We start from the raw sequence: 62029 nt of genomic DNA, 5'->3' as shown, positions 1-62029 counted from the left end.
TAACATGTGTCTGTTTTGTAAGTCTATTTGTCTCAGTCTGTTTTGTGAGTCTATTTGTCCTGGTAGACAGAATAACATGTGTCGGTTTTGTAAGTCTATTTGTCTCCGTCTGTTTTGTGAGTCTATTTGTCTTGGTAGACAGAATAACATGTGTCCGTTTTGTAAGTCTATTTGTCTCCGTCTGTTTTGTGAGTCTATTTGTCCTGGTAGACAGAATAACATGTGTCGGTTTTGTAAGTCTATTTGTCTCCGTCTGTTTTGTGAGTCTATTTGTCCTGGTAGACAGAATAACATGTGTCGGTTTTGTAAGTCTATTTGTCTCAGTCTGTTTTGTGAGTCTATTTGTCCTGGTAGACAGAATAACATGTGTCTGTTTTGTGAGTCTATTTGTCTCCGTCTGTTTTGTGAGTCTATTTGTCTTGGTAGACAGAATAACATGTGTCGGTTTTGTAAGTCTATTTGTCTCAGTCTGTTTTGTGAGTCTATTTGTCTTGGTAGACAGAATAACATGTGTCCGTTTTGTAAGTCTATTTGTCTCAGTCTGTTTTGTGAGTCTATTTGTCCTGGTAGACAGAATAACATGTGTCTGTTTTGTAAGTCTATTTGTCTCAGTCTGTTTTGTGAGTCTATTTGTCTTGGTAGACAGAATAACATGTGTCGGTTTTGTAAGTCTATTTGTCTCAGTCTGTTTTGTGAGTCTATTTGTCCTGGTAGACAGAATAACATGTGTCTGTTTTGTAAGTCTATTTGTCTCAGTCTGTTTTGTGAGTCTATTTGTCTTGGTAGACAGAATAACATGTGTCTGTTTTGTAAGTCTATTTGTCTCAGTCTGTTTTGTGAGTCTATTTGTCCTGGTAGACAGAATAACATGTGTCGGTTTTGTAAGTCTATTTGTCTCAGTCTGTTTTGTGAGTCTATTTGTCTCAGTCTGTTTTGTGAGTCTATTTGTCCTGGTAGACAGAATAACATGTGTCGGTTTTGTAAGTCTATTTGTCTCAGTCTGTTTTGTGAGTCTATTTGTCTTGGTAGACAGAATAACATGTGTCGGTTTTGTAAGTCTATTTGTCTCAGTCTGTTTTGTGAGTCTATTTGTCTTGGTAGACAGAATAACATGTGTCCGTTTTGTAAGTCTATTTGTCTCAGTCTGTTTTGTGAGTCTATTTGTCTTGGTAGACAGAATAACATGTGTAGGTTTTGTAAGTCTATTTGTCTCAGTCTGTTTTGTGAGTCTATTTGTCTTGGTAGACAGAATAACATGTGTCTGTTTTGTATGTCTATTGTCTCAGTCTGTTTTGTGAGTCTATTTGTCTCGGTAGACAGAATAATATGTGTCGGTTTTGTAAGTCTATTTGTCTCAGTCTGTTTTGTGAGTCTATTTGTCCTGGTAGACAGAATAACATGTGTCGGTTTTGTAAATCTATTTGTCTCAGTCTGTGTTGTGAGTCTATTTGTCTTGGTAGACAGAATAACATGTGTCGGTTTTGTAAGTCTATTTGTCTCAGTCTGTTTTGTGAGTCTATTTGTCTTGGTAGACAGAATAACATGTGTCGGTTTTGTGAGTCTATTTGTCTCAGTCTGTTTTGTGAGTCTATTTGTCTCGGTAGACAGAATAACATGTGTCTGTTTTGTAAGTCTATTTGTCTCAGTCTGTTTTGTGAGTCTATTTGTCTTGGTAGACAGAATAACATGTGTCGGTTTTGCAAGTCTATTTGTCTCAGTCTGTTTTGTGAGTCTATTTGTCCTGGTAGACAGAATAACATGTGTCGGTTTTGTAAGTCTATTTGTCTCAGTCTGTTTTGTGAGTCTATTTGTCTCAGTCTGTTTTGTGAGTCTATTTGTCCTGGTAGACAGAATAACATGTGTCTGTTTTGTAAGTTTATTTGTCTCCGTCTGTTTTGTGAGTCTATTTGTCCTGGTAGACAGAATAACATGTGTCGGTTTTGTAAGTCTATTTGTCTCCGTCTGTTTTGTGAGTCTATTTGTCCTGGTAGACAGAATAACATGTGTCGGTTTTGTAAATCTATTTGTCTCAGTCTGTTTTGTGAGTCTATTTGTCCTGGTAGACAGAATAACATGTGTCGGTTTTGTAAATCTATTTGTCTCAGTCTGTTTTGTGAGTCTATTTGTCCTGGTAGACAGAATAACATGTGTAGGTTTTGTAAGTCTATTTGTCTCAGTCTGTTTTGTGAGTCTATTTGTCCTGGTAGACAGAATAACATGTGTAGGTTTTGTAAGTCTATTTGTCTCAGTCTGTTTTGTGAGTCTATTTGTCCTGGTAGACAGAATAACATGTGTCGGTTTTGTAAGTCTATTTGTCTCAGTCTGTTTTGTGAGTCTATTTGTCTCGGTAGACAGAATAATATGTGTAGGTTTTGTAAGTCTATTTGTCTCAGTCTGTTTTGTGAGTCTATTTGTCCTGGTAGACAGAATAATATGTGTCCGTTTTGTAAGTCTATTTGTCTCAGTCTGTTTTGTGAGTCTATTTGTCCTGGTAGACAGAATAACATGTGTAGGTTTTGTAAGTCTATTTGTCTCAGTCTGTTTTGTGAGTCTATTTGTCCTGGTAGACAGAATAACATGTGTAGGTTTTGTAAGTCTATTTGTCTCAGTCTGTTTTGTGAGTCTATTTGTCTCGGTAGACAGAATAATATGTGTAGGTTTTGTAAGTCTATTTGTCTCAGTCTGTTTTGTGAGTCTATTTGTCTCGGTCTGTTTTGTGAGTCTATTTGTCTTGGTAGACAGAATAACATGTGTCGGTTTTGTAAGTCTATTTGTCTCAGTCTGTTTTGTGAGTCTATTTGTCCTGGTAGACAGAATAACATGTGTCGGTTTTGTAAGTCTATTTGTCTCAGTCTGTTTTGTGAGTCTATTTGTCCTGGTAGACAGAATAACATGTGTCGGTTTTGTAAGTCTATTTGTCTCGGTCTGTTTTGTGAGTCTATTTGTCCTGGTAGACAGAATAACATGTGTCGGTTTTGTAAGTCTATTTGTCTCAGTCTGTTTTGTGAGTCTATTTGTCTCAGTCTGTTTTGTGAGTCTATTTGTCTTGGTAGACAGAATAACATGTGTCGGTTTTGTAAGTCTATTTGTCTCAGTCTGTTTTGTAAGTCTATTTGTCTCAGTCTGTTTTGTGAGTCTATTTGTCTCGGTAGACAGAATAACATGTGTCCGTTTTGTGAGTCTATTTGTCTCAGTCTGTTTTGTGAGTCTATTTGTCTCGGTAGACAGAATAACATGTGTCGGTTTTGTAAGTCTATTTGTCTCAGTCTGTTTTGTGAGTCTATTTGTCCTGGTAGACAGAATAACATGTGTCCGTTTTGTAAGTCTATTTGTCTCAGTCTGTTTTGTGAGTCTATTTGTCCTGGTAGACAGAATAACATGTGTCTGTTTTGTAAGTCTATTTGTCTCCGTCTGTTTTGTGAGTCTATTTGTCTCGGTAGACAGAATAACATGTGTCAGTTTTGTAAGTCTATTTGTCTCAGTCTGTTTTGTGAGTCTATTTGTCCTGGTAGACAGAATAACATGTGTCCGTTTTGTAAGTCTATTTGTCTCAGTCTGTTTTGTGAGTCTATTTGTCCTGGTAGACAGAATAACATGTGTCTGTTTTGTAAGTTTATTTGTCTCGGACTGTTTTGTGAGTCTATTTGTCTCGGTAGACAGAATAACATGTCGATTTTGTAAGTCTATTTGTCTCAGTCTGTTTTGTGAGTCTATTTGTCTTGGTAGACAGAATAACATGTGTCTGTTGTGAATGTCTATTTGTTTCGGAAGAAAAACAACAACCAACTTCTTCAAAAGTTTTTTAATAAAAAAACAACAACATTGAAAAACTGAAAATATTTTGTATAATATGAAAACAAATTGTCAAAATATGTATATTTGGTCAAAAAGTATATGAAAGACAATGTTCAAAAGACAATATTATCACATAAACCATGAACACTTCTGTGTTTAGTAGCATTAGCTATTCAACATTCAAAAGTTGTATGTATAAAATGAAATATTCACAATGTAGACATGTAAACAATGAGCATTTGTATTCTTACTTGCAAAGACAATACAACTGCATGCATATATATAACATTAAAGCAGTTTAATAGTAAAAGTTCAACATTCTTGTACTAAATACAAGGAATTAGCATGCATTTTAAATCTGCTTTTATGAATTTCACAATAATATTATGCAAATCTACAGTGCCATAAATACACATGAACATCATGAAATAATGAAAACCTGAGATCATAGAAACAAATGTAAATAAATATCATTCAATAAATAAAGTACAAGGTTCCTGAAAGCAAAATAAAAAGATATTTACTTTTACTGATTATGCATGTAACCTTTTTTATCAAAGTTTATCATAAACAACACCATCAAAAAATATAAATACACAGTCCTAAATAGCATTTGATATTAAACATGTTTCACAGGCGTCCATATTGTCCAATTTTGAGACTCATGATTGCAAATCTTAATTATTATGGTAAAAATGCTTTTTTCCCAGCAATAATGGTAAACATGGCAGTACTGTTTAAACAAAAGCATATTCCACAATATTGTACACATAATTGTTCAAAATTGTTTTTATTAAAGACACTATGTTACATTTTAAAATTCTCTTTTACTGAGTCTCAAACTTAGGATTTAAGTGATTTCAGGCAGGGGCCAGGCAATAGTGTCAGTTTTCAGGCCTGAAGCCAATGCAAAAAAAGTTTCGGGTAAAAAAAAAAATTATCAAAAAATCCACCTGGTAGTTCAAAAGAACCTTCAGTTGCTAAACACCAGTCTCCTTGACAACACCAGCGTCATATGATAGCAGAGCCGTGGTGCCCAACTCTGGCGGCTGGTAGTAGCTCACTCCATCGTCATAGAAGCTGTCAGGGGAGACAACTGAGGGAGAGCTCTCATCAAGGGAGGTAACCTCATCATCATTTTCATCCCAGCCAGCACAGAGTAGTGGTTCCTTGGGAGTGACCGGACTCATCATGGCCGTCTTGTATGAGCCGACGGAACAGTTTATAAAGGTGAAGGAGGAACACAGGTTTGGGTTGTCTATCGATTGCCTGGCAGAGAGATTCCTCTAGGTCGTGTAAAGTAAGAAATACTTGTTGTAAGTAATAAAATTGCATAAAAGTTGTCTTAATGTTTATAGTATAAGCTTGTGCTGTCCATGTGGCATACAATGAAATATTATAACTTTACTTGATGATACGTTAAAAATGAAAAAATACCATACGATAATCGGTAATTGAACACACATGCCATAATTGGAATAAATTATTACTATATATGTACACATATATATATATATATATATATATATATATATATATATATATATATATATATTCATATTTTTATTATAAAAATGTTGAAGAATCCTATCAGATGAACCTAAATTGACAAGTGTTTCAAGTTAATCCATTGACTTATTCAACAATGTGCTACAATTAATTTGCAAACTATAATCTTATTATTGGTCAACTAATTGCTTGATGACCGCTTGCAATTGGTCGATTATCTACACAAGGTAAAAAAATGTAAATGAAGAAACTACCTCTGTCCCTTTCCGATCTCTCGAGAAATACACTGAGAACCTGTAGAAGATTTTTTTCCTACTGGTCTCTTCGTCTGTCGATGTGCGCTGTTTAATGGTGAGCACATGGTGCTGGCTGTGCCAGTGTTTTACACAGTGACGAACACGACTTACCGCCACCTGCAAGAGAAAATGAATGGTTATGAATGTGTGCTCTTGATTTATTTTTGAAGATGATGATTGCCAATTTAATTTAGAATTTTCAAGCGCAGGGAACAAATAATACTGTAAAAAAAAACGCTATAATAGGTAATGTGTAGGGTAACAATTGTGAAAAAAAATCAGTTAATACAATGTGAACCATGCAGGGAAAAAAAATGCCAACATAGGTCAAGATATTTGATTTTTGTAAAATCCCAAAGCAATATTATTACAAAAGGAATCTTGATAAATTTTCTTATGTTATATGAAATATAATTTTACTACTAGAGATAATAAATGTTGGAAATCACAAATGATAATTGTGAACTTTGAGGGCAAATGACCAATTGAATGTTTAACAGTACTCCATCATTGATATATCTAGCTTTAATCTCACCATGATCCATATGGCAAACAGAATGATTGCACAGGTGGCTATCATCACAAGCACCATGGCCGGACCAAGACGATCCTCAGAGCGAAGTTTCTCAGCAAACACCAGGCACAGCACAGTCACTACCAGCACCAGTATGGCCAGACAGACAGTCATACACGCGTCGCGAATGATCACCCACCGGTCTGTCTTCAAGGATGGCTCCTTCATGTACTAAAAGGATGATGACAGACATGAAAATTATATTTCAGTAAGGCCTAAAAAATATTTATATCGAAGTGTAGGTAAAAAGCTCAGAAATACTAGGCAGCAACAAAGTTTTTGTTGTTCTGTTTTTAAGTCAAGTCAAAGCAGCAAAGCAAGTCGCAATTGCTTACCATGCCATTTTGGTATATTGTGTAGTAAATAATAAATAGTCTAGCCTATGTTTTAAGGTGGAACGCGACTATGAATTTTTTTTCGAGTTACTGTCTGAAAATTGGTATACGAATAGAAGAGCATATGCCCAGTTAGGGACTGTTTTTACTTTTCAATATCTGGAACAGTTTTGAATCTACGAGTTTTCAAAATATGCCACTGACGTCAATTTTGAGACGTCTGTCATATTTTTGCGTTCCAGCTACAATAACCGATATTTTCATCAATCTTCGTTTACAGCTATGAAATTTCAACGTCAAGTAAGTCTTGTGAAAACGTTCACGCTCATATATATTTCTTTCTCTTGTTGAACGTTATTGTTTCTAAATTCGTCTATAACGTCATTTTTCCCGGGAAAAACGGTGTTGTGTTTCGCTGAAAAAAGTGCGCCTTTCTTTAATTCTTGAAAAAACTGCTCGTTTAATTTTTGATTTTTTAAATGCATGTATTCAATGTTTTATTACAAATCGCATGATATCAAGAAAAGGGTACCTCACCGACTTCGTTTTTGCGCAGTATCAAATAATCTAACCCCTATACCTGTTTCTTTTTCAATACGTAGTGTATTTAAATGTTTAGCATGATGTTAATCAAATTGTTTTTGTTTATTAAATGGAAAGATTAGAGTGTCTGATCAGTTTTATGTTAGGGATATTTGTTAGTGTTGTTGTACAAAATATCTAATTCCACACAAGACGGGCGCTGAATAACCAGCTTTATAAATCAATGACTTAAATCTGGCGGCTATTTTAATGCGAGGCTTTCTTAATTATTATGCAATCTCATTTGCCAAATTATAATATTTTGATAATACACATCAATAATCGTTCCAGTCACTATGCTATGAGCTGTGACTATGCTGATTAGTGCTTTGTTTTTATTATATACATCTACAGTAATAACACAACAATAACAAATAATAAACGGTTCTACTACTTTATTAGTTACCATTTTCTTTAATAAGAATCAGTAGAGATCTGCAGTTATAAGGCTCTAAACTAAGCAAAAGCATAGAAAATCCAGTGTGTGACACTCATTTCATACACAAACTATAACTAACAAACCAAAAAATGATAATCGACAGAAATCTGCATTGTATTAAGCACAAACGGATCCCGGCAGTAGAGGGGGTGCAGCCCCCCCCCCCCTAAATCATCCAAGTTTTTTTCTGTATGTCACTATCGGAGAAAAATGTAATAGTATACAGATCTATAAAATACGCGACTATAGAGTTCAGTGTTTTGAATCTAAGTTTGATGTAGTCAATCGGTTATCGTTGAATAAAAAAATATATACAATTAATAAATTCCACTAATATTGGTAACCATATTATTGACTAAGTTTGGTAGTGAATATAACTCTTGAACATTTTCAACAAGGGTCATTTGTTACGCAACGGTTTGGGGAACGTGGGGGATGGTCAGTTCTTGACGTTAAAAATTGATCGGTCATTCTTTATACAGAAAGAATATGACTTATGTGGTCAATATATAACGGGGTCAATCGGCGTTAATTTAAAACACACTAAAATTTTAAAGTGAAACTCTTATTCAAATCAATATTCCACATGTATAACAAACATTTATTTCGACTGATAAACCCTTACTTCTTACTAAATATTAAACTCATACAAAATATTATTCACTGATTACAAGATTGTAACTGTTTATTAAATAGTAGAAAGCGCAAAAATGATTCATTTTTTTGGTGAATGCTAAAGGATTTACTATATATGGTCTCATATTTCTTTCAAATTAAACTTGGTATTCATCATAAGAACCATTGTTTTGGATATGTATTTATTCTTAAAGGCATATTAAAACAATAGTATCAGTTGTGGTAAATCGTATTTGTGTTTAATACTTGTGTTTGCACTGATTGTAAATGATCACATTAAATTGTTTCTATTATCTCATCTTATTAAGGGTTGTTATAGTTCACACAAATGCACTCACATGAACGCACGTATACGCCCACATACTCGTACATGCACGCACGCCCATACACACGAACACGCACACACACACACTATGATAAAATATATGTTCCAAATGGCTCAAATGACGATCTTAAAGTTAATGTTTTTAGTGCAGTAAAATGTTTAATATTGTTAATCAATGCATTGTTTGTTTTAATCCATAACAAGTTATTTTGTTTTCCTGACTTTACCACGCAATCAAAGCTTCTCGTGCGTACAAGCAAATTCATGAGACAACTTCCGGCGATGCATTCAATGCCCATGATACAGAAGCCAACATAGCTACCTTATCCCGCACTCAATGTCCCTGCCGTGCGTATTGTACACGCGTGCGTGTGTGCGCGCACGCGAGCGTGTGTACATACATACCTGCGTGTGAGAGCGTACATGTGTGTGAGAGCGAGTGTGTGCGTACGTATGATCGTTTGTGTGTGTGTGTGTGAATGTGTATGTGCGAGAGCGCGAGCGCATATATGCATGCGTGTGCACGCGTGCTTGAGTGTGGGATGGTGTGTGGGGTGCGTTTTTACACGTGCGTACGTGACTTTATTATTTGTTTTGTGCGTGTGTTTGTATGTAAGCTATAACAACCCTTATCAAAATGAGCTTATAGTAACTATTTAAAGATGCACACTTACTCTCCCATCTCTACTCAACTCAATATCTTAATTTTCCCCATGGCTGGACATATTCATAATATATCCAAACATTGATAGACATAGAACATAAATAATATTATATACAATAATAGTACAGTTTAAAATTATAGCATATTGTTGTCAAAATATTTATATAGGTAGGATATAGCTATATATAAGTAAAAATAAAAAGCTTACATTCTACATGCAAATAAAATAAGTCTATTTGACTTCCATGATAGTAAGGTCGTATGTGATCTGACGCTTGGATGCAGAAATCTTGTCGAAAACAAAGTTTTTTATGAGAAATACCGAGTTGATTTGAAAGAAATGAGCATAAAACATGGTATTTTTACATTATGAGATTAGAGTAGACCACAGTAAATATTTTAGCATTCACCAATAATTTAATGTTTTTGTGCATTCTGTTATTAAACACGCGGTTAAAATCTTGTAACCAGTAATTAATATTTTCCATAAATGCATAATTGAGTAAGAAGTTAAAGTTTTATAAGACAAAATTGATCTTGTTATACATGTTTATGCATGGATTTTGAATAAGCATGTCACTTTAACTATAGTTCATTTATAATCAGTGCTTTAATTATTTAATAATGTTAACTATTCGGAATTCAACAGAAGAAAACAATGTTGAAATATCAATTTAACTAAAATTAACAACAACTGTTATATGTTATTGATCAGTGGTTTATTCAAAACTAAGCTCTTATTAGCGTAAATAATAGTTCGATTTACGTCATGCTTAATGTTTTATAACAATACGTAATGAAAAAGAACTGGTATAGGGGTTAGATTATTTGATACTGAGCAAAAACGAACTCGGTGAGGTACCCTTTTTTTGGTATCAGGCAATTTGTAATAAAACATTGAATACATGTATTTAAAAAAATCAAAAATTAAACGAGCAGGTTTTTCAAGAATTAAAGAAAGGCGCACTTTTTTCAGCAAAACACGACGCCGTTTTTCCTGCGAAAAATGACGTTAAAGACGAATTTTAAATAAATAACGTTAAACAAGAAAACGAAAAATATATGTGCGTGAACGTTTTCACAAGACGCACTTGAGGTTTAAATTTCTTAGCGGTAAACGAAGAATTGGTGAAACTATCGGTTATTGTAGCTGGAACGCAAAAATATGAGAGACGTCTAGAAATTGATGTCAGTGGTATATTTTGAGGAGTCATAGTTTCAAATCTGTTCCGATTATTGAAAATGTAAAAACAGTCCGTAATTGAGCATATGCTCTTCTATTTGTATACCCATTTTCACACAGTAACTCGAAAAAAAATCATAGTCGCGTTCCACCTTAAGTTGTTTTCAACACAATTGGTGAACAACAAATGAATTTTTTTTTTTTATCTACTCATGTAGTTTCCAAAACATTAACGGTCGAATGTTTTTTTCCAGGAAGGGTCGGGTTGCCCCAAACACAGGTATTTTTCATTTAGGCCTAAATAATTTGAACTTGATTTATATTTTTGGTAGTATTACATGTATCCTTTTTTTTTCTTAATTTGCAAATTCCGTAACAATATTAATTTTATCTTAAGATTCAAGATTTTACTTTATCTGCCTTTGCCGGTACTGTTATTATATTTTAATTTAATTAATATATAGGTTAGGGTCAAGTCATTTTGAACCTGCTGACAAGACGATGAATTCCTCACCCATTTAAATGGCCGTGGTTTTTTCTCTACAATAAACTCAAAGTGGCATATTTCACATCGTGTGGTGTTGGAGGACCCAAGCCAAGTCTCGAGACACGAGAGATGGAGCATGCCCATCGTACCCTTACAGTGACACGGGGACCACAATCGCTCCTTGCTCCCGTCCTCGTGGCAGATACGACACATATTACACTCCGGGAAGTTGAATATGCTGAAATTAGTAAAAGTGCAAGCATACTTTTTATACTTCATCTATCAAAATGGAGTACACCGAAATGCACAAATGATATACTTCGCTTGGTTTAATGATTTTATTTGCCAATTAGGAGCGCATAAAGGAAATTGAATTGTTATGAAAATGTGACAATATTATTCAGTATTCACAATACAATGTTTTACCAACTGAGTTTACGCAAGCAACTTTTCATTTAGGAGATATTGAAATATCATTTTCTTGTTGAGCCAGTGTATATGATCTACAAATTTTGTACCATGACTGAGACTGTACTTTTCCTCAGTTATAAATTGCATGAATTTTATAACATGCCAAGCTATCAATAACTATCTTGCTATCCTAATTGAATGGTTTGTTGCAGTTGTATTATGTTACTTTTGATTTCAGCAATAAAAATATGAAACACATCATAACAGCTTTTATCTATGAAATTAATAACCAAATGTCCTTTCCTAGTCTTAGAATTGCTTGTAAACATTTGAGACAGGGTTTTTGTGTGTCATGCCAAAACAAACATGTTATAATAATTTTTCTTATCATCTATTATATACTGAACATCTGAATTATTCCCATAAAGCTGCATACGTGTTGTTGTTTTCCTCGATGATTGAGTGGCAGGTTGGTGAATCCATGGCAACACCACTAGGCCCCGGGGTGCTTGTCGTCTGGGTGAGGAACAGAGCAGGGCTCATGGGGAGGGCCCTCACAGAACTCCCGCAGGCTAGCCTGCTCGTACCTTGGAGGCATGGTAGAAATACTGATGTATTGATTCCATAAGGTACCAATTTAGAAAACTTTGTGTTAAGTGGGTTGGTACTTCTGGACCCAATTTCTCGAAACTACTAAAGTCTCTTATAAGAGGATCAAGTTAAGTTCCCATTTTTTTCCCAATAATTTATGTAATATTTACTTTATAAGTTTTTATACTTTATATGGGAACTATCTTTATGATAATCACAATGAACAACTTTCATTTATCAAAACTCAATTTCAGTATGTATTTTGGTTTATTGAAATAAGCTACTTAAGCCTGTTAAGCTTAAGGAGTTTCGAGAAATTGGGACCTGAGCATTAAAACTACCTAACCCCACAAATTTCATTTACATTATACTACATTCTAACAGTGTATTTTTTCTAACCAATACGGGGCTGAAATTCCATTGTGAATACAAAATTCTCACTTTTAAATAAATAAAATTCAACCCCAAACCATTTTGGACAGGTCATGCTATCTTAAAGAAATAAACTTTATCACAATCTTAGCAGTCATCGTAATTAGACTTTTGGATGAACAAGCTCTAATTCTAATACTATTGCTTGGCATCAATTTTTTAACAATGCCCTGCTTTATAAAATTCAGAGTTTGAGCAAGCCCGGAAGACAATTTAAAAAGTGTAGGGCTTGCAGGCTTATGTTAATTTCGACCACTGTCTTAGTTCTTTTCTATCCATTTTTCGAATTATTCTTGTTTATTTCTAGACAAAAATTGGATTGGATTTCCAAAATTGTATGCATTTATCCCCATCAAAATGACCTGCAACCAATTCCCAATATTATTGAAAAATACACAGACAACTGTCAAAGTTACAAAAAAGGTTATGTTACTTTGATACTTAGGTATCCGTACATTTTTTTTGTGTTGTTTTATTTGAAAAGATAACAAACTGAGATTTATAAACTGAGCATAGGTGCAAGAATTTGCTTCCAAAATGCTTATAATAAGTACTGAACTAAGAAATGATCCCTTCAGTCTAAACTTGGAAAGCCTGGAAAGTGTAATGCATGGTTAAACTGACCTGTAGCTTTGGAGTGTGGGATCGGAGAGAATTGAAGGTCATTGTCCCTCAGCTGGCCACTAGAGCCCGGCTTTGGGTTTGGGAACTGGAACTTCAGGGGAGACTACCAACAGGTTTATAAAAGTAATGACAATTTTCAAACAATTACTTTTCAACTCAATTAAAACTAATTGTGAAAGTATTTATAAAGGCAATCTACATGTATCTAAAATACAAAATATTTAAACTTAACTGAGAGGAATTGAAAAATCATTGGAAAACAGCATTTGGTGCTTTGTGAATCCTAAATAATTAAAAATCGACAACAAGAATATATTAAGGCCTAAAAAAAAATATGTCTGTTTCCTGTAACATGCTGAAAAAAAGATGGGTCGGTAGGTGGGGATTTTTATTTTTTTATTTTTTTTTATATGTCAGAATGATCCAATATTCATGTTTATTTCAGGTGAATTATTTTAAAAAGAATTCAGTGTGATATATAGATTTAATCTTTCTGCCACTAATAAGCTAAAACTGCTAGCTTGACAGCCACTGTACATGTATGTCAGTTGTAGAATGCATCATTTTGAAGGGCAAGCCATGGGTTTGACTCCCAGCGGTGGCAACATTATGTGCAATTTTGAGCATTGTCAGTATGTTCACCAGGGAAGCAGTTCATCTTTACACTTTGCAAATATAACCCAGTGAAAGAGTGAATCAAATAACATTTAGACAATTTATTTTTGGCAAATGTTTTAAACAAAACTTTCAAAATGCATACATTTTGTAATAATAAAACATGATATTATTGCACAAACTATTTTAAGAATAATAATATAGTAATAATATCAAGTTGTATTACAATTAAATGTACATGACAACTATTATAAAATAAAATGCTGTTACAACAAGAAAAGGCAAGAATCTCCACAAAACATATATAAATCAATACTTCGAATGATAAATGACTAGAATCAAATGAACTAAACCATTGAACTCTTAGAGTGCTGTCAGAATTGTACAGATCTTTGGGACCAGTGTAGACCCATGGTCTACGCTGTTCACTGCTTGGACACTTAAACCTTACCTGCTGACTCGGCAGCGAACAGTGTAAAATAACAGATTGGACTAGAATATGTTTAAATAGACTAGAATCAGTATCATAAAACTGACCAATAAAAAATCAATACCATTTTCTTTTTTAAACAGTTAAACAGCAAAACTAGTACACGTACAGTACCTTAAATAGTTTCCACAACTTTTTTTTAACAATTTCCAGTGTTTTAAAAAGATCCACTGTTCATTCTGTAAAAATCTGTAAAAATCTCAAGCACGATGAAAAATAATCAATATAAAATTCAATAGAATACCTTGTCTTTTTTCCTTTTCTGGACTTGACTGGACTACGCGGTTAAAAAATTCCCAGAGTCAAAACTTGGAAAAAATTGTTCTGACTCTGACGAACATATAATTTAGTTAATTTAGTTAATGCATCTTCGTTATGTAACCCAGTGCATCCTTGTCAAATTCCAATATGCACCAGCGATTGTTTAGTAGCATCTTTCTTACTTTACTTTAACTTTCAGTTTCACTTTCAGGTTTATCTTTTTTCCGGAAGTAAACAAAAACATTCAACGTTCCTATTGCCAATATTGCAACATCATATTTTTCATAAATGGCATAACCATAACTGTTATACAATTATAAACTAAACTATAACACTGCGACGATCTACGCAGTTCTCCTTTCACTTTCATTAAAATTGACAGGAAGTTAGCGTGCACCTGTTTCCCGCGCATTTTAGACCATGTGGTACGAAAAATGTTTATTTTTCTGTTAACTCATTAAAAACTTATAAGAATATTTTTTCATTAACCAGAGATATAATAAAACAACTTAAAATAAATGAACAAAATATATCTTAGCATTGTTGTTAACTTTTTCAAAACCATTGCAATTAGCGAAAAAGCAGAAGGTATCCGTTAATTTGCATAATGGGCGGAGTTAATATTACGTCATTGAGTTTGAGTGCTGCTAATTGACATGGTTACCGATCAGATTCCAGATTGATAATCACTTGTCACTTGCTGTTAATTGCTCTTGCAGGTTAAACAAACATTCAGATCATGCATTGAGGCTCCTTTCAGATGATACCGACTCTCACACCGAAATATCCCGGGTCAAAACTGACGTCTCGGGTCATTAACGATTTCTGTGCGTCAAAACCCGGGAGCTCGGTTCAATTGAAAGCCCTGCAGTTTAATGTCACAGCCATTAAGGTTTTTGCCATTGTTTCAACTTGTCAAACCGGAAACGTTTGTAACTATGCAACGATTTGAACACTACTAAATTATTTAAATTATCGTTGTCATCACAGGCCAGAGATCTCTAAAAATCTGACTTTTCGAATTTTGGGGCATAAAAAAATTGCGGTCGGCGGTAAAAAATTACAGTCGGACGGGTTACAGGAAACAGACATCATTTTCTTTACAGGTTATTGTCAATACCTGGCTAGGACGACTGGGTTCTCCAATCTCTGTGTATGTGGTACCTGGTTTACTGGCTGTAAACCCGGGGCCAGAGCTGGTACCTTTGCCACCTATGGGTTGCCTAGGGAGTTCTTGTGTATCGGATGTCCCTGCAGATGGTTGTAGTAGGGAAGCTTGTGTAAGTTGCGGACCCCAGGGCTCTGAGTACATGGTCCCTCTACGCTCTGAATCTCTTTCTGAGGGTGGGGGTTTCTGTAATGTCTCCCTGTAAGAGACAACAGTTTGAACATGATTATCAAAACAAAGCCGATTTGTAGTAAGTTCTAACTTTTTATTTTACAATGATTGTTAAACATGTTTTTACTAAATTATTAATCATTCACATTGGCACGATGCTTTCAAAGAGTGTGGCTATGTGTTTGGATGGAACCGAAGTATCAGGTGGGAACTCACTAGTTTGTCTTGATGACCACAAACCAAACTCATACCTGGGACGGGAGGCCTTGGTGAGCAGCAAGTGTGCTAAATACTGCACAAACCTTGATTTATAGTATTACAAAACACAAAGTACTGTAATTGTGCTACCGAGTACTCTCGAAAAGAAACGAGATAAATAAGTTTCTACAATAACTTGAAGTTAACAAGAATATCAAATCAAAGCAATACTTTTTAAAGAAGTACTTTTAGCAGGATTCTAATGATTGTTTTAATCATAAATATAACAGGCCGGCGCTAAAATGTATTGTCTAATAGGTCTTAGCTAAAAACAAAACAAATTAACTTAAATATCCAGAACCTTTCTTGGTTGGTAGCTGCTTCCTTTGATGTTTTAGGTTTGTATATAGGTGAGTTGTACACGAGGGTGGATTCATCTCCGTCACATGGGCTGCTGCAAGTGGCATCTAGGTCTGTTACCATCTAAAACCAAAAACATTACACATTATGGATTAAGACACAGATGATGGTGTCAGTGCCACAATAGCTAGTATAATGGCAAATATATATGTTTTCACTTCTTTATGAGTACTTTATGCAGTTAAGGAGCTAGTCTCGTCAAGATTTTGCAAGATTTTTCATTGCTTTTTTATGCATTAACGTAGTCTGCATCTATCAAATTGGAAAAAAATGATTTTTTAGGAAAAATGAACATTTTTCCGCAAGGGGAAACAGCCTTTAGAAGGCGGTAAGTTTCACAAAAAAAAAAAATCACTGAATAAAAAACAAAAAACTTTCAACATTTGGTAGAGTGTTACATTTTGACCAAGGCCAAAATGAGAATATCAGTAATCTTGTGGTTCCTGGTTTATGCTGAGGTAAACAGGCTAAGTAGGAGGAAAATGTTTTACCGCATACAAAGTATGCATATCATTTTAGTGTTTACATACATACAAACATGTGAACTTTGATTCTGGCATTAACGTTGCCAAGAAAGTAACAATACATCGTCAAGTAAACTGTATCACCTTGTTCAAATGATAGTGTCAAGGAAAAGGGAGGTTGATCAGGTGACTGTTTGCTTGGCCTAAAGGCCTAACAACATAAAAGCCTAACCTCATGATTGCCGGCTGTATAATGCACCTGTGACCTGCCTCGTGAACTATCCACCTCCTCCTCGACTACATCAAGTACTGAGCTGTGGAGCAAGGCATCAATGTTTCGATGAAACAGCTGCCTTCTTAAGCTGCTCCGCGACATTCTCAGGTGCCAGTAAGCTGTTATAAAATAAAGCTGCACTTAAAACCTAATCAGTCATCATGAAATTAGGCGACAGTATGTTATTCATCCAGTGTTGGCGCCTTTTAAATGCATGATCTTTTCCTTGGGAATACATTTTTTAGAATGTATCATTCCCTATCATTAAAAAATTATCTTAGCTTTTTATTTATTAAACTTGTTAATTCTACGTATCTTTTCCCTAAAATGAAATTATTTCAAGTTATTATCATGGCCTTCTTAGCCATATTGTCTTGGTCTGGTACTCTTCCTACCCTTTTGTCAGAGCATTGAAGAGGATTATAAAGGGAGATAATTGTTTATTTCAGTGGAATATCAAATTTACTTCTTCAAGTGGACAGCAAATATTATTTAAAGCTGCACTCTCACAGATTGACCATTTTAACAACTTTTTTCTTTTTTTCTTGGAAAGAGCAACTTTTTGCGTAAATATCTGCAATCCAATGGTATGAGATTGCCTTATATTTAACCAGATCAAAGATTTTCACATTTCCATTCGAAAATTAAAGTTTGATGGCTTAAACCAACAGTTTAAGAAAAATGCATTGAACATTAATTTTTGAATTTTTATAAAAATCTGCGATCTGATTTTTTGTCAGCAGTCTTATTTAACTGGTTTTTCTGGATTTTCGCAAAATTGGCTGGTTCCAAGACAAAAAATAATTGTCAAAACGTTCAATCTGTGCGAGTGTAGCTTTAAACAAGTGACATAGCCAAAATTCAAAATGTGAACTTATAATAAAATTGGTGATTATGAGATGAAGTCAATTTGATATCCATCTGTCTCAAATCATTTAAATTCATTTTTTGTTTAAAGCTCATTTCAATTCATTTGTTCTTGATTGAAATGCATACTAAATTTTGATAAAATAAAGGCATTGGATAAACGACGGGAACAAGTCATTCCATACCCTCCGCTTTTTTTCTGATTTTAGAGTACGAAATGACTATACATGTAGGTCGGGTATGAAATGATTATCTAAAGGGTACGGAGCTGACATTTTTGGATAGCGAAACAGGCCAAAATTTCGTAACAGAGACTGAAATGAAAGGATATCAATTGTACATGTATATGGTTTATAGGTCCATGACATTGTAGTCCATATTAACATATTTCAGAGTGTGTTTTTTTGGCGACTCTACATATCCCACTTGTTGTTTTCCTAGCCAAGAATGACAGAGCGCTAAGTATATTGAGCGGAAAGATAATGGGCACCTTTTAGATGGTTTCTAAATAGCAATGCTTTATTGACAGATGTTGATCTAAATTAAACTTATTATTTGTGTTTCATTAAACACTTAAGTGTAATTAGTAAAGGGTATTTGCTAAAATAATTAAAGTGTAACTTGTGTTTTTATTTAACAGTGAAGTGTTAAGTATTGTGGAGGAACAGTTGAAGAATATATTTTACAATGGTATGGATCAGTCGACTTGTGGCGTTTAGGGAACAAAATGAATATCCAAATGTTAAAAAAAAATCCCTAAAGCGTATTATTGTAGTTAGTGACATTGGTTCTCATGATTGACAAAAATAAAGTTGAACCACTTTGGAAATGGCTCATGTTAGCGTTGTAGTCATTAGCTCTTGAAACTTCATGAAATAAAGTTATGTTCCACTTTTTAAATAAAAAAGTAAAAAAATGAATGAATTGAACTTTGAAGAACTCCAGATATTTTTTATCCAAAGTTAATAGTAAAGACTTAATAGAAATTGTTGTTAATTAAATGGATAACAATCAGGTTTTACTTACAATACAAATTGAGCTCGGATTGATGTACCCAAATTGATGCGTCTGAATGTTTTTCTTTTCTGACATCTGTCAAAGTTTAAAATTCGGCGGGATGAGGATTCAAGGGAAGTTAATCTTTGTGACCACTAGACGCCAGACAAAACGGTTTAATTTAAGACGGTCAAGGTTTTGAAACATTACGAGACATTTATAACTGAAGAAACAAAAGGATCAGGTAAAAACAGTTTTAATTATTTTTTTGGAATTTTTTGTTAGAAAAAATACCAGAAACATACCATTCAAATTGATCAAATAATAAGAAATTTGTGGACATATTTAGAAAAAAAGATCGGTTTTCGAAGTGATATCTAGTTTTCGAGATGTGAAATCCACTGTTTGAGACGTAAAATCCAGTATAGTCAATTATTTTTAACAAATATTTCTTTTCGTCGAAGTCAAATCCACATGTGGAAAAGTGAAATCCACGTTTTAAGACGTAAAATCCACTCATTACTCATTTATTTTTAACAAATATTTCTTTTTGTTGACGAATAAGTCATAAGGCTTAATAATAAGTTTATATTTCAAATTTTATTCAAACTGATAAAAAGATAAGAAAGTTGTGGACATATTTTGAGGGCTTTTTGTTGTGTTTGCACATTTTTTTTAATAGCAATACACCGTCCAGGCCATACCACTTGGAGGCGCCCTCAATCATGGTCAATCAAAAATATATGCACAACAAACATACAAAGATAACCTTTAAACATAGCCCCATGAAAATTTAAAATGGTATTTCGTGAGGGTGTGCACTGCCACCCGTGCTGGGCTTCAATAGTGATTCTCGGCATGTGCACACCCATCACCGGACACCCTAAGAAAAATATATGAACAAAATGAAAAAAATACATAAAATTATATTAACTTTGAACATTGCCCCATGAAAACTTAAATTGAATTTCGTGAGGATGTGCACTGCCACCCGTGCTGGGCTTCAATAGTGATTCTCGGCGCGTGCACACCCATCACCGGACACCCTAAGAAAAATATATGAACAAAATGAAAAATATACATAAAATTATATTAACTTTGAACATTGCCCCATGAAAACTTAAATTGAATTTCGTGAGGATGTGCACTGCCACCCGTGCTGGGCTTCAATAGTGATTCTCGGCGTGTGCACACCCATCACCGAACACCCTAAGAAAAATATATGCACAAAATGAAACAAAACATTTATTACCTTTGAACATTGCCCCATGACAACTTAAAATGGTATTTCGTGAGGGTGTGCACTGCCACCCGTGCTGGGCTTCAATAGTGATTCTCGGCGTGTGCACACCCATCACCGAACACCCTAAGAAAAATATATGCACAAAATGAAACAAAACATTTATTACCTTTGAACATTGCCCCATGACAACTTAAAATGGTATTTCGTGAGATAGTGATTCTCGGCGTGTGCACACCCATCACCGGACACCCTAAGAAACATATATGCACAAAATGAAAAATATACAATTATTACTGTCATAGCAATATGGCACAAAAATAGCTATGTTAGGTGATAGCTACATATCTAGACTAGGAAAGCACTGTCGATTTGCGCGTAAGTATTATAACACTTTAGCATTTCGTTTTTATTTAATTTAGAGTTCGATGCGGTATATTTCCATGTAAAAAAATGCATTTGTAAACTTATTGTTATCGTATTTATTTCAGTGTCCCGGTCAAGTACAGTTCCTCGCAATGTGTGGAATGCAGGCGTCATCACCCAGCTGTATCAACACACTCCTTAATTTTAAATATAACATCACAATAGTTACATTGGGCGGTAACGACAGCTACATCAGAGACTAGAACGGTATATCATAAGTATTTCCAACAACTGAAACACAATGGATGTGAAAAGGTATATTTCACATACATAACAGAGAGGGGAATCTTCAAACTAATAAGCAGTTTCAACGAATGACATGACTGATTTAATAAAGACTACCACAGTGACATTGTGCACTACAACAACAAAAGACACATTAAATACTTTTCATACGATTAGCTTTTAACAATTGTTGTGATGTTAGGGCTAAATTACTAATTTATTTTTGCAAATGTATGTATAAAATTCAAATCTATTTATATTTTCAGTAACATTTTGCTTTTAATTGGTTTTAAATATGCTTATAAAAATGTTTGACAGAGTGTGAAATGTATCAAAATGAGATTAGATTCATTAAACACTACCACAGTGATATATGTTGCTCTACAAAAACTGTATTTTCAAGCCATATTTTAATTATGTAATTTCAAACGATTAGCTGTTAACATTATAGCATTTATATTAAATTCAACATGTAAGTAATATTTTTTGTTGTAGTAATAATAATTCTGCAAATGTGCATTCGTTCTATTTATAGTTGTTGTAATTGATGTTTTCAAATATGCTTATAACATTCAAGCAATTTCAAGATGTAGTAATATTGATTTATGGTTTAATTGTGCTTTTAAAATTCATACTAATAAATATTATATAAACTAATATAAATCGTCTCTGTTTTCAATAATAAGCAAATTATATATCCTTCATTTTCGATGTATATAATATGTTCATAGTACTACAGCATATATTACACTAACCGATTCAGTGCTGCTGCTGTGTAGTTGTACTCATGCCCAACACAAACACACTTTATACACGCTGACTTGAGATGGCGTTGGTCCCAAGACATAAACTCAAGATTGCCCATCTGACAGCATGTACAATGGCACCAGAACTTACAATTGTCACAATAAATTGATTCAAGTACACATGCCTCAATGCAGACACTACATGGAAAGTTACCCATTGTTATGAACAAATACAGCAGACATGTAAATAAAAACACACATAAACAATTAATATCGTGTAAATATCCAAAATACTACGTATATCCATCACTACAAGTTTATAGCATAACATTTAAAAACATAGCAATGACAAATGCCATTTCTGATTCATTTTATACTTACCATATATTCTCACATTCTTTTTCGGCATAAAATAATTACTGCCATTGTACTAAACTTCTTAATTTTTACCGCCGAGTATGTTATGTCAACATTCGCGGATATTTGATGTATCACCTTAACCGTGCTAAAGGCGCTAAATTATCGGCACGTGAGAGTGATCCTTGTCCTTGTTAGACATAGATCAAAGACAAGAGTAATTATTATATCAATTGTTGGACATGGATCAAAGACAAGAGTAATTATTTTATCAATTGTTGGACATAGATCAAAGACAATAGTAATTATTAAATCAAGTGTTGGACATAGATAAAAGACAAGAGTAATTATTAAATAAATTGTTGGACATAGATCAAAGACAAGAGTAATTATTAAATCAATTTATACAACAAATATATTGGATAGTGGTTACTTACAGTGAAAAAACACACCAAATATTGAATCAAATGATTTAGATATTATACAAAAACTACTACTTTATTAATATTATTAACATTAACATACTTTATTGTATTTATTTCTTTACACTTAGTATATTTCCTTCTCCAATATTGGAGTTCACTTCTTAAAAAGAGGATTTCACTTCGCTTTCCGATCTATTTACAATATATTAATCTTACTTCATTTTTTATTCAATTTCATTTAAATTTTAAATATAAACCCTTCATGAGTCATATTCCATTATATGTTCATAAAAAATGTTTGTTAAAAATAAATTACTTATGTGTGGATTTCACTTCGATTTCAAATTATGTCTACAACTTTTTTATCAATTTGACTAAAATTTGAAATATAAATATATTATGATGCATTTTTAAATTATTTGTTCAACAACAAAACATTTGTTAAAAATAAATGAGTTATGAGTGGATTTTACGTCTCGAAAACTGGATTTCACTTCGATTTCCGATCAATTTTTGAAAAATTGCTCTTACTTCTTCATTTTTGACCAATTTCAATAACATTTGCAATGTAAATTCTTCATGAGGCACTTTTCAATATATATACTAAAAAAATAAATAATTATTAATTAAAATGAATGAGTTCTTAGTGGAATTCACGTTTGAGTGGACTTGACGTGAAATCCACTGGATTCCTGCATCACCCCGCACCGTACAAATGATACCAAAACAAAAATAGGGAAGTAAGTTTAATCCTGTTTTAAGGAATTTAAGATGTTTCGAGAAATCGAGGCCTGCTTATTTGCGTACAGTCAGATACGGACTTGATAGATCTCAATCGATGAAATTTTAATTGATGACATCCATTAGGGAAGAGTGACCATCTAATCAGTTTTTATTGTCAAGTCTAATTGGTCTCCAATAGAGTTCCACAAGGTAGATTTTATCGACCAATATCATTTCTTGAACCCATAAATAATTTACGACCAATGTCTTTGGAGTTAAAATGGCTTTTGATCCCAAATGATCTTGGAATAACATCTGATACTGAACTAAAATGTTGACACCATATGAATGACAATATGAAGAAAGCCAATATAAAGACTTGAGTAGAGCGGTGAACGTTTCTTCACATCACTACAAAACACTTGTGGCCTTTTGTATGTATGGCATCCGCTATTCAAAAATATGCACATGGTTTTTCCCCTGATGTCTGACCCTATAAAACATTAGCGAGTCTTGAGTTGAAACATAAAGTCTCATAATAATATTTATTGTCTCCTTTTTACTAGCTTTTAAGCATAAGTTGACGTAACCAGTCTGGGAGTATTTGCCTGTCAACCATATGCCAACTCTCTGAATCTCTTGACTACCAAACTTTAAGGTACTTGGACAATCCACTTGGACACTCTACACTAAATTAACTACTATTTACAACCACTTGTGTACTCAAATGATCACGATAGCCTTTGCATGCCAACCCAACCTTACATATATAAATAAAATAATTCAAATCGAGTCCATTAAGAAAGTCCTCTGCATACAGGAGACGGTGCAATGCGTTACGTAGTGGTATTGCTGCTTTTAGCGGCTGGAGTGTTCAGCAAGAAGAAAGATTTTACCGGGTAGGAAATAATTTACATACATTTCTTGATTGATACTAAAAGTATGTTCAGCGTTGACGCAAATATACCCACGAAATGTATCACCGGAAGAATCCTAAGTGAATATACGTAGAACGCTCTGATGAAAACGAGTGTCACTCAGGCATGAGTTGGTTATTAAAGCTGCACTCTCACAGATTTATTGTTTTGACATTTTTTGTCTTTGAATGGGATGAGCCAATTTCTGCGTAAATATCTGCAAAACAACATGGAAATCAGATCCTAAATTTCATATGTCCGTTTATGTTTTATGGCTAAAAGCGTTACTAACTGTTTAAGAAAAACGCATAAAACATCAACTTTTGAACTTACATATGAAAATCTGCGATTTGATTTTTGTCAGCTGTCTTATATCACTGGTTTCCATGCACTTTCGAATAAATTGGCTCGTTCGAAATCAAACAATAAAAATGTTGTCAAAACTTTCAATCTGTGAGAGTGAAGCTTTAAGTAATTGCTAGCGTGTATTGCTTTACTATGATTAAACTATTAACCGGGCACAAATCGGCTGCTAACGTAATTGTTTAGTAAAGTAAAACTGAAGTAAGGCCAAGTTTTCAAAAAACTTACAGATACTAAGAAATGAGTTTCATGATGCTTACAAAATAATGATAATAATAACCCAAGAATTTGGGTGAATTATTTTAATATCTTGCGGAGGAGTCATGCAACACTGCCACCGATGGGCGCGGATAATCTCAACGGGTATATGCATGATTTCCGGTTAGCTCAATCGGTAGAGCGTTGGACTGTGAATCGGACAACCCGGGTTTGATTACCGGGCGGACCAGGTCACTTCTGTCGTATTTGGTTATGAAATCCTTTCTACGACCATTCGCACTGTACCACTGCCCATGGCATGTACAGAAGTTGTCAGTTCCCTGCAGAGGTGAAGGCACCTAGCACTGGTTAACCGCCTAATAGTCTGCCAAGGATAGGTGTGCGGTGGTTGAACTGTCACTCTTGGACCCTTCAATGTGCTCGCGCCGGGACCCGAAGTATAAACTATTAACACCACCTTTTCCTAAAAAACACATAAGGGTATACCAAATTAGTATGGGCGAGCCTTTAACTATTCGACTTGTGAAGTCATATTTAATGGATGTTCCGTACAGTACATATTTTAAAATGTCCGCCAATACATATGGGCGATATATATATAGCGCAGTGCTTAGCAGACCCAGACTCGATTCCTGGCTCGGGTGCATGTGAGTTTGGCTAGCGGTCATCCAGCCAAAACAAATGTGTCTTCTTCGGGTACTCCGTTTTCCCCCAGAACACAAGACCACACTCTCGTGAATCATCGTACCAACGAGAGTGATTCATATAATGTTGCAATAACTTTTTTTACAATCGTTGTTAAATTAATAAGTTTAAACTTATATAAACCATACTTAAGCCGTCATAACCGTTCATTGCAGACATCGGTTGGTGTCCGTGACGGCCAGGAACAAGGCAGAGTTGGAGTTGCTACACGGTCTCGAGACAGACGCCAGCTATGAGGAGGTATAGTAGACGATTTTGACATATTGTTGGGCCATTTTATATGTACACACAAATACAAACATCAAATTTTACCCCTAAAAGGCAAGACACATTTCGGTAGGTATTAATTGTGTAAAAGTTATAGTTCATTGAAACAATTAATCGAAAGGGACCCGCCTCATATTTTTGTTTTGTAAAATGCACATTTTGTATGACGAAATAATGTGTGGTAATCATTAGGAGTGTTAAAACTAAGGTACTAAGGTTGGAACCATTCAACAAATGTTGATATATGCTTAAAAATTGCCTTATAATCCACGATTTTGAATAGCGATGGTAACGCGCTTAAAATAAAAGGCTTTAATGGTTAAATTATCTTTATAATTTTGTACGAGTCCATGTTGGATTGCGCTTTTGTTGTCAGTTTGACTGTACTGGCGTGGGTTTGCACCCCACTAAAACCAAATGATCTTTTTTTTGGCTTTATTTTGACGGATGCATTTCAGGGAAAAAATGGTGCCAAAATATGAGCGAGTTCCTTAAAAGCTGCAGTCTCGCAGATTGAACGTCTCGACAACTTTTTTTTATTTTTTGTCTTGGAACGAGCCAATTTTTGCGAATATTCATTGAAACCAGTTATATAAGACTGCTGACAAAAAAAAATCGTCGCGAATTTTTACATTTAAGTTCAAAATTTGATGTTTTATGCATTTTTCTTAAACCGTATGAAACATTTTAAGCCATAAAGCATTAATTTTCGAACGGAAATATGAAAATCTGCGATCTGCTTTTTTGTCAGCTATCTTATGTCATTACATTTGAGATATTTACGCAAAAAATTGCTCTTTCCAAGACAAAAAATAAAAAAAGTTGTAAAAACGGTATATCTGTGAGAGTGCAGCTTTAACATATCACTGAAGGAAACGTGGGAGGGTTAAACATAAACATGGATCTTCTTGACTAATTGCTTTCAAAAATGTGTATGCTTAGGTAAATGCTAGCGTCATCGAAACTTGTTACCTTTTAGGTAATTAAATATATTTGTTTAAGAAACAATACAACAGCTAGCGATTTATCAGAGGTTTACTTCATAACACCATGTTTGGCAACAACACATATCCATTTAGATTGATTTTTGGAGCGAACCTTCTCTTGTCCGACCCACATCTATTCGGGTATCTCCGACAGATTACGGAAGTATACGGACATTCTTGGTGAAAAATCACATGCAGTTTGAAGTGAAAAACGAAAACATCCAAAGGTGAGAAATATCAGCTTAGTCAGTGTGTGTATACCACGTGATAAATTGAGTCACGTCGTTAGGCAATATTTTGCCTCGAATGAAGACTTAAAACAAAGATAACTTCACTATTTCTTCACCATTTTAACTGAAACATAGCGCAGTCTACGCCTCTTACGGAGCACCACCTTCGGTATTTTACCAGAGTTTGATTGACAGATTAGTTTCTTAAAACACTTCGACAAACCGTTTTACAATACAGCCGTCTGACGGAGCACTGTTAAAACATTAATTTGGAAACAAGTTTGTCGTAGTGTTTGATGAAACTAATCACCTTACCAAACTTCGGAAATAAAACGAAGGCGGGGCTCTTTAAGCGCCATAGACAGCCCTTTGATTTATTTAAAATTGTGTAATAAAAGAAAAGTTATCTTTGATTTAAGTCTTTATTTGAAGCATAATGTTGCCTTCCGACGTAGCTTATAGAACAGAACAGAACAGAACAGAACATTTATTTCCAAGAAAGTCATAGACCCATCTGGCAAAACATGTACATATACAATGGCGACAAAAGCAGCAATAACACAATAAACACAATTTATGAAATAGAATTGATATAAATAAATCATAATAATAAATATATAATTATGCAGATATAGAGAGGTGCACTAACACTGTGTACTTCCTAACAAACAAATAGACAACAATTACAACAAACCTATACACATTACATGGAATACAACGTAGTACTTTTTAATTCAAATGCTTAAAAAATATAATAACTTACATTTTTCAAAATAGTTTCATTTTCGATAGTAAAAATCCATTAATTTATGCATACTGGGACGTTGTCTATAATATCTAGGTAGATATCTAACTCTGAGTTCAGTATATAATGTGCACTCTAAAACAAAATGATACTCGTCTTCTAATAAATTACAAATGGTACATATACGTTCGTTTAATGGTTTTGATGGTGGTCTATTCCATCTACCTGTTTCAATGCTTAATCTGTGTGAAGATAGCCGCAATTTAGACATAGACTTACGGAACTTTGTTACATTTAATATTTTGAGGTATGGCTGAAGTCTTAAACTTGATACATTGATATAAAATCTAGCTCTACTCGATGCATTAAGTCTACCATGCCAATCCTGGATGAAATTATCTTTTAGCCGCTGTTTCACTGATGACAAAAATAATCGAACATTACCTATTTCTTGATAAAACCATGCATCAAATAAACCTAAACTACAAAGAAGGTCATTAGTAAGTGAACACCAATTCGGCTTGTTTGCATTTCGCTCCATGTCATTTTTAAGCATAATATAAACCTTTTTTATGTACTTGTTATTGTCTGTATACAATAGTTTTACCCAGTATTTAATTATATTCATATATCTAATTGTTTTAAAACTTAACCTTCCCAATTCTCCGGTAAATAAAACCATTCTGGGTTGTCTTTTTGACACCGAGTAGACGTTTGCAGAATTGTAGATGAACTCTTTCAACTGCATTACCTTGGACAAAACCCCGAACTTCTCCTGCATAATTTAAAATAGGGGCAATAAGTTTGTCGAATAGATCAAGTCTATGCTTTACTGATAGACAAGTGAACTTATAAAGATATTTATTCATTTGGAATATGGCTTTAAGCGCTTGGCCTGCTTATGTAGTTTGGGCATCCGAAAAAGATCCTCCTTCACTAAGCACAACACCAAGATATGAAAACCCATTGGCGATTCCTAATTCCTCGTTATTGTAATAAAACTTTTTGCATTTTCAAATCTTGACTCGTTTAATTTCTTTGTTTGTAATTTAATATAATTTAACTTTTTTTGATAAACACATATTTTTTATTGAGATCTAGCAATTACCATTTTTTTCTATTTCCCTCTGATTTATCTAATCTATACAGACTTAACATGCTATAGAAACTCCTTCTTTTTATATAACAATCCTCATCAAACCATGGCTTGTCAGAAGTAATAGTGCTATATTCATTATGACTTGTATCTGAATGCACATTACATTTGCGCTTAAAGGGTTTTGCTGAATCATATAAAATTGACGAAAAGTCAGAAATACACATATCAATTTCACATGCTGAGTTAGCCTCTTGTATCCTTCGATTACACGATTGTAATTTATCTAGTGTTTCCTGGTTTAATAAATTTTGTATAAATGCATCTTTTTTTATCACAATCCCAAACGAATTTACTATTAATTGAGCTACGAGTTCTATCTTCAATGATGTTTACTGAGATAGGTTTGTTAAATAGCAAAGCAAATTTAACAACACAATGATCAGAGAGTATATTTGGTGATTCAACAACAAAACTCGATACATGCTTAAATAAATTCTGTGTAGTCAAAACATAGTCTACAACACTTGAACCCCGACTTCCAACGTGCGTAAAATTACCCTCTTTATCTCTATCAAATCGACCATTTAAAATACGTAATCCGGTGTCTTTACATAAATCTAACAGCATAAATCCATAATTATTTAGCCTCCCTTTATCTTTTGAACATCGTGTTAACGGTACATCAGTTATATAATTATTTGGTAACAACTCATTAAAGTGCATATAACTATCGCCTGTGACAAAATCCGTCCTATCTGAAGTATGAGCATTTAAATCACCACAAAGCACACAATAAAAAGAGTTGACATTCTTAGCTTCAATATCCGTTTTAAATGAAAGTAACCGATCGAATGTGTGAGCTTCAATCACACTCTACTATTTTCTGGTACAACATATGATAAACAGAAATACAGATCTTTATCTAAACCCAACGACACACTACTGATTTTTATACATAAAATATCGTCATTACTCGTAAATATTAATGTTTCATTTGTAACATAAGTGTTTCTCAAATAAACAATTATGCCCCATGAAGACCGTTTACTATTTTTCTTATTTTCATGCCTATTTAAAACATGACATTCAAAATTGTCAAAATGTAAATCAGAAAAGTCATTAGTCCAGGTTTCCGTCAAAAGAATTATATCATTTGATTGAAAAATATTTATTAACTCGGTAGAGTGTAACTTATTTGTTCGTCTGCTAGTGAGACCCTGTACATTTAACAGCGTACATCTCAGCGTGACCTTCTCGTCAGTACACTATGCGGTGATTGGCTGATCACGTTCCGCTGGTTGACCACCGCTGTCAACACCGGGTGTATTTTTAGAAGTGGGTAAAACGTGGCTAATGTCATTATCTCGTGTTTTACTGACACTTTGTTTTTTATAAGGTTTCGCAGATTGAGACCGTTTTTCGGACCTAGCTACAGCACGGGGGTACGGGATCTGCCCCGTGTAGGGGTGTCTTTGTCACTATTTAATAATGGATTTCCTTCGTCACAATGCAGTTTTTAGTTCAGTTTCACATGTGGATTTCCTTACCGGTGTTGAAATCTGTGGTGCGGCCATGCCATTACTAACAGGCTTTGGGACAACGAACTCAGCTGGTGTGATGACGGTCTCCTTGGGTACCCTTAGCTGCGGTCTGGGGGCCACACTCGCCTGTGAGCCCGTGGTGATGGTGTCTGTCTGCTGAGAATCGCACGATTGGGAGCTGTCTTGAGGCGTAATGATCATGGGTTCGACACTAGAAGGTTCGTGCGTTGATACCGGATGTAGAGACCCAACATGAGCGGGGGTATCACTATCAACAGGATGGGCCGCCACCGGACAGTCGGAAGTGTCGTTAAGTGCCGACCGATTTATGCGCGGGTTACTTATGTGACCAATATCGTTCAATGACACTATCCGGTTTGCCCCAACTAAGCGATTCCAATCAGGAAACTCGTCACGTACGATCTGCCCATCATGAATTAGTTTTGCAGGATATACGATCTGCGCCCTAAATCTTGGATATTCCCTCTTAAGCTCTTTAAGATGAGGCCACAGGCGGCTGCGCGCTTCCTGTATCTCGCGGGGAAAATCCATGTCTATGGAAAAGGGAGTGCCTTTAAGAAGACGTACATTGCCCATCACATGGTTAATATCCCCATAGTCTCGAAAATGTGCTATAACGGGCCTACTCTGGAAACGCCTGTTTTGGTTTGGGCGCTTGTGATGTAGATATTTCTCGCGTCGATTAAAAGTCTATTGTGAAGAAAGCCTCGGACGATTTGGGCACAATTCTCACCAGGATTTTCTACAACGCCATGGAATATAAGATTATTTCTCCTGGACCTTGCCTCTAGGTCGATAGATTTGTAGGCTTAAGTTTTCAAAACGTCCGTATGTGAATTTGTCGCACGAATCACTTGATTAAGTATATCATTTACACCTGTACTGTTTTGTTGGAAGGAATGTAGTATTATACTAGTGTTTACTTGCTCGTTCCTGATGAACCTCAGCTCATCGAACATATGTAACAACTTGCTGTCCAATGACCCATGAACAAAGTCTTCCCTTGAAGTGCTTGAACTTATTGATGTCTCTTTGTTTGGACATTCCCGCGTATCTAATACTTCAAACCGGTTATGGGTAATAATGTTCTCAATTTCTAAAGATCCAAAAACAATAAAACATTCCAAAATTCCAGCTCTAGTTACTTAATAAATTGTAATTCCGTTTTATCCACAAATAATGAGCAAACTGTTAAAATTATCACTAAAACTTATGTTTTTCTGAGCAGGTAGAAAAAAGTCCGACCACCTGCCGCCATTTTTAATCCGTTTATATGACGTAATTTATCACGTGGTATACACACACTGTTATTGTGTTATTGATTTAAATGAATGAATGAATGAATGAATGAATGAATGAATGAATGAATGAATGAATGAATGAATGAATGAATGAATTAACAAACGAAAGAATAAATGAATGAATAAATGAATGAATAATTAAAAAAACAAAGAACACTACAAAAGACACGCGTTAACCACACAGTTAAACTGTTATGCCTTTGCGTCAATGCAAAACGGATACCACAAGATTGTTTTACTTTTTAATGGCTAAAATGGAATATTATCGTGTTAAACCTCATAAATGTAGCATACAACGCATGGAATTCTTTAAACATATACAATGTATGCATTACAATACCTTCGAATCGGAATCCCAAAATGGCTTCAATTATTCAAGAATTCAATTGTTTAAACGTATTTATAATAGTGTACTATTTTTATCTCTACAATAGATCAATTGATGTTGAAGATGAACAGTTGACCAGAAGCAGTAAAGCAACTTCCTGTGACATTTCGAGTGCTTATTGCACGTACGACCAGGTCAGTTCGCGCCTGTAGCCTCCCGCAACTTCTCGACAATGTCCATATTCAGTCTGTTTATACTACGTGACAAATAACGTGATAAATGTTACATGTGAAGGCATCAATTTGCTTCGAATGAAGACTTAAAATAAAGATACTTTTTATCTTTCTCCATCATTTTAAATGAAACAGAGGGCAGTCTATGCCGCTTAAAGAGCTCCGCCCGTTTGATTTATTACCGGAGTTTGATTAGGTGATTTGTTTCCTCACACTTCGACAAACCTGTTTCCAAAATAATGTTTTGGCACTGCTTCATCAGGCGGCAGTTTTTTGAAAAAGTGTGTCGGTGTGTTTTAAGGAACTAAACTCTCATTCAAACTCCTGTAAAAGACCTAAGGTGGGGCTCCGTAAACGGCGTAGACTGTGTCATATTTCATTTCAAATGGTGAAGAAAAAGTAGTTATCTTTGTTGTTAAAGTTATCCTTAAACGTTAGTGATTCAAAGTTCAAATATGAACCTGTTTTAAAAGACAGATTCTGATTAACTCATCTAAATATACACATTACATTAGCAAGATATCGATTACATCAAAAGTGATAAAAAATATTTTAATTTTGAAACGCATGTTTTTTATGGTTCGATAGTCGAAGCATTTGTGTGGTAATCATCACGATTCGTTCTGTTTTCTAGATAAGGACATACCTTCTTGGTCTACCAGCAAAATACCCAGGACAAGTGACAGTAACATCTATTGGCGTCACATATGAATATCGGGAGATTTTGGCTGTTACAGTATGCTTAGATAGTGCAACTTGTGTTTCCATAGACAAGTTATTTCTGATAATCATAGCTGTAGCATTTATATCATAATGATATTTTTGAACAACGGTTTTTAGTTTCATTGTGTCATCTTCACCTACAATGTGTAGCCACTATCATATTGTTGTCAGTGTCTTTGAATTCGAAATCTCTTGGGAAAATGTTAAATCTCCATTAAAACTATAAAACGTTGTCTCTTCTCGTATCAGGTGTCTGCAAACTTGGCTGTTCCAAAAGAGAAGTCCGTGTGGGTCGAAGCCGGATCTCATTCGCGTGAATGGATAGCGATAGCTTCCGGCTTGAATCTCATTGAGAAGGCATGCACCTTGTTACTACAGTTCTAAACCCATTGGAACAGCAGGCGGGAAACAAAATTATCAAAATACGTTGCCATAGTGATGTCACTGAACTTTCAAATGTGGCATCAACAATATAAATCATACTTCTTTTTTATAGAGTATAAAGATGTCGAACTATTGTCTATCCAACGCAAAACATATGCAATGAGAGTCGTTTTCATTATCCAATTCAGTTTATTTAGTCGGAGTTAAAAGTTCGAAATAATAAAATCAAATAACCATTCATAAACAAAAATGACGCACATTTTGAAACATGGGCTTTTTAATAGCTTCTCCCTAAAATTTTAAAGAATTAAATAACAATGTATTCTAAATTCAAACAATGGGCACGTTTTTTGTAATAGAACAACGAATTAATGTCATTAACGTGTAAAAGGTGTACCTTTTCACCTTTTTGTTCTGTTGCAGCTGCTGACCACGACACCTGGTACTGAGATGTTGTCTGAGTATGACTGGAACATTGTACCCCTACACAACCCTGATGGATATGTGCAGACACATGTACGTGCAAGAAAACGGTTTCCAAATCATTACAATAAATTCAATCGTATCATAAAGAACAACGTACAGTTAAGGCGAATCTTGCTTCTATAATAATTAAACTTTACAACTTCAAAAATACAATGAAACTTAAAGTAACAAGCCCAGTAGTCATACATTAAAATATAATCCTATTTGAGGCTCAATGTAAGAGCAGACCACACATGCATGAACATCAATGGATACTCAGTTCTACATTATTTCAAGACAAGCCCAGCGGTAAAACAATGACACTTTGATCTTGTTGAAAAGCACAAGGAGTGAGAGTTCTAATAGTATAAGTGTCCTTATATCACTTAAGAGGTTGTGGGTTCGACGATCCCAACCAGGGGTACTTTCTCATGTCCTCTCAATAAGGACACATAACTGGTTTCTGCCCAGGAAACGGAATCGACAGTGATATTATAACTTTATAAGCTACCAAGTTTCGTCACAATCAAGCTAAAATAAATTAGTACATGTATAAACCAAACGCACAATGATCATTCGAAGAAAATGAGACGCACAATACTACAAACACAATTTACATCAAAATACAGTTTTGAATTTGCTCAAATATTTGTGCTGTTGCGCTGCCGGAGCGAGCAACGTGAATACAACGGCGACGTACATATGTAGTGTGTGACAGGCCCTTTATTAAGTGGAGTTAACTAAGGGTTAAACCGGTTTACATAATAACCATGGGCGTAGCTAGCCCTCTATTCATGTGGATTCATTGTGCTAGGGGGTCCGGGGGCATGCCCCCTCCAAATGTTTTGAAAACCATGATGCAATCTGGTGCATTTTGGGTGTTTGAGGTGCTTTATTTAGTACTGGAAAATGGACAATATTAGGCTCATGTAGTCATGTACGCATATTGCAACTTTTTCTTTTGTCAGAAACATGTGGATTCAGCCGTGTACTCGAGTAAAGGCAGTTACGCACCGGAAAACAATATTTTAATAACCACACATATTCAGGCGAATGCATGGGGAGTACGATAAATGTATGTGTCTATATTTATCAGGTCGCTGACCGTTTCCACAGAAAGAATAGGCAGCCCCGAAACGGCAGATGCACTATAAAGCCCGGAGGAAGCATGGGCATAGATTTAAACAGGAATTGGGATATCGACTGGGGAAGTGAGTGTTCCGCAAATCACTATGGCGTACCATTTCGGTTAAAAGTCGAACAGAAATAGAGGTGCACCTATATCTAATTTGTATTTGTACCAACCTCGATATTTATATCTGCACCTCTTTCTATGAGAGAGGGTAAATCTCTGAATAATATTTAATTAATATATAATATCGCTATTTATTACGTTATACGATAAAAGAACTGATGCACCTCTATTTTAAAGATAAAGAACATAAAGAAGATGGTGACTGTTGATCCAAAGGGTACGCCATACATTACGCCTTTTATCTTGTAGACTTAATAAACGAAGAACATCGATATTAAAATGGAAATAACAATGATACGTCATGCAGACAGTTATTGCTGTTAAATTTTTTAAGGTTCAAGGATCAAAACCTAACAAGCAAAGAACGGTAAACTAAAAATACAAACGACACAGACTTTGAAATAATTAGAATAAATGTCATTAACAAGTGCTGGGATTCTTGTTTTAGTATAGAAATAATTTCAGGGACGGGCACCGACCCCTCTTGTTCCGGTACAACATATGGAGGTGACGGACCTTTTGAAGCTTTTGAAACACAAGCGCTCAGAAACGCTGTTTTACATGATAAAGCGACCCGTACGGTTGAAGCTTTTTTCTCTGTGCACGCCTTCAGTGAGCTCCTGTTGTTACCCTACGCTTACACTTCCACTAAGCCCGCTGATTATGCACGACTGGTAGGTCTATGAACGCGTTTTGTACATTTCCTTCATTTCGTAAAAATCCTTCAACTATATACATGATATTTTCATCGAATGCGTTATGTCGCGAACTGTTCGATTTGTGTACTGTTACCTTGTCCAAAAAAGTACTCTTCTCTTGCTGTAATTACGTAACAAATGAAGACTTTCTTTAACGTACATGTATCAAAGAAAAATACAAATTCAGTAAGCAATCCCGCTTGGCTCGATATTATCGAGGCTCGAAGTATTTTGGCCGGTCCCTTGAATATCGAGCCAACGAGTTTCGACTGTATACCGATTTCTATTCCTCGTGTCTGTCTGTCTCTCTGTCTGTCCGTCCTTTCGTCCGTCCGTCTGTCCGTCTGTCCGTCATTTCGTCCTTCCGTCTGTCCGTCATTCCGTCTGTCCGTCCGTCATTACGTTCGTCCGTTCCATCAGTGTCCGAAACTCAAGAACATTAAGGCACAACACTCTTACACTTGGTAGGTAGGTCAGTATTACCAGCAGATGACCCTTGATGTTGTTGAGGTCACTAGGTCAAGTTCACGGTGACCTTGAGCTGAAAGAATGAAGCTGGCCATGACCAAAAGATGACCCCTATCGATCTTAATGTCAGTAGGTCAAGATCGCGGTAATTTTGAGCTGAAAAAAAGGTTTTCTATCAATAACCGAAGAACGCTTAGCTCCAGGAACCTCTTACTTGGTATGAAGGTTGGCCCTATTGATTTTAAGGTTAGGAGGTCAAGGTCATAATGACCTTGACCGGGAAAAGGTAACTGGAGCCAGGATTATTTTGACGTGCTTATTCGTAATTCAAACTATGCATGACTATTAGGATAAATGGGTTAATGTTCATATCAAGTTCTAGCCATTAACGACTTGCAAAACCTTTATGTTTGCATTGATCGTAACCAGAATGAAGTGGCGAAAACAGGGGAGCGTTAGTGCCTTAGTTTTGGTTTGACAGTTCCAAAAATGTGAATTATAATTTCACATGATTATTTATATTTAAATGACAAAAACTCTTTGTACAAATTTCGCTGGATAATTTGTTTTTCATTTAGTAAATACTAAAAAAATGTTGTCATGTAAGACATATCTCAAAGGTCAAAGTCACATTTTGTAATTGATGAACAAATTGCTCTCCAGGTACCTGATAACGCCGACTCAATGGTTTTTCACAGCTTTTTAACAGAACCATTTGAAGGCGTTTGCTAAGATAAATGGGATTTAACCAAACTTTTTACTCGGAACAGTTTACAACTTAAATATCATTGGCAATCAATTCGAAAAGCACAATCGGGTATATTTGTCAAGGTCTATGTCAGCGCTTATCGATGTTATAAATCCCCCGTATTTTTTCTTGACAGAAAGAGACTGGAGAGGTGATGATGAAATATCTGGAGACAACCCGCGGCACCTACTACGTTATCGGCACACCGCCAGATATTCTCTGTACGTATACTTACTTACTGTACTGCATTATCGGCACACCGCCAGATATTCTCTGTACGTATACTTGCTTACTGCACTACGTTATCGGCACACCGCAAGATATTCTCTGTACGTATACTTGCTTACTGAAATACGTTATCGGCACACCGCCAGATATTCTCTGTACGTATACTTGCTTACTGAAATACGTTATCGGCACACCGCCAGATATTCTCTGTACGTATACTTGCTTACTGTACTAGGTTATCGGCACACCGCCAGATATTCTCTGTACGTATACTTGCTTACTGCACTACGTTATCGGCACACCGCAAGATATTCTCTGTACGTATACTTACTTACTGGACTGCATTATCGGCACACCGCCAGATATTCTCTGTACGTATACTTACTTACTGTACTGCATTATCGGCACACCGCCAGATATTCTCTGTACGTATACTTGCTTACTGCACTACGTTATCGGCACACCGCCAGATATTCTCTTTACGCATACTTGCTTACTGCACTACGTTATCGGCACACCGCCAGATATTCTCTGTACGTATACTTACTTACTGGACTGCATTATCGGCACACCGCCTGATATTCTCTGTACGTATACTTACTTACTGTACTGCATTATCGGCACACCGCCAGATATTCTCTGTACGTATACTTGCTTACTGCACTACGTTATCGGCACACCGCCAGATATTCTCTGTACGCATACTTGCTTACTGCACTACGTTATCTGTACACCGCCAGATATTCTCTGTACGTATACTTGCTTACTGAAATACGTTATCGGTTCACCGCCAGATATTCTCTGTACGTATACTTGCTTACTGTACTAGGTTATCGGCACACCGCCAGATATTCTCTGTACGTATACTTACTTACTGGACTACGTTATCGGCACACCGCCAGATATTCTCTGTAAGTATACTTGCTTACTGCACTACGTTATCTCTACACCGCCAGATATTCTCTGTACGTATACTTGCTTACTGAAATACGTTATCGGTTCACCGCCAGATATTCTCTGTGCGTATAATAACGTACTGCACTACATTCTCGGCGCTCCGCCATTTTCCCTCCAATGTCATACAAACCCGCTCTTCTAATATCGAGGTAAGAAGAGACATAAATCTTTAATTCTGCAGTTTGTTAAACAGATTATTTGATAGGGAAGTTCTTACATATCTTAGTTCATATTTCATCCTGCTATTGTTCCTCACATATGTCAGTATTAAGACTGTTGTGTTTACTTTTATTATGTATTTGTTTATTATATAGCTATTAATGTTACTCTGACGAGAAATACTGCACATTGAATTGTGAAATTACTTGTAGACGCGGCATCAGGGGGTTCATACGACTACTTCTACGTCCAAGGGATCCCGTACTCCTATTGTTACGAGCTCAGCCCGAAAACAGGCGGAGTAGAGAGTTTTATCGTGAACCCCGCTTACATCCCGGATGTCAGCGACGAGCTATTTAGGTCATTATGGGCATTTGCGATGTATGTCAATAATAAGCTGTCTGCGTAAATTGTATTTTGGAATGGGGTTGAGTAAATATTGCAATAGAAGAATGGGTCTTTGTTATTTTCTGTTTTCTATACCATACTACAGCAGTATGTTAATGTTGAAGATACAATACCATAAAAGCACGTAGTAAAAGTTTAAAACACTAGAAAACACAAAAAAAATCTTTTTTACTAAAAAAATGGTTTGACATTTTTAATTTCAATTAAGTAATATTTTATTGTAAGCATACATACATACATCAATTCCGATGCAGAAAAAGCTTTTTGGAGGCAGGTTGGACAATTCGTAGCTTAAAGCTATCATTTATATGAACATAAGCGTTTTGCTAAGTGTACACAAGTTGGTTAATGAATTTGAACTTATATACAATGTTAAATAATCAATTACTGTTTTCAAAGATTAACTTTCAGATTCAAATATATTTTTCTATGTCAAGTTTACTTTATTGGATCTCTAAGACGGATAAGGCGGCAACATGCGCAATGGAGCGATGGATCTAAATAAATCAGTATACTTTTACATAGTAACCTACAACTGAATTGACGTAATAATATAGGCAAGCTAATATAGTATAAATAACAAAGCTTATTGTATGCCTATCAATTTTCATATCCAACAGTGAAAATTCATCGCGCCGTAAAGAAAACTCCGTATCACCGTACTGTCGTTTTTCTGATTCCGTGTCATCGGAGTACCATGTGTAGTCTCGGAACTACTTTTACCTTGCTAAAATAGCGTGACAAAAATTGGTAAAACCTGTCAACTTTTATATAAAATACATTATACATAAAATTATTTAACTTTACTCACGCTCAAAAAGCATGTAAATATTTAGGAACATGGTTCTTCAAAGAAACATGAGGATAAGCACGAAGCAGAGAACACTTCTAACCAATTTTGACAACAAGATGTTTGCCATTTCTAAAGTTATAAATTGTAACATTATTATAAACATGAGCAGCTTCCCAATACAAAGAAGAGGACAAATTCGCGTCATCGATAGAAATAACGATTGACTCACGAACTTCCTTCAATTCTGCATATAATAATCGTCAAAAAATTCCATGAATATTCATATTGTTCCAAACGGCCGCGTTACGTCTACAGGAAATGACGATTAGTGTATACTCGTAAAATAAGTACTGTTTTTTGTTGTTGTTGTTTTGTGCTGTGACATTTAATAATTGTTTTCGTATTAACAATTTGTTAATTTTGCAAAGATATGAAATATTTTCTACTTATTTTGCTTAAAAAAGTGAATTCTGTAACTTCTGACTTCGTTTCGCTGTAGTAACCTCCCTTGACTTCAATACGCAAAACTACGTAACACATTTAAACGCGAAAGCCCTTCAGTATTTTGACATTTGACAGATGGCGGTAAAATTAAATCAAATTGGAACCGAAAAATCAAAAGGAATAATTAGTTAGACAGGTATTTTATGAATGGAATATTACGATAAAACGCTTAAAATCTGCGGTCTCGACGGACACGTGTTGTGATGACATCAGAGGGTCACCGTGCGGCAGAGGGTGATAGTGTGAGGTGATGGTCGAAAATTGCCCTAGCGTTTTTACTATATGTTCTTTACGACTGAGGACTAATAAATTAATAATAGCAAATGGATTTTTAAGCCAATGGATACTTTTGACCACTGTTGACAAACATCATATGAACTCATTCCACATTTGAGGGTTCGTCTTATTAAAGAGTGCCATTCAGTTGTGTCCTTCATCTTGACAATAATTTATTTAACTACTCATAGGACAAATCCGGGCTTGGTTGGAAATGCCGAAATGCACGAGAACATTTAAACTCGAATAAACATATGTATCTTGAATGCATACTTTAAAATGTCGAAAAAGAACTCATTCAAACAGACTCTGTTATCTTCAAGTTTTTACGAACATTATTGCATCTTGATATATTACATGTATATGCAACAAGGTCTTGAAAGCAGGGATTTGTACGCTCACTCTCAGCTGCTTGATCTGTATTGAAGTAGTTCGTAAACTTTTGAATTATATCATTATTTTAATGTAGTGTTTTAGAGTTGTATTTATTGATCTAAGTTAAAATTAATTGCCAGTGAAGTGTTTTTCTTGCAAACATAATTCAGATTCCCAAAAGTTAAATCATAAAGTTTAACTACTAAATAAAATTACAACGCCATCGACTTGCAGCGGTCTTAAACGTACCAGTTTTTGAGTATGTAAACCGTCAAAATACATCCGAGGTTGTTTTCGATAAAAATGGCCGAGGAGTTCCGAATGAGACTTCCGCTTTGTGGATATCGGCAGTGAGACTAACGATGTGTGTCAAAGTAACACTCAATCAACATGTTCTAGGACAGAATAAAGTTTTTTTCATCGAGCAAATATCAATGTGTATAAACAATGTAATAACATACATTTTTTTTCAATAATTAATACAAAAGTGTTCATATAATTTGGGAAACAAAATAATAATATATAAGATGTTTGACATAATAACTGGGAGATGAAACCACTGTTTTAATCTTTCAATCACTAAATGTTATTTCCCAGTTCAAAATGTCTCTCCATTACCGCAAATATCAGGTGTTTATAAGTCTTGTAATGCAGTTGCGCATTGCGAAGGATAGTTTTAATATGTTCGTTACTTGTGTTGCCAAAAGCGTTTCCAGTGGGATAGTTCAGTGTCGATCCCAGCATTTCCCAGCATTTAAGAAATTGGGTCGGGGTCTTTTAGAATGGGAAATGGCGTCATTTGACTAAAATTGGAATTTCGATTTTGCAGAGAAATTAATAAGAATCCTGTTAAATATTGACAGAAAAGATAGAATAATGTACTTAACCTTTTTACATCAACTCTTCCATACAACAGTTTGTGGATCTTGTTTATTTTTTCTTTAAAATACCAAATTGGAATCGTTTTTTTTATGGAAAATATATGTCTTATGCTATATATTCTGTTCTGTTCAGTTTGGTGAGAGAAAAACAATACAACGCTGGATACGATTTTGGAGATATTTTCTATTTTAATCGGTTTGCATCAGCTTGTTCAGGGTGAGGAATCACGTGACTTCAACGAGGTTCTCACATGTGTCACCACGGTTCAAAACCGATGTAAACAATCAAGAAATGGACAGTAATTCCTTGATAACTTTTTTAGAGAAAATAGAGGAGAATATTTCTTAGCCTATAAAAGACTATGCTATTTTCTGCTTTCACACGTATAACATATTCTAGATTTGCTTGTATTATAACGATCTTTGGCCAAACATTCAACTCGACGGAATTTTGTAGAACGATACTACGCTGTGTGCGCCGTGATTCTTTGTTTTGTTCATATTTTTTAGACAATTGTAATAGTTAAGAAATCAGACATGCGTTAAAGCTGCACTCTCACAGATATACCGTTTTTACAACTTTTTTCTATTTTTCGTCTTGGAAAGAGCAAATGTTGGCGAAAATATCTGCAAACCAATGATGAAAGATTGCTGACAAAAGATCAGATCGCAGACTTTTATATTTCTGTTCGAAAATTAATGTTTTAGTGCTTAAACCGTTACTAACGGTTTAAGAAAAATGCATAAAACATCGAAATTTTAACTTAAATATTAAATCTGCATTCATTTGCCAGCAGTCTTATATAACTTGTTTCCATGGATTTTCGCAAAAAGTGGCTCGTTCCAAGACAAAAATAACAAAGTTGTCAAAACGTTCAATCTGTGTGAGTGCAGCTTTAAAAAGTTATTTTGCTCATTACTTTCATAAAACGAATTGTTCGTTAAATGTTATTTTAGTTTTTTCAATAAATATCGAATTTTCATAAAGTGCTGTTCTAAACGTGAATGTGATATGTGCTGTCGTTAACGTAAACGTCTTCTCATCTAAATAAAGCTGACTATGTTAAGTCGGTATGCTTAACAACCTTATCAAAACATGCTCAGTTAATTCTATTTTATGTTTTGTATTGCCCTCTCATTTGTTATGAGAATGTATACAACCTCAAACTCTTATTCATGGTATGAATTTACATCAATTTGATCGATTTGAAAATGTGACTTCCAAATACTCAGTATCCCTCTGCAGTTTCAACAAATATTTACAAAGATGGATAAATTAAATGAATGAAGTAATAGATACACTAAAATTCCAAAGTGAAAGAATTTCAACAACCAAGAAACGACAAATAACAATAACAATTCAATAACAAAATCGCGTTTCCTAAAGGTAAATAATAAAATTGCCCACGCTCCAGTTAAATCCAATGCTTCGAAAATGGTCGAAATATCTTTATTCATAAGAAATCAGGAAAAAATAAGAAGCTCTGACAACGAATTTGACTACCATGAAAATGACATTCCCTCGTAAGATGATAATTTGTATCTTGCATGGCCTTTCGTGTAAAAAGGTTCATCCTAACCTGAGCCTAGCGTGTTATGCGGAAAAGAGGTTACACAGTTTTCACTTTTCAAAACACCAAATGACAATGTTTCCATTGTGCTGCAGACGACGGTCTTCAACTAGGGAGGCAGGTATGTGGTGACAATAGAAGTAGTAGTATTAGAGTATTAGTTCATTATGGGTATTTTCTATCTGAAGCCATGAGTACGATAAGGATGTCCAGCGCGAACAAACATTTAATCTACTTATCTGGGGAGGATGGGGGGGGGGGGGAGAGAGAGAAATTGGTAGCTTTAACGCCATAGAAGAAAATATCACCAACCGGACACCTTAAGTGGTATCACAAGCCTCGAGTTGTGATAATAAAGTTTCATAGTTTATTCAAATGCATAAAGGCCATAGGCCCATGAACATACATCAATATAGTTAACTGCACTTCTATCAATCGATCGTAGGTCACGATATATATTAATTCAAGTATACTTATCTTCACCAACAAGGTACCTTCGAAACACAAATTAAACATAGACAGTACACATAAAATATAATATAACCATAGTGAGGTGACAGTGGTTACAAATATCATCTAAAAGTACATTCAAACTAGCAATTCATCTACTATTTTATGCCAAACTTGTTTTTCCTTTCATATATAGATATAGGAGTGGGTTTGTGCCTTCTACCGGCCTCAGTTTCTTACCTTTGTGACGAAAGTCTATGTCTCGTCAACGCTGTCCTAAATTTAACTATATTATCAGCACACAAAAATGGTTATAACTTACAGTCTGCGAACAAAACAAACGTTTTGGCTCTCGATGAAATAATAAATTTAGGAAACCATTTTTGTACATATACATTTAAGTCTCTGTTTCAGTTCACATATTAATATATATTAAAATCACCAACAAATAACCATAAACTGAAAATCCTAGTGATTGTAATATATCTATAATAACATTTGCCCATGACTAACAATTCGGCAATTTTTCTGAATCTTTATACGATTTTCTTTAAACAGCTTTAACATATTCAATATCATCACATTGTGAAATGTTAAAGATTTCACAATGTGATGATATTGAATATGTTAAAGCTGTTTAAACAAATAATTAATCACATTTACAATCCTATAGTTAGTAATGGTATTTTTCCAAGTTCTCTATACACAAAATTGTTCTCAGTTTGGGTTCTAACACCCAGTATTTCTTTACAGAATTGACAAAAAAACTCTATCTTACTTAATGCTATCTTGTAGACCCAAAACATCACAACCATAGTTTAAAGCAAGATATATTTATTTATCAAACAAAGATAAATACTGGCATGTTGCTATACCAGGAAATTTACTAGGTTATATATTCTATAAAATAGAGTGCCCTAAATACGTTTCCTTTTTTTTAAACTACACCTATTTTAAAAACTCAGATAGTTTTTTCATTTGTGTACATACTTCCGATGTATAATGCATTCAAAGTTGTACGAAGGCTATGTCAAACAACAATGGTATATGATTATATTTATGTTAACAACAACATGACTTTACTTGTGTAATATGCAAACATATATCAAAGAAATTGTTATTGCATCCATTACATCCATAACTTAAAAGGGTTGAATTTTTACATTATGAGCGCTACGTTTTTAATCATATCACGCAAAGGGTTTGTCTTATATCATGAAAAAGAAATAAGTAGTTTATAAAGACAACATATACAAATAAAATGGATCCAACCAGCAACACTTGTAATCACTATTTCTTATATTCAATAGTTTAATGATCAATTGTACATTAAAACGTAGTTCAATCATTTATTGACTGTTGACTTTCTTTTACCGGGGGATGTACATGGACCGGAGTTGGCTGGAGTATATCTTGTCTTCCATTTAAAAATTTAAATGTACTCATCACTTCATCAATTGAATTTATCCATCTTTTGTCAACATTTGGTGAAACATATGAGTGTTGGTTCGGTCTCTTACAGAGGGACAATGGATAATTTGGACGTTTCACCATTACGGCCAACCTAGAACATAAATTAAACATATTAAATAAATAAATTTATCAAATGGATATACATTCATTTCATGAAAAAATATCATTTGGAATAAAAGTTCAATGTTGAATGCATTATCGTCACAGTTGAGAGAGTAGTTCAAACTACTTATTAAATAAATTAAGCATGTTATGAGAATTAATTCAAGTTAACAACAGCAAATATAAAATTCACGTTAACAACAGCCTTGCTTAAAATATCGATATTTAATTAACGAACTAAAATAAAGTTTACAAACAATTCGTTTCATAAATGAAATGAGAAAAATCAACATTTCAACACATGTATGAGTTCTTAAATATGACTAATTACTAAGAAATGTATACACAACTAAGACTCACGGCGCACACTGCGTTGCATCGTTCTACAAAATCCCGTCGAATCGAAAGTTTGGCCAAGGATTCAATCGTTAAAATACAAGCAAATCCAAAATATTTCACACTTGTAGAAGCAGAAACTAGCGTAGGTTTTTATAGGCTTAGATATATTTTCTTATCTTTTTTCTTAAAAAAGTTATTTAGTAATAACTGTCACTTTCTTGCATGTTTACATCGGTTTTGAACCGTGGAGACACATGTGAGAACTCCGTTGAAGTCACGTGATTCCTCACCCTGTGTTATGGTGATTATATAGTGGTTATTCGATCTTTTAGCAAGCCATCATATATTGATAAAGATATGTTGCTGCGCCTTATTATGTCTTTTGTCTTTACTAACATCTCGCTGAATGAGTGCAGCGCTTTGATTCTTCCTCCGCGTAGCTTTCATTGAATTAATAATATGCCTTTAGCTAGCATTTTGACTTAAGCCTCGTCCCTGAAGATTTCCTTGATGCATTACTTTTAATACATATATTAAACACAGCCGTTATTAGTCCTTTGTTATCGATACAGCGTCCCTGCAAAAAATGACCACCTTTTCTTTGTATTAAAGTTACACTCTCACAAATTGACTGTTTTAACAACTTTTTCATTTTGAAATGAGCCAAATTTTGCGTTAATGTCTGGAAGCCAGTGATTCAAGACTGCTGACAAAATATCATTTCGCAGTGTTTTTTTATATTTACGTTCGAAACTTGCTACTTTATGGCTAAAAGCGTTTCTAACCCTTTAAGAAAAATTAAAATTTTCAAAGTTTCCCAAACAATTGATATGTGTTCTATTGTTGGTTATCTCATATGACTGAATTGAGGGCATTGATATATATATATATATATATATATATATATATATATATATATCAGCTGATTCTGAGACAAAAACTAAAAAAAAAAACATTTCAAAACTGTCCATCTGTGAAAGTGCAGCTTCAAGCAATTAAACATCCGCATCAGGTCATTTGGTTGAGAGCTTAGTTTCTTAAAACACTTCGACACACCTTTTCGCAAAACCGCTGCCTAATGGAGCACTGTTAAAACATTATTTTGGAAACAGATTTGTCGAAGTGTTTGAAGAAACTATTTACCGAATCAAACTCCGGCAATAAAAGGGAGGCGGGGCTCTTAAACCGGCATAGACGGCTCTTTGTTTCATTTAAAATGGTGTTGAAAAAAAAAGTTATCTCTGTTTTAAGCCTTCAATTTAAGCAAAACATTGCCTTCCTGCGTAGCTTATATCATAATATGACGTAATTTATCACGTGGTATACACACGGAGTGTCACGATTGGTGAGGAAATATCTCAACGTCAAATGCCGTTTCGCAACATGAGCACTACAGAAACACTACACAACTAAATTGCCCATTAATTATTAATATGTAACAATGACAGCATTGTCATATATATTCCCTTTCAGTTGTTAAGCTGATAATATTTGTTGGCCAGGAAGCAAAGCTATGCTGATTTATTGTCTCACAAAAAGTTTTCGTCATGAACTCTCCAACGTCCTCACTTGAGCACAATGACATCGACTGTCGCCTTTTCTCAACATAAATTACATGTTCATTTAATATGACGGGAATGTACCGTAGTATATATAATTACTTATATAGTTTGTTAGAGTATAACTTCTGTAAGAGTCTGTATATTTCAGCTATGACTCCGAGGCGTTGTTGGTCATAATTAATGACTTATCTATGATTAAAAACTCATATCAACTCTACAAGCAAAATATTGCCTTCCGACGTAGCATTTATGACGTAATTTATCACGTGCTAAACAGCAGTCGTACTCAAGGTATAGAATATTACTTTGTCATAAACAATTGAATAATTTAACATCGAGGCAAAAATCACTTAAGAACACCTTTAAGAATGGGAATCAAAATGTTTTTGCGTCTCTCTTCTGTATAAATGTATACTATTGAATTGGTACAGGTGAAATCGTATAACATAATTCTAAACGTAATTAAAATCTGAGCTACCGTACAAAGACAAAACGCATTTCGATGGACTCACTTCCGCATGTTGAAGCTATAAAATTCCATGTTTTCAGTAACCACTTTTTTAGTATTTAATTTTGGTTATCACACATTGTTTTACAAAATGCCAAAGTTTCAATATTTGTAGGTACAATTTCTGAAGGTTCGGCATTTTTGCTTCTCTGTGAGATGTCCAATCATTGCTCGACATTTTGATCACATGATACAACACCATTTTCACACTGGACTATTTACTCAGCATTTTGCAGTTAGATGTGGCTAATTTAGCGATGTAAAAGTTCCGAAACAGAAAAAATGCAGCTTCGGCATTTTGAAGTGAAGCCATCGATATGACATAATTGGCACAATGGTTAAATATAATCGAAAAATCATACAAAAGATTGTCATCGAATGTACTTATTTTAATTAATACCTTAGCCTTAACGGGTATAATACCATTAGTTGATTTAACACCATAAACCCAATTGGGTTTTCCTAATATTCAAAACCTAATTTACTTGTTAAATTTCGTTTTTCTGTCATTCTATATGTAAGGCCAAAATTTAAATGTATATAAGTTGTTGAAATGAAGTGTTATTATTTTAATACCAATATCTATTATGGAAACACGCATTCGATTTTTTCCATATCTATGATCGACTATGTGTGTTAAATTCAATTATGAACTATGTCCGATTATTCAACATTAATATCACAAGTCTGTGACAAATAGCACAAACGAAAGTTCTCATTCCTATTGCCACTACAAAATTTCACATCACATACAATTATAATTTCTTGAGGACAGAACGAGTGTTGGTAGAAGAAAGAGCAAGACAGTTGTCATGGAGGCGCGTGTTGAGGCGTTACATAGGTCAGTATTACAGTAACAGATGTGCTCTCTTGGTGTTCCTTTGCCCTCGGATTTGCATTCTGCTGCTATATTTGCGGGCAATTTGGCGCTGATCAAGCACGTACGGGTTACCACTGAAAAAATGAAAAGGTTGGTTGTCGTTATGGAATGTTGTGATTGGTAAGTTACTGGAGCAGATAATAGAGAATAAATGTAACAATATCAAGAGGGCGTACCCATGATGCCGCTCTGCTTCCCCTTGATTTTGCCACACATGACACAATCACCCTCCTTGGTGCCCGTCATGAAAGGGTCGCCGCAACCTTCGTCGTTCGGGTCGGATATGCAAACGTAACATCTAAAAGACTCCGACCGGCCTGTAAAATCAATAGCAAGTATGAATAATTAAACACACAACACAAATCATATAAACAAAAGCAAACACATACAGTATGAGGGTTGCAAGTTTTTCTGTCTTACGAAAACGGTCATTCTGTTATATGATGTGGCAGGCAATAAATACATATTAGCTTGACTTGATTTGCAAAATCGTATGTCATACTGCCAATTAAAACGGATATATGCCGTTATTCCTCGCGTTGACTGGCGATCACTCATTTATCTGCTATATTATTGATGTGAAGTTTAGGGGTTTTTCTGTGCAAACAATGTAGAAAGAAATACGTACTATGCTTTGTAAGAATTTACTCGGGGTTAAAACTTCTACGTACGATGTTTTTATCTATGGTGAACAAGGCCGAATTAATTTTTATTCGTTGAGATTATCAACTATTTTCCTCTCGTACTTGCAAATTTTGCAATGAAATCACATCGTTGTCGGCGTACAAGACTCAATACTCGATAACAATAAACTTGGTACATATTTTTTCAGAGTGAATATGCAATACTTCGTATGTTTATGTTGATTATTGACCTTTGTGATTATTTTCTTTTCACATCTTAGTTGTAATTGATTCGATATTTTACTAAAAAATATTAATTCCATGTTATTTTGTTTTCAGAAAGAATAACATACGCAGGTGCACATCACACAAAAATATGTTATAAAGTATTAAATACCACAAAATAATCCCAGAATGCACCACACAGCAACCACAAAACCACCTCTTGGCGTCATATTATATCCCCTTTCTTTCTTGAACACTCTCGCAAAATGTGGCCACTAGTTAAGTCTTATTATTAAATAGGATCGTCGGCATGCGAGCGTCTTCAGATTCCAGCTATTAACAAACTGGTTGTTATGTTTAAAGTCCACACCTGAAGTTGCATACGACTATATATGGTATTCCTTCGGGAAGCACAATTAATTGAATCAAATGATAAAATATTTATAGTTAATATCGAAGTCTTGTTAATGTTTTGTATTAACTAGTGTGTCGCATCAACACGTCAATTTGAAAGTTTACGTCGGGTAGAGCTGTAAGAATTCCTAATGTTCAATGCATCAGGATACACCTCGATGCTTTTAACAGATATATCGGGAAAATGTAAAGATCACTAAAATACCTTAATGATATTCATGAAAAGGCATGCTTGGACAATACAATTTTAGTGACACCCTTTGTCGTTATTAGCTATGCGAGTATGATAAATTTAATTCTGAAAATACATTAAGAAACAAGAAATATTTCTGAAAGGCCTCACTTAGTTTATGTTTTTTCCTACGGCTACACGGCACCCTTTTAATTGTCAGAAAACGCAAAAGGAAATGTTTGATTTTGAAGCGAGAGCTCCTTTTTTCAACAAAAAATCGAACAAAACAACAGCATTTCCGAACAATGCCCTCTGGTGAAATCATGTTGCATAACGTAACGAGAAACAAAGACTGAAAAAGGAATATAAGATGAATATTTAATATTTTTTAAACTTACACTTAAAAGGAAGTGTGAATAATGCTGTAATTGTACAGAATTTTAATTCCAAATAATTCATAGGACAGCTTGTTATCGACCACGCCCGTATTATTAGTTACACTGTTAGTGCGAGAGCGAAGGTCGAGCGTGGTATGAAACCACTAGGTGTGTATATCACATACTCCCCAGCTTCTAACAGTGTAACGAATATATCTCACCGAGTACTTTTAATAATAAAATTACATTAAGATATAATGTATTTGTTATGAAAATATTCAGTGACGCTTAAATATTGTCTCAAAATTATATTTTAAGAAATACAAAAAGGTTATGTAATCAAGTTTATTTGGAACAAATACAATAACAATGTAAATATAGTAATACAATTGTTTAACAGCATATCTATTTTCTCAGTAAGGTTACACAAAATTATAACTGTACAAGAAAGATGTATCACAATTAATCAATGTAATAATAAGAAAAACAACAACAGTTTAACAATTAACTGTTTTTAACACTTAAATTTTAACAATCTATTGAAGGTAGCTCCTCAGCACATTTGCAAATTTCTTGTTGCATCGCAGCGTCTGCTCTGAATTTAGTTTTAACCTTTTTTCGACAGATTTTTGATGCGCTTGTAAACCGTTTTTTACTTGCCATTTTGTAACAAATGACTCATGTAAACAGTCGGTTACACTCAACAGAGTGCTTGAATGAAATGGATATTCAATAACGTACATGTGTTAGATCCCCTACAGTGAAAAGATAAGAAAAGAGTATGAGAGTTACAGGGGTGGTATGAAATATACTGGAAATTACAGGGGGGGGGGGGGTATGGATTATACACGTCGTGCACGTGACCGCTCTGGGCCAATCGGATAGCGTCATTCATGTAGGAGGTGAGATATTATATGTTACGGGGTTAGTAGGTGACCAGATATGGGATATACGGAGCAAAGAAAATCATATCGTGTGAGAGTGAATATTCATCGGAATTGGAAAATAGACGCCATTTTGGTACGATATGAATTTGGAGACTCAATATAGAAAAAATTGGGGTCACCGCATGACCAGTCCTGGTCCAATGGCGTTGCGTCATTTATGTTGGAGGCGTGATACTACATCGCCCGGTCGCAACAATATATTTCTTACTATTTGTGGAATTGCATTCTCTCTCAAAAATGTTGATTTAACACTTTGGTCAAGATATCAAAAATGACTCTAGAGTCAAAAATGTTGTTAAGTTAAGCTTGCTCAAGTACATTGTTTGGTTTGGATTTTTCTTTAAAATGAAAAAAATGTTGTTTTATCAACACATTCCATGAGAAAATTTGCTTTTAAATAATAAATTATCATGATCGTTCGGGAGAAAATTAATAAGATTTGAATTTAGAAGTTAAGTGTATTGGAACCAGATCTACTGTGAGTTTTAATTGAATGCTTAAATTAATAATATATACGAGTATATCTAAAAATATCAACACAATTATTAATTGAATTGTGTTCAGTAATTTACAGATTATATGAAAGTTTAAACACATATTCTTTAAATTAACAAGTGAATTTCAATTTTATTTCACTGGTATATCTCTATATACCACCGACAAGTTTACAATCAAATCCGAATTAACATGATTACATGAAATTGGTCCAGGTTTTGTCGATCTTTAATTCAGATATAAGTGATATATCCGTTATTTAAAATTACGTGACTGGTCTGTCTGTTCTTTTCGTGATTTGTTAACATACATAACTATACGAACACAGAATGTAATACATGCAGGTGCATTTTGAGTTCTAAAATAAAACAGAAACGGATTTTTTTATCGGCATCCAATAACATCAAAAGAATCGAATATTGCTATAAAACATTTCAAGAACTAAAAATGAATACAAATCTGGTTTAGGCTGCATATATGACGACGATTCATTGGTCATAAATCATTCTTTTATTCCCTAGGACTCATTGGGATTTATGGTAAACCTTATTGCTGACGAACCCATTGAAACGATTTTCAAACGGAGAACATGCATTTTTAATGTGCGTGAAGTTAGCACCGTAGCACCGTATCACCATATCACCGCGGGGTTGCGGTGCTAGCACCGTATCACCATCAAAATCAATACAATAAGAGCATTAATCTCGAGGAAACATGTAAGGCTCGTTCTCGCAGAAACGAGCAAGGGGACCATAGGGACCTATGTCACTGTGTAGCCGAGACCTGGCCCTAGGTGATGGCACATGTGAATACCCTAGGATTTTAGGCAGGCTATGCGGGATAGGGACATGAACTCGATCCCCCATGCCAATTTGGCCCATATTCAGACACTGCTGTGGTGCGGATGCCTTAAAAACGAGCAAGGGGACCAATGGCACTGTATCCAAGGGTTACCTGGCGGTGTGATACATTCGGGGAAACTGTTAATACTACGAGGATTTTAGTCTGGCCCCGTCCTTAGCCCAACATTGTGCGTATATGGGCAATATAAGCCCTACTGACCCCTACCATACATGTAAGGCTCGTTCTCGCAGAAACGAGCAAGGGGACCATAGGGACCTATGTCACTGTGTAGCCGAGACCTGGCCCTAGGTGATGGCACATGTGAATACCCTAGGATTTTAGGCAGGCTATGCGGGATAGGGACATGAACTCGATCCCCCATGCCAATTTGGCCCATATTCAGACACTGCTGTGGTGCGGATGCCTTAAAAACGAGCAAGGGGACCAATGGCACTGTATCCAAGGGTTACCTGGCGGTGTGATACATTCGGGGAAACTGTTAATACTACGAGGATTTTAGTCTGGCCCCGTCCTTAGCCCAACATTGTGCGTATATGGGCAATATAAGCCCTACTGACCCCTACCATACATGTAAGGCTCGTTCTCGCAGAAACGAGCAAGGGGACCATAGGGACCTATGTCACTGTGTAGCCGAGACCTGGCCCTAGGTGATGGCACATGTGAATACCCTAGGATTTTAGGCAGGCTATGCGGGATAGGGACATGAACTCGATCCCCCATGCCAATTTGGCCCATATTCAGACACTGCTGTGGTGCGGATGCCTTAAAAACGAGCAAGGGGACCAATGGCACTGTATCCAAGGGTTACCTGGCGGTGTGATACATTCGGGGAAACTGTTAATACTACGAGGATTTTAGTCTGGCCCCGTCCTTAGCCCAACATTGTGCGTATATGGGCAATATAAGCCCTACTGACCCCTACCATACATGTAAGGCTCGTTCTCGCAGAAACGAGCAAGGGGACCATAGGGACCTATGTCACTGTGTAGCCGAGACCTGGCCCTAGGTGATGGCACATGTGAATACCCTAGGATTTTAGGCAGGCTATGCGGGATAGGGACATGAACTCGATCCCCCATGCCAATTTGGCCCATATTCAGACACTGCTGTGGTGCGGATGCCTTAAAAACGAGCAAGGGGACCAATGGCACTGTATCCAAGGGTTACCTGGCGGTGTGATACATTCGGGGAAACTGTTAATACTACGAGGATTTTAGTCTGGCCCCGTCCTTAGCCCAACATTGTGCGTATATGGGCAATATAAGCCCTACTGACCCCTACCATACATGTAAGGCTCGTTCTCGCAGAAACGAGCAAGGGGACCATAGGGACCTATGTCACTGTGTAGCCGAGACCTGGCCCTAGGTGATGGCACATGTGAATACCCTAGGATTTTAGGCAGGCTATGCGGGATAGGGACATGAACTCGATCCCCCATGCCAATTTGGCCCATATTCAGACACTGCTGTGGTGCGGATGCCTTAAAAACGAGCAAGGGGACCAATGGCACTGTATCCAAGGGTTACCTGGCGGTGTGATACATTCGGGGAAACTGTTAATACTACGAGGATTTTAGTCTGGCCCCGTCCTTAGCCCAACATTGTGCGTATATGGGCAATATAAGCCCTACTGACCCCTACCATACATGTAAGGCTCGTTCTCGCAGAAACGAGCAAGGGGACCATAGGGACCTATGTCACTGTGTAGCCGAGACCTGGCCCTAGGTGATGGCACATGTGAATACCCTAGGATTTTAGGCAGGCTATGCGGGATAGGGACATGAACTCGATCCCCCATGCCAATTTGGCCCATATTCAGACACTGCTGTGGTGCGGATGCCTTAAAAACGAGCAAGGGGACCAATGGCACTGTATCCAAGGGTTACCTGGCGGTGTGATACATTCGGGGAAACTGTTAATACTACGAGGATTTTAGTCTGGCCCCGTCCTTAGCCCAACATTGTGCGTATATGGGCAATATAAGCCCTACTGACCCCTACCATACATGTAAGGCTCGTTCTCGCAGAAACGAGCAAGGGGACCATAGGGACCTATGTCACTGTGTAGCCGAGACCTGGCCCTAGGTGATGGCACATGTGAATACCCTAGGATTTTAGGCAGGCTATGCGGGATAGGGACATGAACTCGATCCCCCATGCCAATTTGGCCCATATTCAGACACTGTTATGGTGCGGATGCCTTAAAAACGAGCAAGGGGACCAATGGCACTGTATCCAAGGGTTACCTGGCGGTGTGATACATTCGGGGAAACTGTTAATACTACGAGGATTTTAGTCTGGCCCCGTCCTTAGCCCAACATTGTGCGTATATGGGCAATATAAGCCCTACTGACCCCTACCATACATGTAAGGCTCGTTCTCGCAGAAACGAGCAAGGGGACCATAGGGACCTATGTCACTGTGTAGCCGAGACCTGGCCCTAGGTGATGGCACATGTGAATACCCTAGGATTTTAGGCAGGCTATGCGGGATAGGGACATGAACTCGATCCCCCATGCCAATTTGGCCCATATTCAGACACTGCTGTGGTGCGGATGCCTTAAAAACGAGCAAGGGGACCAATGGCACTGTATCCAAGGGTTACCTGGCGGTGTGATACATTCGGGGAAACTGTTAATACTACGAGGATTTTAGTCTGGCCCCGTCCTTAGCCCAACATTGTGCGTATATGGGCAATATAAGCCCTACTGACCCCTACCATACATGTAAGGCTCGTTCTCGCTTTACAAAACCACTTTCATTTACACAAATATGTTCATTGCTCATATCAAATATAAAAGCCAGTTGCATTTATTATAAGTAAATATTATGGTGGCAATTATTGAATAAGGTATCTGGCCCACATATAGGCTCTTCCTTTGATAGCTACATTAACTATATTTTTAAATGCAGATGTCCGATGTCCGCATACCATTAAAGTAGCATTTGAAAGTATTTATTGCTGATTACTACTTGAGTGTAAAATAAATGACATAATTCATAAAGTTATTTCAATTTACATATTTGTTCTTTTTCTCGAACTGAAATCTGACGTTAACGATATATGTTTCAAGCAAAAGAACAAACAGAAATAATTGTTTTACTTTTTTCGTTAAATTATGTTATTCTTTTGTATGAACACATAACCCTTTCAAATAATACAATACTAACATGGGGTCACCTGGCATCAATAATTTACATATTTTTGTTAGGTACCTGATATGACTGGTTACCATTTCAGATCACGGTAACTTGCCATGAAGGATATAGTATCAAAAACAGTGAGGTTTATGACTATTATTCATATCCTGACTACTCTGATTATGAAAACACTGACGCACACTTCACTCTGACATGCAATAACGGCACGATAGGAAACAAACAATGTGAACTATCACAAGAGAGTATAGATCAACCAGAAAACATGGATCCTACGATAAAACCAAGCTCACCTGACAATGAAACAACGACTGTTCCAAGTGACGAAACCACATCACCAATTGATAATGATCATGGTAAGCTGTAAAAATTTAATAAATCAGAATGGAAAATATCCAAGTTAATTAATTTACGTCATTCTAATTCTTTATTTGATACAAGCTTGTCACGCATATCACTAAGATCATACACACGCTATGGTACATGTTTCGGTTATCCATATCCCTGTGCTTTATTCTATCAATCACCTTCAAACTGTCTACAAAAACGTTTTGGTTGAATATAAAATGTGTTTCATCTAGGCGTGCTTAACTGCACCATACCTGAGACCACCGATGTACAATTTGTGACACTTTCCGGCGAGAAATTAAAAGAGGGGACGAAGGTAAGGGGATTGCTTAACGAGTTAAACTCATAAACGAGCGTGCCATGTAGTTAGTTTCGTCGTGTATTTTTGAATTGGTCGCCCTACCTTATTTGAGACTAGGGATGTTCTGGAATATTAAGTCTTTGATCATAGTTTAAAGGAGTATTTCTATGATCTACATAAAGGTCCATTTACTGATTCAACAGCAATAAACTTAAGGGTTATTAATTCGAATATAATGGTTTCTAGATATAGATAGTTATGATTATAACAGTTAGGCACAATGACCACCACGTGATAGCAATAATATAATCATGGAGACTAAAGGGGAGGTCGATGCTCCAATAAATACTTCAGTTCAATCATAGTCTCGTTTATCGTTTTACACGTTTTAAATGTACATTCACTCATAGAAAGTGATGAATTAAAACATTGGTCGAGATTCTGAAATAAAAAGTTTACAGCCAAAAGTACAATTTATTGTTTTTAACAATTGCTCAAGTATATTTCTTGCATAAGAATAACTGGTCTTTAAGACAATGACAAAGGTTTACATATAACCATGCTATGATCTGATCTTTCGTAAAAAATGAGTTGAAATTAAGATTTTATTTGCGATATAAGTTCAAACTTATTTATATTACAATGATTGCCACACAAGTTACTACAACATTATACAACACTTGGCCGGCTTGGTGACCCTTAACCAAACTCACGTGCGCCAAGATTTGTGATATTGGGACCAGGCATCAATCAACGATTATGAACTTGTTCAAAGGCAAAAGAAACAAAGTCCAACAAACCTCAGTGACAAAATGCAAAATTTCGTTAATACCACTAAATGATGGTGTTGCCGCCTTGGGACGTTCGGTAAAATAAATCATTCTGAGGGGGGGGGGGGGGGGGGGGCAACCCTAGACGTGTATACGACCAATCAAATACCGACACACTAAACTGCCTACATGCCCATAGCGCAGTATAGTTGGTCTTTTTGGACGATGTATCATAACATATCATAACATAACACTTATTTTGCATTAAATTATATAACATTCTTAGCCAAAATGCAAAATATATTAAATAATATATAAATGATGTGAAACAAATCATCGTGTGTAGTAATGTAGTAATAATTGTATTTTCTATTGTTGTAGATACCTAATGGCAAACAGTCTAGAGCGGAGAAGGAATGTAAGGATTACTACGAAGGTTACTCCCTTAATTACGATGACGATGATGGAGAAGAAATTAGTCCGCCAACAAGACTTATTCATAAGATAGTTAATTGTACAGATGGTGTGCTCTCAGATTATACCCTGGTTTGTGACGATGGTAAGGAAAAACGTTATAGGCTTTAAGGAGCTAATAGCGATTTGGAAATACATTCAGCAAGTTTTTAAGAAGGAAAGATAAAGCCGACGGCATTTTATTTTTCATAGACATGGTAATATAGTTCAATGTATGTTATAATGAGTGCATTTAAATTGAATATATTCAAGCTATGTGCTTTTAAAGAATTATCTCTTTTAACAGTGGACACTTCCGATACTGCCGTTACTAGTCCGGAGGGATGCATGACTGTACAAAATGGCATTGTCACAGATAACGGCCAATCGGTTGAGTGCAACGAGGGTTACGTCAATGCTCACAGTCTCTTGTACGAGAGATACAGCTGTTCATGTGACAGAGACAACCCTGCCTTGGTGTGCAATGGAAGGAAAGCCAAGTGCAATCCAGGTATACTATATACATATTCATTGGCTCATTTCACATTTTAACGTGTAAGTAAAAATGCTATAGTTGCGCATTGCAATAAAATATTGCGGAAATTGAATGTCATCATGTTGGTTGTTTGATTGAAAAGTAATATAAAGAACCTTTTGCGTGAATTGTTAAGCAAATTTGCATTTATTTTCCAGTTAACTGTACATTAGACAGTCATATTGAGCAAGGGATGACTCTTAAATACAGAAGAATGTTTGTCACTGCTTCATCAATGGAAGCGATTGCTCATGGAAACTTCGTGGACTTTAACTGTGAAATTGGAGCGAACAACATAAAATACGAGCCAAGAAATCGGAGGTTTAGATGTGACCGGGGAAAATGGTTGGAAGCTAACAGAAGAGGTGATTCATGGTCGTTAGGCAACAAAGGAACGTTTCCCAAATGTCGACCAGGTATAAACCACATAATTGCACTATTTGATTAAAAGAAGTTTTCTTAGAAACATAGTCCTTCATCTTAAACTATCGACGGGGTTAAGCACATCGGAAATGCTTGGACAATCATTTAAAGCATATTAAGTTAGGGTTTTCTTTGATTTTGGTGGTATTTTTCCAACTATATTTTTTACTGTATGCAAATTAGTATTTTAAGGCTTTATAGCATTGCTTGATAATTAAATTTACTCCGGATTGAGTTTCGAATGTGGTGCAACATGCATAGTCTGTCAATCGTCTACACACACCAAAGGAAAAAAAGCCGTCTGTCGATTTGGCGTATTCTATTGGTTATTACGTGATCACATGGAGCTTACTTCTTTAGAAACGTGCTTAAAGCATCATATATGTATAGCCCGTGTATTTTTTGCGCGGATTCGAGGGGACGTGTGAAAGTCGGTAACGTTGCTTGCCCAAGTGGATATTTGATAAAAGACCTCCAATTCAAGCAAAGTGTTAGTGCATGCACAAACAAATGATGTTAAAACACAGTTGTTGGTCATTTTATCTAAAATCGCATGTGTGTATCTAATTTTTAAGGAGTTTGTTATTATATTTTGATCCAAAAATGGTTTTTGATTTTGTTTAATTGCAACATAAAAAATACATATTACAATAGTTAAAACTGGCGCGATTTTTAGCTGTGACTCATCATAGGGGTCTAAGATCAATTTCCAGCATTGGTCAGTATGCTTGAACAAATGTTTATATTGTTCCTCTGATTGTTGTTTCATTTGCGAAGCATGACAGACACAATCTTCAGTCAAAAAAGACGTGATAAAGAAATAGTAATAAAATGTTTCTCGAAAGATTAAAAGGATAAACCACATCGATAAATTAAACAATAAGAGTTTAAAAAGCGGCTCGTTAAAACTATCACCTCTCTGTTTCAAGCAAAGTGTGAGTGTCGGTATGGAGGAACATGTATTCGAGATAAGCATTGTGAATGTCCACCAAACTCTACTGGAGAGCAGTGTGAAACACGTAAGTAACACAGAGATAGGCCTTTGTATAACGTCTTGTATCAGGTTATTGCATGTATATTCGTATTCGTGTATGAGAACATTTTCACCATTACTAATGAACATGTTTGGATTTTCAATTTATTTCGTATGTTTCTCATATATATTTACTGTTTTTAGTTTGTATTTTTTAATAATATTTAACGTCGTCTGCGAAAATAAGTTGTGTTAAGGTATCCATGGTAAAAACAAAAACAAAATGTTTATCAAGAGATAGAATTGAAAAACAAAATTAAAACAATTCTTATAATTGAATTAAAAATTGTCAGCGAAGTTGAACCTTTGGATGAAAAAGTGACGTTTGCATTTTACGAGGTATCGTGCCTCGTTAGCTAGAAATTATAGCTTTAGATATATATTCCAGCTCTTTGTCCTAGTGGATGTCAAAACGGTGGGACATGTACCTCTCCAAGTAGGTGTAGCTGTCCAGAAGGATTCTCTGGCTATATGTGCCAAACGGGCAAGTCAACATTCTTGATGGTCTGTCTTAATACTAAAGGAAATTCTAACAACATTTAGTCACTGAAAAAAACAATCATAATTTCCAAACTTATCCAAAGTTTAAACATAAACAAAAATTATAAATAAATTGAAACATAGCAATGTTTATATTTGTGGACTTTACCAATACTTCTATAGGTACACATTATTGCAATATTTGTAAGTAATACCATTTCATTATTGTTTTATACTTATATGCAACAAAATATGGGGCATAACAGTAGCATGAGCCTGAAACTAATTCCATACAGAGGATTTGTTTTTTACAGACAGTGTTTTTTCGCCTTGTACTATATACATTGTCAACAACACAAATGTTTTAATGATCAATGTCAACCTGTATGCATAGTAACAATAGTAACAAACAATTTAGTACAAAGGAGTATGTGTACAAACAATGTTTATGCGAAAAGCTACAGAAACAAGCTCAGTAGCAAAAAGTTTAAACATAAACCCGGTTTAATAGTACTAACCCAAAACAAAACATAACTTAATATGTTTCAACGATTTGGGAAACTATTGTAATTGTTATAATCTATCTAAATCAGAGGATAATCAATTTTATCTCTATTAAGTTCATCCATTAATTATAGAGGACCTGATTTAAAGAATCCTTAACAAGTATACATAGTTTCAAAAGCTCTGTTCTATACTTTGATTGCAACAATAATCTCAGATAATATTTCATGAGTATATTTTCAATACTAAAATTATTTTAAATTAGAAAAAAAAATCGCTCAATTATCTTATTGACAACAGTTTTGCAGGGTTTTTTTTAATTATTTTTCTGAAAAAAAAATACGACACCCTTACATGAATCATACTTATTCTAAAGTTTATACAATTAATTATTTTGAAACGAACTATTGCACAATGCGCTTATGTTACGGATTATGAATCAGGGCACCCTTGTTTGTCAGGTATCCTTTCCGGGGAATATACACTATTTCACTAGATTCATCGCAATGGAAGCCGTTGTTTGATTAGTGCAAATTTTACGTTTGCGTTTAAATCAAGTGATGTAAAACAAACGTGTGTATGCAGTTTGAATGTTCTAAGCGGAAGTAGGGGCTGTTCAAGTATCAAGGACCTTGAATGTCCACGGACACAACATTACACGTCTATGACGGTAATATGGCAATTTCGAAATATTTTTATTCTTCCATGTTTTAATAATTGACCGTTAGACCAGCCCCAAGCAGTACGTACCGTTTTGAGAAAAAGTTCCACAAATCACAAACTTAATGATGCTTATGTACGTTTATATGTAATTTTAAAATTTAAATCAAAATATGTATTTTATCGTTATTTTTATAATTACAATGAATACCAACATGATATCCAGTAAGAAGTATAAACACTTTACCTTTAGCGATTTCCCTTTCATCTAAATGGTGACGTCAAGACCGTTTAAACTATGTCATACTTTTGCTATATGTTCTTGACGACATTTCGTGTGTAAATGAATAATGTGGCGAACGTTTTAAGAATGTTTCACATGAAATCAAGAGTAAACATAATGATCCCCTCGTAGGATTTTAATGGAAGAGAACAATTTTATTCAAATAAATCTGTATAACTAAAACAGAATGGAAGTAAACGTATGACATGCTGGAGTATTACCAATAAAGCAAGTATTGTATCCGATTAAAGTTGTTAACAAGCAAGCGGATAGTTATTGTAATATTACATATGGTGTAATGCAGAAAAACACAATGATGATTATGAAAAGCGCTTAATATTGGTTGATGTCGTAATTGTTTGTGTTTTTTTTAAATTGAATTGCATTATCATATTTAACTTATTTTACTTTAATGATCAAATCAACAAGCATATGATTTAGGTTCAGATAAAACAATATTAACAATATTTTGACACTTTTTCAACTCGGGAATTTGTGGCCACGTAGCTATTAATTCAACATCCTTCTCTGAAGGTGAACATTTTGTTATCTAACGCTTTTTATTATGATCATACAAGTCAAATGCGTGAAACATGATATTGCATTAAAATTAAAAACATTTTGATATTGCAATAAGTTAAATTGTACGCCCTATGTATACTATTTGCACTTAAAAAATATTAAGCTGACCATAGCGGTTTCTTTCTTTATTAAACGTTCTATGATAGCCTAGAACTGTTTTGATAAATGCTATATTTAAATGTGTAAAATGTACGCAGTGTATTGTCATGCGTGCGTTTTTAATATTTCGTATTTCTTGTGTCTTCTTGACATTTAAATTAGGATTTAGGACT

General features: G+C 35.2%; 4 protein-coding genes across 4 annotated transcripts in view; 2 read left to right on the top strand and 2 right to left on the bottom strand.

Annotated features, from left to right (window-relative positions):
• Positions 1-4440: 4440 nt before the first annotated feature.
• Positions 4441-18906, bottom strand: LOC128222979 (uncharacterized). Its single transcript, XM_052932193.1, has 10 exons — positions 18838-18906; positions 16903-17063; positions 16148-16269; positions 15370-15616; positions 12884-12986; positions 11673-11823; positions 10853-11063; positions 6136-6345; positions 5559-5717; positions 4441-5081 (listed from the first exon to the last, which is right to left on the bottom strand). The coding sequence occupies exons 2-10, from the start codon at positions 17044-17046 to the stop codon at positions 4776-4778; spliced, it is 1653 nt and encodes a 550-aa protein (XP_052788153.1). The 5' UTR covers positions 17047-17063; positions 18838-18906; the 3' UTR covers positions 4441-4775.
• A 4856-nt stretch (positions 18907-23762) lies between these two features.
• On the top strand, positions 23763-38442 carry LOC128222980 (zinc carboxypeptidase-like). The gene is made up of 11 exons (XM_052932194.1): positions 23763-23848; positions 25309-25393; positions 26500-26633; positions 31778-31865; positions 32539-32640; positions 32877-32984; positions 33435-33527; positions 34573-34687; positions 35197-35405; positions 36782-36866; positions 38202-38442. Exons 1-11 carry the CDS (start codon positions 23781-23783, stop codon positions 38396-38398), a joined length of 1284 nt encoding a protein of 427 aa, XP_052788154.1. The 5' UTR covers positions 23763-23780; the 3' UTR covers positions 38399-38442.
• Positions 38443-46639: 8197 nt separating this feature from the next.
• Positions 46640-49287, bottom strand: LOC128222982 (protein quiver-like). The gene is made up of 3 exons (XM_052932195.1): positions 49132-49287; positions 48288-48428; positions 46640-48185 (listed from the first exon to the last, which is right to left on the bottom strand). Exons 1-3 carry the CDS (start codon positions 49187-49189, stop codon positions 47977-47979), a joined length of 408 nt encoding a protein of 135 aa, XP_052788155.1. The 5' UTR covers positions 49190-49287; the 3' UTR covers positions 46640-47976.
• Positions 49288-55468: 6181 nt separating this feature from the next.
• LOC128222977 (uncharacterized) overlaps positions 55469-62029 on the top strand; it is an 18487-nt gene continuing 11926 nt past the window's right edge. The window contains exons 1-7 of the mRNA XM_052932188.1: positions 55469-55741; positions 55967-56049; positions 57186-57363; positions 57565-57768; positions 57951-58208; positions 59145-59234; positions 59637-59732. Coding sequence (XP_052788148.1) covers positions 55651-55741; positions 55967-56049; positions 57186-57363; positions 57565-57768; positions 57951-58208; positions 59145-59234; positions 59637-59732 — 1000 coding nt within the window. The 5' untranslated portion in view covers positions 55469-55650. The remainder of the gene's footprint in view (positions 55742-55966; positions 56050-57185; positions 57364-57564; positions 57769-57950; positions 58209-59144; positions 59235-59636; positions 59733-62029) is intronic.

This window comes from Mya arenaria, chromosome 17, assembly GCF_026914265.1.
Source record: "Mya arenaria isolate MELC-2E11 chromosome 17, ASM2691426v1".
Classification (NCBI taxonomy): Eukaryota; Metazoa; Mollusca; class Bivalvia; order Myida; family Myidae; genus Mya; species Mya arenaria.
Note: the sequence above shows the minus strand (reverse complement) of the source record. Positions and strands in the feature narration are given on the sequence as shown.

What these genes read in the sequence shown, in the direction of transcription:
- LOC128222982 (XM_052932195.1), bottom strand. Translation starts at nt 49,189, where the DNA reads ATGACGCCAAGAGGTGGTTTTGTGGTTGCTGTGTGGTGCATTCTGGGA. An exon ending in CATTCTGGGATTATTTTGTG is followed by an intron (nt 48,429 to 49,131) that starts GTATTTAATACT and finishes TTGATTTTACAG; the next exon opens with GCCGGTCGGAGTCTTTTAGA. An exon ending in GAAGCAGAGCGGCATCATGG is followed by an intron (nt 48,186 to 48,287) that starts GTACGCCCTCTT and finishes TCATTTTTTCAG; the next exon opens with TGGTAACCCGTACGTGCTTG.
- LOC128222979 (XM_052932193.1), bottom strand. Translation starts at nt 17,046, where the DNA reads ATGTCGCGGAGCAGCTTAAGAAGGCAGCTGTTTCATCGAAACATTGAT. An exon ending in CCCACACTCCAAAGCTACAG is followed by an intron (nt 11,824 to 12,883) that starts GTCAGTTTAACC and finishes CATGCCTCCAAG; the next exon opens with GTACGAGCAGGCTAGCCTGC. An exon ending in AACCACGGCCATTTAAATGG is followed by an intron (nt 6,346 to 10,852) that starts GTGAGGAATTCA and finishes TCATCCTTTTAG; the next exon opens with TACATGAAGGAGCCATCCTT.
- LOC128222980 (XM_052932194.1), top strand. Translation starts at nt 23,781, where the DNA reads ATGCGTTACGTAGTGGTATTGCTGCTTTTAGCGGCTGGAGTGTTCAGC. An exon ending in AAAAACGAAAACATCCAAAG is followed by an intron (nt 26,634 to 31,777) that starts GTGAGAAATATC and finishes TCTCTACAATAG; the next exon opens with ATCAATTGATGTTGAAGATG. An exon ending in TTGGGATATCGACTGGGGAA is followed by an intron (nt 34,688 to 35,196) that starts GTGAGTGTTCCG and finishes AAATAATTTCAG; the next exon opens with GGACGGGCACCGACCCCTCT.